The 72,089-nt window shown below is 44.2% G+C and overlaps 1 protein-coding gene across 1 annotated transcript; it reads left to right on the forward strand.

Moving 5' to 3' along the window:
- The first annotated feature begins 17,331 nt into the window (after window positions 1–17,331).
- On the forward strand, window positions 17,332–19,259 carry NKX2-2 (NK2 homeobox 2). Its single transcript, XM_068233429.1, has 2 exons — window positions 17,332–17,593; window positions 18,703–19,259. The coding sequence occupies exons 1-2, from the start codon at window positions 17,332–17,334 to the stop codon at window positions 19,257–19,259; spliced, it is 819 nt and encodes a 272-aa protein (XP_068089530.1).
- Window positions 19,260–72,089: the final 52,830 nt, after the last annotated feature.

Here is a 72,089-nt window from a genome sequence, read left to right on the forward strand (position 1 = left end):
CTGTCATGGTCACAACCATTTTTAACGTGGCATAATTAATGCACCATACTCATTTTCCCCAAAATGTTGCCACAATGCACTTAGCACTCCATCCCCTAAACTTCCCCCTTAAAGGACTCACAAGCAGGGGCGTAGCAATAGGCCCTGCAGCGCCTGCGCCCGCGGGAGGGCCCGCGGGAGGGCCCGCGGGAGGGCCCGGCCCCCCCCTGGGGCCCGCTCGGGGCCGTTTTTGGGGGGCTGGAGGGGTGGCAGCATGAGGGGAAAGCCTTGCCCACAGTCGGCGGGGAGAGGGGAAGTTCCCCCCTCTCCCTCACCTCGGGGCTCTCCCCTCTGCGCTCCCCTCCAGCTAGTTAGTGTGTGGGCAAAGGCCAGTGGGCAGCGAGCGGCGGGCAGATACATACCTTCTTCCGTGCGTTCCATCGGAGACTTCTCGCTCTAGCGGCTGACGTCACTTCCGCTTCCGGAAGTGACGTCAGCCGCTAGAGCGAGAAGGCAGCGATGGAATGCAAGGAAGAAGGTATGTATCTGCCCGCCGCTCGCTGCCCACTGGCCTTTGCCCACACACTAACTAGCTGGAGGGGAGCGCAGAGGGGAGAGCCCCGAGGTGAGTGAGAGGGGGGAACTTCCCCTCTCCCCGCCGACTGTGGGCAAGGCTTTCCCCTCATGCTGCCACCCCTCCAGCACCCAAAAACCGTCCACGAGCGGGCCCCAGGGGGGGAGGGGGCCCACTCTGAAAATCTGCAGGGGGGCCCGGTGGGGCCTAGTTACGCCCCTGCTCACAAGGTGAAGTTAAAATCCTATTTTTACTTTCCTAGGCCTTCTTTCGGCCCCTACAAGTCATGTGTGTCCCTCACGGCAGCTCAGGTTTTCCTCTGTCTCCAACTGGCAGCCTCTGAAGATCACTGACCCCCAGTTGGGTAGGCGTGTTCTGTGTATGCATTGGCATGCACCCGCTCCACACACAACCTCACTCCCATCATCGAGAGCATACTGCGCCGACACAGTACACTCCTGGTGACACGTCCACGCATGTGCATCAACGGTCGGCAATCTTCAAAGGTTGCCAGCGGGAAACAGAGGAAGTCCGGAGCTGCAGCGAGGGACACAGGTGACATGTAGGGGCTGTAAAAAGCCCCAGGTAAGTAAAAATAGTTTAGAAAAAAAAAATTACCTCGGAAGTCCTTTTAAAAAAAATGTGTTTGATGAGGGGTGTCTGTAAATAATCTGCACCAGTTGTCAAATGCCCTAGGTAGGCCTTTGAGTCTGTACAAGGATTTACAGTGAGGAAACTACCATAACAGCCTCCATAATCTTCTCATGGCTGGTGAATATATTTCTGTCCTAAGATACTGCATGCCCAAGCCAGGTGAATGTAGGGCTGCAGGAGCCTGTTGCAGCCAGTCACTGGCATTCATTCATTCACTCATTCATTCCTGGGATCCAAGTTACACATCTCAAATTCTAGCGGTACCAGCTTGCTTCTGGAAGCTGCACCATAGGTCTTTACCTACACAAGCATCTCCTATCAGGGGCCATATCAACAGATCTAATGTAAACTGTCCACATCCTCAGTCCAGCCTGACTACCCAGAGATTTACGACCAGCAAGGCACAACTGAAGAATTTCAGCCCCAACTATTCAGCACTAGCATGTGGACTGGCGAGGGGCACTGAGCAGAGTGCACAGCTCTCCTCTGCACAATAACAGCACACCGGCAGAGACAAGCTATTGTAAAACAAAGGCAGGTATAAGCCAGATGAGAGCTATCAAGCAGAGAAGGGTGTTTGCACTTATAACCAATTTATTACCGATGAACATATGGCCAATATTTTGCCTCACGTCACAGGGAAGAAAAACAAACAGAACGGGCAATTTAAGAGAGTGGGGGTGGGTGACAGTCAGTGTGTGTGAGTGAGTGAGGAGCCCAGAGACGTAGACAGATAGCAGCAGAAAAGGAGTGCTTGAGAGTGAATGAGACATGTGGGTCAGTTGAAGAGAGAAGGACAAATGTATTTGCACAGTGGAGAGAAGTGCTGCCTTATCAGTCTCTGCAACTCCTCCTCGCTTACCTTTAGGAAGCTGAAAGGCATCAGTAGCCCCAGCTGTCTCCTTACTGGCTCTCTCCCTTTCATTTGCCTCCAGGTGAGCTGATGTTTCTGATTTTTCTCCTACGTTTGCTGTATTCTCTCCGCTTTCGCCTGCCAGCAGCTGAAATCAACTCTCACATCTCTTTTTTTGTATTCCTTGAGCAGTTGTTTCCTCTGAAAAGACGGGATTAAAAAGGGATAAGTTTATATTTGCAAGTGCACAAAGAGGCTGCGAAGTGTTTGATGTGAGCTGTCGATTGGAAATAAAAAGCGCAAATACCTGCCTTAGCCGCCTGCACTCAAAAACCCTGCTGCTATTTCTCTTATGTTGGCTGTGGATTTAATGTGCAATTAACTGCCTGATGAAACCCTGCTTAAAAAATAATTGAGAGACTTTTATACGTTTTTGTTTTTTTTACAGTGAAACCTCATCCTAGCGGTGGTGGGGGCAGCAGGTGGTCGGGGGCACTGGGCTGCAGCGGGCACCCATAGGGCACTGCAGAGGGTGGCAAAGCTCCGGTGATTTAGGAGAGTGCTGGTGGAGACAGGTGAAGAACTCTCATTAGGAGGAGCTGTGCACAGTACTGGGCAGATGGCGTGCTGGAGATAAACGTTTCATAAATCAAGCACAATACTCTGTCAGGACTTCTCTGGTTTATTGTAGAAGTGCCAGACAAGATCTGCTGCTTTATTGCCGCCGGCTGGGCGTTCTTTAGAGGTGTTGGCGTTATACAGAGACCTGTTCAGGTGAGCAGGTTGGTCAGTGAAATCTTCTTGCCTTGCTCTATTGTAGAGAGGAGTAGTAGTGAGCGAGTAGCCCTACGCTGGAGAGACATGGCTTGTGGTTTCCTTTCATCTTCTTCTCAGCAGGTGCTCAAGAAGACCTGTCTGCAGTGGCATAGCTAAGGAGTTGTGGGCCCCGATGCATTTTACAATGGGGCCCCCCAAGCATTGTATACATAGCAACTGATACGGCGCACCAAAACCTGCCAATGGCAACTACAGTGTCAGAGGTGCAAGAAGGGGATGGGGGGCAGTTTGTTAATAATAACCACTATTCAAAGTATCTATAGAAGTGATTATTATGAGCATAGAACCAATAGAGAGCTGATACTGTAGTTGAGGGAGGGCCCTTCGGGGCCCCTTTGGCCCAAGGGCCCCAATGCAGTGGCTACCTCTGCAACCCCTATTGCTACGCCCCTGCCTGTCTGGATGTTGCTTGGATAATTCAAATAGAAGTAAAAGTTCCTTATTTCACTAAACGGCCGCTGGCCCTTTCCAAATATAAGGGGTCTGCTTTGTAGCTTTCTCACTATTTTAGTATAAAGGGATGCTTGGGAGTAAGAGGATTGATCTAAATAGTTGCAACACTGCCTTGAAGGTCTGTGCATCGCTACAATAAACTCAACGGTGCTTTCGTAAATAAGACTGTCTGTATAAACTAAATATTATTGATTTATAGTAAGAACATAAAGCCTCATTCCAAAATAAGATGTATTTTATTGTGGGGATGAGATGAAGTTATGAACGTGGGTCATTTCTAGATCCAGAAATCTCAAAACTGGGAACGCAACATTTTTTTAGATAAGTTGGAAAAATAGTTTTAAAAAATTGCATCTGTTCTGGCGCACATTCGGGTTATGGTGTTTGTTAGGAGTCGTTTGTTGGATGACAAAGTTGCATACTTTGGATCTTTTTCGGAAATATAAAAATCTGGAGATGACTGTCTATTTATGTCACACCTGAACATTGACCACCAGTCTTTTGCTGGACTTCAGTAGACCAACTCTGACCGCCGCAATAGCACTGCCGGCCTATCTCCTGCACTGTTCTGTAGACTCAGCCTAAACTTTGTCAGTTCTCATTTGCGTCGGCAGAGACCGCTGGAGGATCAGTAATGACAGAAGACAAACACAAACCACCACTAGTTCCCTTTCAGTTTCATCATCATCAATGACCATCTTCATAGATGACAGCTCCTAGAGCCATTAGTCATTGTGGATGGTTTCTCTAATAATCCGACCATCCCTAAAAATCCATCCCTATCTCAACCCCCTGTATGAAATCCTGTTTGTCCAATAGCCTGGGCATCACCACCAGCAATGTCCTAGCCCTGTCCCTCTACGCGGCTGAGCCCCCCACTATTGACAGATGTCCTGCAGGGGCCGTTTTGTCACAGGCAAATTTAGATAAGGCTCCTATTTCATTAGAAAACTAACGTGAAATCGGAGCATTTAATGCCGCTTACTTTATCATGCCAGGCTTGAAATGGCTGTTTCCGCGGGGAAAATAGCGCTGCTTAATCTCCTTGTGACATACTTAATCAATTCTGGAGCAGAGAAGATGAATAAAGCGAAAATGTTTGCCTGGGGGAAACAAAGAGTTTGATTTTCATATTAAACACTCATAATAGACAGCAGATAAGAACATATAAACGCCCTGAGGCTGTGTCAGGGCTTTGGCTTTCTATAAAGTGGGCGCTGCTGTATTCATTAAGGCGCCCCCCTTATTGTGGGCGCAAATCCTTCCTAGAAAGTGTCTTTGGCTCTAAGTCGCCCGCTGTAGCCTCGGGGTGCCCACATCATGGAATGCCTCTGATACAAAGAGAAATCCCCATTTCCATTGCACTTTATTTCCCCGGGTCCTTCTCGGATTGACTTCGCAGCCTTTTATCGTCCTTTGGTGAAATAGAATAAAAAAATTGCCAATTTAGATTATTGTATTTGGAACAAATAATTAATAGCTCGTCACCGGGGGGATCCCTTAGGGGCAATTCATTCGTCGTGCCTCCAAAGGAGGGCAGAATCGCCACTAAACCCATATAAGGAATAATACAACAACAAAAAATTAAACCTAATAGAAAATCCGATTTTTGTAAGAATATATGGCATTTCCGTTTATTTTTATTCTCGAAGAGACTCGTGATCTTTACTATAGAGGTATTGTTGCTGTGATTTCTTATGATGTTATTGTTATGATTTATTTCTCTAGACCGTGGCAGGTCTTCTGACTCTCCATATAGACCAGTCAGACTGAATGGAAACGGTATCAATATTTAAGGAATGTCACATTCGCTCCAAGTTACATTGACTTCAAATGGCCAGGACGTTCACGGGATCGTGTCACTTTGTCACATTTCTCTGTACCTGGTTGGATGTTGACAGCAAGGCACAAAACAGCGTAATATATTGTGATTAATCCCCCCTTCTCATTGGGTTATTCATTGACGGAGAAATGAAGGGAATGTGATGCATTTACTTTTGAAGGTCAAGTAATGTGTCAGAGATTTATGTTAGGCATATTATATACATAGGGCGTTATGTTCTGTACACCAGATATCACTTAAGCCTGCCTATTGTGTACTTCTGGCTCAACCTACCTACAACTAATGGGGGGGGGGGGGGGAGGGTAATACTTCCAGTACTCTATTATCAGATAGGATGTTTAAATCAGTTTTACTTTTGCATTATGGTATATCTCTTCTTTTTAGACTTTTCACAATACTTGATTATTGCTACAGCAAGGAGCATGATGGTAGTTTTGTAATGTGCATTTGCTCTAAATGATGTTAAGTTCCTACACTTTCATTTGTTTTCACATCAAAGTTTTAACAGTGAGCATAGCTGTTTACTCTTATTGTGTATATTTCCTTACCTCTTTGATACTGCGCCAAGTATCTCGTTGATATGTGACTGAATAAAGTGCCTAATTTGATGGTCTAGATAACTGGCACATTTCAAGTGGCCTTGTCAGTCCCACGGGAAAAAAATACACTTTTTATGAACAGGTGGATAATTCAGTCAGAAACACTGAGATCAGGCAATATAATAGACAGCCTCAAAGGGGTCCTTCCCCTCATCAGGTGATGAAGATTGGGAGGGTAAAAGAAAAAAAGAAGAAAGAAAGAAAACCCAAATTAAATAATTGGAGAAAAGACAAGTTGTTAGAACTTTCCTGGCAGATCAGTTCCGGAGTACAGAATATGATTACTACAGGTGTGGACTTGTGACTGGTCCTCTTTCATTTGGGGCGTAGCAATAGGAGGTGCAGCGGTGGCGACCGCATCGGGGCCCTTGGGCCAGAGGGGCCCCGAAGGGCCCTCCCTCAACTACAGTATTAGCTCTCTATTGGTCCTGTGCTAATAATAATCACTTCTATAGATACTTTGAATAGTGGTAATCATTAACAAACTGTTTCCCATCCCTTCCTTGCACCTCTGACTCTGTAGTTGCCATTGGCAGGTTTTGGTGCACCGTATCAATTGCTATGTATAGAGTGTTTGGGGGGCCCCATTGTAAAACTTGCATCGGGGCCCACAGCTCCTTAGCTACGCCACTGATTTAGCCTGTTTTTTTATAAATAATGATCAGTCATTCTCTCCTGTCATATGTTCTTCAATTGGCATGTATCTCATTGGTGCTCCACAAAATCATTTTTGCAAATGTAAAAACTACCTTCTATGGCATTTTCCTTCTGTAGCCTGCTAGGGCCCTCAAATACCCCAGTCCCCAACCTGAGGCCAATCAGGCCATGCTTTCTTCCTAGAGGCTGACAGCAAGGTGGCCTAGCTTATAATCTCCTCCACCACCACAGCTGCCCATGAAGCTGTGAGAAATAGTGCTGCAGGTCATTTTTTTTATTATTATTATTTTTTAATTTTTTTACAAAAGAGTTTATATTCATAATTAAGTAAAAAAAAATCTTATGTCAAGCAGGGATATTTCTTATTTTTATGACTAGGGATGATCAATGCGATTCACATACTTTCTCCTTGCATTCAAATCTCATGTATGTTATGTGCAGCTTGAATTGGACTAATCAGAATAACTTCCTGGCAATTTTTATTTGTCCACGTTGAAGCTGCACTATAGCTACATGAAATTTGATTGCAAGGAGAATCTCATTGATCATTCCTACTAGGAGACTGAGCCATATGCAATTAAGTTTTTCTCTTGGGGTTTCTCCTAGGAGATAATTTTTCATCTTCTCTTTAAAATACCCTTTCAGCACTTTACATTTGAGTAAGTACCAAAAAGTAGATGAAAAAGTACTATCAAAATGATTTGGGGAATTTGCTTGCTTGCTGGTGGTTTAAAAGACATTTTATTGACAACAATAAGTAAAAATATCACCTTGAAGAAAACTCAGGAGAAAAGGTCATTGTGTCTAGGTCGATTTGCCATACTTTACATGGCAATCGACCTAAAAATCATCGAAATGCGCTCGGATATGTTCGGAAATAATCGATTTGTCGGAAATCGAGCGGCGCATTCGATGCGGGAACGAACCGTGTGTATTCACCATTTCTCTTCCGGTGCCCTAGTGGACAGCACTCTCACTTTGCAGCACTGGGGTCCCTTGCTCAAATATGGGCAAGGACATTTGCATGGACTTTGTTTGTTCTTCCTGTAAAGCCCCATACACACACTCAACAGTGGTCTTTAAAGGTCCGTACACACGCCGGACTGCGCTGGGTGGGCGTTCAAACGACAGTGTACGCACTGTCGGCGGACTGATACGGCTCGCTCAGAAACAGCCGTATCAGTCCGCCGACAGTGCGTACACACGCCGGACTGTCGTTGGAACGCCCACCCAGCGGGAGTTGGCGACGGACCCGTCGTTGCCTCCAGTCCGGCGTGTGTACGGACCTTTAGGCTCTAACAACTTTTCTTGGGAAAAGCCCCATACACACACTCAACCGGTCTTTTAGGCTCTAACAACTTTTTTTTAGTGAAAAGTCCCATACACACAGAGCTGGGACAAGGTCCTCCAGCACCCAAGGCTGAGACACCAAGGTGCGCCCCTCCATCCCTGCCACCCCAGCCATCACACATTGATTGCTGTTAGACTAAGAGGGCCACAGGGCCCACAACCTCCCCAACACCTTAATATCTAGTTATCTGGCTTGCAGTCACTGCTATGTATCCCCTTTTCTTATTTCTTTCTGCTTCATACACAATTAGGAATGACAGCTGAATGAATTGTGCGCCCCTCCTACACTGCGCCCTGAGGCTGGAGCCTCTCCAGCCTATGCCTCGGCCCGGCCCTGCATACACACACTCAACAGCGGTCACAACTTTTCTTGTGAAACACCTAAAAAAAATCTCTTGCTATTGTTCAAGTAGCTGATAAGACTGATAAGAAGTCAATCCAAATGTTGAATTGACTTCTTATCAGTCTTATCAGCTGCTTGAACAATAGCAAGAGATTTTTTTAGGTGTTTAGCCCCATACACACACTCAACAGCGGTCTTTTAAGGTGCGTACACACGCACTACAGCAGCCAACGACGGGTCCATCGGCACCTCCCGCTGGGCGGACTTTCAGCAGACTGTAGTGCGTGTGTACGCACTGTTGGCGGACTGAGAAGGCTGTTCCTGAACGATCCGAAACACCGAAAAAAAAACTCTTGTTATTGTTCAAGCAGTTGATAAGACTGATAAGTCATTCAACATTTGGATTGACTTCTTATCAGTTATATTAGCTGCTTGAACAATAGCAAGAGATTTTTTTTAGGAGTTTCACAAGAAAAGTTGTTAGAGCCTAAAAGACTGCTGTTGGGTGTGTGTATGGGGCTTAAAGGTAGCCATACACTGGTCGATTTGCCATTAGATCGACCAGCTGACAGATCCCTATCTGATCGAATCTGATCAGAGAGGGATCGTATGGCTGCCTTTACTGCAAACAGATTGTGAATCGATTTCAGCCTGAAACCGATCACAATCTGTTGAGCTACTCCTGCCGCCTGTCCCATTCCCCCCCCCCCCGCCCGTATACATCACCTGAAGCTGGCTCCCGGGCGTCTTCTCCGCGATGCACCGCACCGCTCTGTTCTTGCTCCATCCCGGCGCTTCCTGTGTCACTCCGTGACCAGGAAGTTCAAATAGAGCGCCCTCTATTTGAACTTCCTGGTCACTGCAGTGACACAGGAAGCACCGGGATGGAGCCGGAACAGAGCGGTGCAGCGCGGCGAAGACGCCCGGGAGCCAGCGTCAGGTAATGTATACCTGATCGGATCGGCCGCCGCTAGCGACGCGCACCCTACCCGCGGGTGATCGAGGGTAATTTCCCGCACGGCGCGATCGGGAGGAAATCGGATCGGCGGGTGCGTTTAGCGTGAACGATTGGCAGCAGATTCGATCCCAGGATCGAATCTGCTGTTGAAACGGCCACGAATCGGGCCAGTGTATGGCCACCTTTATTAGTGTCTGAGATTACTCCAAGCACTCTGGTTTCCTTCTATATTCCAAAGACATAATCGTAAATGTGGCCATACATCTATTGATTTTTCCCATCAATATTTGGCCTATCCCTTTCATTAAATCTGGAAGAAATTGATGCCACAAGCAGCCCAGTTGATCATTCAATCAAACTTTGACCAAAATCAATCAAATTAGTTGATCACTCCAGATGGAAGATAATGATCAGCGGTGGGTCAGGGGAGCGGTGGCAGATTGACAGCCCTATAATTTTGTACTGCTTTCAACAGTGCAGCTCCGTGCTTCGATACATTTTATACTGAAATCTATTGAAAATCTATGGCTAATGTGGCTAGTAGAAGATCCCTCTCAGATCAAATTTAATCTGACAGAGATCTATCTGATGGTCAAATCTGGTGGCCATCAATACTTAAGGGGCCCATACACTCAGCCGATTTTCTGGCCGATCGATCGATTGATCGTTTGCAAATCGGTTGGCCAATCGACCGATCGATGGCCGATTTCGATCGATTTCGATGGATTTCCATCGAACTGGCAGGGTGGAAAATTTAGGTCGATCTGATGAGATTGCTTATCAGTTTGCATTGGTCTTAATGGAAATCTGATGGCAAAAAAATGCCATCAGATCGAATTTCAATAGATTTCAAACTGAAATCTATTGGAATTCTATCTTGGTAAAAAATGTTCTAAAAACGCATCAGATAGATCATCAGATGCATTTCTTATCTATCTGCTGCCAATCTGACGAGTGTATGGGCACCCTTATTGATGGCCACCAGATTCGACCATCAGATAGATCTTTGTCAGATTAAATTTGATCTGAGAGGGATCTTCTGCTAGCCACACTGTATGGTCACCTTTAGGCTATGTATTGCCTGGTTCACACAATACAATTTACCTGTCAGATTGACGGGACATTTCCTGTTGTTCAATAATTTCCAACATGTCCAATCTGTTTTTGATCGGGAAATGCTCAGTACTGCACAAAATCAATCCCTTTCTTGATTAGAAGCAGATCGGACATGATGGAAATTATCAAACAACGGGATCTTTCCCATAGAAAACTTAACAATAACATTTCCATAGCGCTTTTCTCCCATAGGACTCAAAGCGCTTATGCTGGAAATACACGGCTCGATTTTGAGCCATTAAAATAGCTCGATAGATCATTTCCGACATGTCCGATCTCCGTTCGATTGGTTTGACGCTCGATTCACCATTGAAGTGAATTGAAAAAAAAGATAAGAAAAACAAGTGGAAGATAAGAGAATCAAGCGGGCAAAACGATGGGGCGCAGAAGTGAGCGCCAGAATCGACCCGTGTATTCCAAGCATTAGGCTCTCTCAGATTCAGTAGTTGGTAGTAGGAAGAAGTATTCACACAACTACTTAAGGGGCATTACTTGGCTTGATCGTCAATCTGCCATTACTCCCGACCCACTGGCAATCAATTGATATCTTCTATCTGGAGCGATCTACTGATTTAAACGATTTTGGTCAAATTTGATCAGGCCAGCAGCGGCATCAATCTCTAGCAGATTCAATCAGAATGATATCAGTGGGAAAAAATCAATAAGTACATGGCCACCTTTAAACTATAACCATGACAGGGAGGAGATTGTGAGCTCCTCTGAGGGACAATTAGACAGGACTATGGACTCTGTAAAGCACTATGAATGATGTCAGCTCTAAATAATAATAATAATAATAATATTAATGATGATCATTTTATAACACCTGTCAGCTGCTTGGCCCATGAACGCTAATGTTGGATACACACTTCGCGTTCCCGCACTCGATGCGCCCGTCGGTTCGCTTCGACTCAATTATCTCCGAGCATTTCCAAGCGCATTTCGATGATTGTTAGGTGGATTTACATGTAAAGTATGCCAAATCAACCTAACGATCCATCGAAACGTGAATCGGACATGTCGGAAATAATCGAGTCGATGCGAATCGACGGGCGCATTGAGTGCGGAAACGCACCATGTGTATCCAGCATAACGCAGATATCGTGAGTCTGCTGGTGTCACTGATCTCCCAAATATCTGCACGAGTCCAGAGCATATATGAAGAAGTGGTCCACCTCGTTATTGTGCACACTGTTGATTTGAGATGTTCACCTGAGAGCCAGCCATTGTTTGTATGCTGCAATCTGTCCCCTTGTTTGTTTTATGTTAAAGTGCCTGCTTTCAGCTGCCTATTATCTCTGGAATAATTGGCAGGTCTAAATTGGGCTACTACGTCTTGCCACCAAGTTGGTTTCAAGTGTGCCCGTCCACCAAGTATCAAGGCAAGGGTGGGGGGGTTGGGGAGCCCCCTTCCCAACAAAGCCTTTGTGTCAGCTCCACTAATCCTCAACAGAGCGTTAAGGTGTAATATGGTTTGTTTGTCTGAAGTGAATGAAGAAAAAAAAACAATTGCTTCCACCTTGGAACTAGTCAGACAATACACTAATCCACTTGAAGCTTGTTATCTGAGCAGAGTTGTGTGATGATGAGCAGCAGGTCAGACTTATATGTCATCGCCTATGAGGTCTAATGATGCTATTGAGCACTTTAATGAATGAAATTATACCAGTCTTATCAATGCACATCTATTATCCTCGCATCAGTGATATGAAAACTATATGCCAAGGATGCTCGGATCCTCAGTCTGGTACCCTTGCCTTTTCATCTGCATCAAACAGGCTCAAGGGGGCTGTCGTGTAGTTGCCCCTTTTTTCGCTTTATGGCTATTTTTTTCCTGTATTATTTTGGATTGCCTTCAAGAACCTGCTTGTGTTATCTATCATGCTACCAGAACGTATGTCAGAACAAGTTTCATTAAATGAGAATAAATAGCGAAGGGGGAGGCCGAGCAGCTCCACGCAGGGCAGTCATGAATTTTGGGTGAGATAATCTGTTGATAGGAGGGAGGGAGAAAGAGACAGAACGATCTAAAATACTCTGGCGGTGTTCTAATCCAATTGTCAAAAAGACAGGTCATTATCTGGCAACTTTCAATATATATGAAAAATAACAGTGGGAGAAGGGAGGAGCGGAGTTAAGAGAGATTAAGAAATAAAGCCTGATAGAGACGAGAGATGTGCTGAAAACTCTCATGTGAGAGAAAAGCGCTGTAGAAATGTTGTTGTTGTTGTTGTTGTTGTTAGAGAAATAAATGGGGGGGGGGGGGGGGGGGTATATGGATTCTTGGATGACACATGAGTGAGAAAGGTGGTCTCCTCAACTAGACGTGTTACTGACAGAGCAGGAGTCATTAAAAACAAGACCGAATGTATCAAGTTGTACCTATAACTGAGGTTTAAACTTGTTGTGGTTGCGCAAGGGCGGGGCTTAATTATCTCCGTAGTTATCAATAGCCAATCAGGTTCAGGGAAGGTGCAGATGAGCCCAATGCTCCAAACAGGTGCGAAGAAAGTGAATCAAGCCTGGAGCAGTTGCCCAAAGCAACTGATAAAATTGCAGCTATATGTAAAAAAAAATCTGTGAATTTTGTTGTGGGAGACAGTGCCTTGTTTGCTCTTAATTCATTTGCTTATGTCTGGATAAATCAGCACTGCAGTGGTGGAGAGGGTTCCTCGGAGGGGGGAGAAAGAAAGCGGATACGATTAGGGGAAACGTGGAAGAAAGACATTTAAGGATGAGAAGAGGTCTATGCATAGTCAAGAAGTCCCAAAAAGGCAGTCCCCACATCCTGAAAGGCGGATGACTTGTGTTTAAGCTACCTGTAAAAGTAAACAGGTAAACAGTAGCGGAGAGCACTTGAGCTGAAGTGCAGCCACTTATCCCAGTCACATCGCTCTCCTTCTTGCTCTTGTTCAAATAATCCCACAAGTCTCCCAATCCCCAAACGCAAACCTTGTGCTCCATCTCTTCCTCTCTCTCTTCTGCTCCACTGCTGATGGGGCTCCAGCCATCATCACAGGCACTGGCAGACGAGGAGATAAAGCCGTGCCAATACAATCAACTTAGAAGGAGATGATGAGCTTCAGAAGATGGCATCAACATGGCGGAGAGGAGATCTTTTGGATGACATCATTAGTCAGGGTAGCTCCTCTCGGCACAGCTCAGCTCTGGAAATAGGGGTACTCATCTCTCAGTCAGAGCACAGCAAATAATTAATCCCCAATTGTGCATTGTAATGTGCGTATGCCAGGATAAGCAGCACAGATACCAAATGGTTCATAAAAATGTCCCAACCAGACAGAGAGAAAGAGGGGAAATAAGTCTGGGAGATGGTGTGGTGTGATTGTGGACCTGGCTGGAACTTCATGAGCCTGTTTAGTGACACGAATCTCCAGTATGCCCTGCCAAAATTGCCATATCTGTCATGTGAACGGGACATCACACAGTGGGCCCTATGGAGTCAGATGTGGATGGTCGTATTTTGATTATTTGAATATCACATTATTATACAGGAGAAAACCTACTAGCTAATTGTGCGTGTAACTTTGTATTGACGTTCCCAGCCTCCTGCATATATTACATCTATAGCTGGGGACTGCAGCTGAATTAACAACCACAACAATCACCAATAAGCATAAATTAGCAAACATACCATAAGAGGCCGGAAAACGAGCGTGTGTAATCGGTTACCGTTAGTGCTGTGATCACTGCATCACATCGGCTATAGGATGGGGGCATAGCAATGGCATTTCACTGAATCACACTGTTATTGGGGAGGGGGGGGGGTAACCTATATAGTCTCGTATGATCTGCTGCAAATTGTGGTATGTGCATTTATTAGTTGGATCCTTCCATATGTGTCTGAAGTGGGTGATTTTATTTTGGTAGCCGAGTTTGCAGCAAATGAAGGTAAAGAACTGTTGAACAGCCGAAGGTGCTATGAATTGCCTGTGTGTGTCTAATTCCCCATTCATCCTCTAACACTCTCCTGGCATGTTGGCAAATAAGGGTAAATATTTTACCGATCAGCCTTACAAAAGGCTTGTGGAGTAAATGAATGGAACTGTTGTGTATGTGCTTTGTGTGGCCAGCGCTGTGACTAATAGGCCACAAGTCCTCCTGTGAGCAAAATATTTACCTATCAGGTGGTCCAGGGGAGGCAGCAGATTCAGTGGGGAAGAAGCAACCAGCCAGCTATTGATTGTAATGAGACATTACAGATCGCCAGCTCAGTGCTGAGTGTCAGAGGCTGCTCAGTGCCTCTCTGCAGACACAACTCATCTCCCAGGAACAACACAGGGATTGCCATAGCATAACCTCACTTATGGCAAGAGCCACTCTAATTGGGAAATTAAGCGCCTTCTTTCCCAAGATTATTACAAGAGTTGCTGCAAGGAGCATTAGTAATGGCATAAACTGAACTAAAATACCTATTGACTTTATTAATTCCATTAGATCCTTTTCTTCATAAAATAATGCATGATGCAGAAATACAGCGACCTTGGTTTTAAGCATGTAATGGCTTATTCATTGCTGCTGCTATTAATATTGTTGCTGCTGTTTTTGTTTTTTTTTCTCTGTTACCTATTGTTGTTGTTGTTATTATTGTTGTTGTTGTTATTACTTTAGTTGGGGGAAGGGGGAATTTTACTTTAAATTGCTATAAAAAGGCCTAGCTTCCAGGAGACCCATAACAGATTGAATTATTATCTGTCACCATTATTGTTATTAATATTATTAGTAATACTTTATGCAACAATCATAAAGATGACTTGAAGGCCTCTTGGGTCCCTCTGAATGCAATGGCAGCCCCCATTCCTTGATTTAACCATGTCTCTGCCACCCAGACGGTGCCCAAGGGGTTAAGGCGAAGGCAAGGAGTGAGAAATGAATGAAGAGATAGCCCCATTGAAAGAGGTTGAATGCCATGACAACTCGCAACAACCTCAGATTTATCCCAAACAGTTAGGGCACATTGTAAGGGGCGTCAATCACGTATTATTTCGCCACTGAAATAAATGCAAAAACGGAGCCCTGACAAAGGCATCCAACAGGAGCCGGACATTTGTCTACATTTCGCCCATTGTCCGCAGCTTAGCAATCGGTGTGTATTTGTGTTTGCCCGGGTCCGACCACCCAGGAGGCGCTGGGGGCTCGCTACAAGCCCCTGCATTGTCACACACATCACATACTAGATGGGAGGCACACAGATACTGGGATCAACTGATCAACAATAATCCATTGGCTTTCCTGGGCTTGCTCTTCTTTTGTATTTATTTTTTATTTTTTTTACTCCTGGGCTAGTACAGTTATGGGAGAAAACCAAACAGTTTCCCCAGACCCCCACCAAGACCACCACTCTCAGCCTTCTCAAAATCCCCCTATTTAAACCCCTTATCCGCTTTCAAAAACCTACACTTCAGCCTCTATGAGGAGTCATCCTCAGCCCTCAGCAACACTTTGGCTGCAGTGTGAAAATAAACACAAACAAATCCACACCACCTCTCAATAGTGTGACAACATTCCATAAACTAATACAAATCTGCATACAAAATACAGACAGTAACCCAACTCCATAAAGGAGGCAGCATGGTTCAATAAGCATATACTATTTCTTGTAATCATTTTACGCTGTAACAATAATTATATCGCCTGAGGGCAAAATATGTATTATGTATTTTTATCGTCATTTTCTCAATGCAAGACCCTAAAAATACAGAAATGTATATAAATATATCTAAAAGAATAGTTGTGTTGAATATCGAAACGGTAACTATATCTACAAAGCTGTAGCTATACAGCTGGTTATTTTGACGTATTGTTATTTATGTTGTGTCCATTGTCCACACAAATTGCCAATTAGAACAGTAGTTTTATGGCTTAAACAGAATAATAAACTGACGCCTAATGATGATCGGATGACACCTAAGTTATCTGAAGACTGTTTACAAACAGATTGCCCCCAAGGTGATGTTTATGTCCACACACAAGGCACCTAATAGCTCAGTTTGTACTAGATGTTAACATTGTTGCAATACAATAGAAGTGTTACCTTTTTTTCCCTTTTTTTCAACAAAGGACAAATCTCCCGTACAGGCCAAAGGGGGGAAAGAGGCTGATTACATTTCTCCACACTTGGGGTTTATTTTGGAGCACAGTGGAATCAATTACTTGCTGTTTCATTTATACTACTCGTCCTTAAGCCCCAACCACAATATTGACCTAGGAGGTTTACATAAGTTGGTCTGTAGCCATTTGAATAGCATCTTGTTTAGGTAACCAGCAAATATCTTGAGTGGGTCTTTCCTCTTTGCCATTAATCTAGTTTAGCTGTTTCTGTAAATAGTGGATATTCTCTCTTGGTGCAAATCTCCTACAGCTACAACAGCAAAGAAGAGAGAGGGAGAGAGAGAGAGGAGACAATTTGTTTAAACGTGGTCTCAAGTGTGGAGAATATCAGCTACTTGGAGGCCCTTTGTATGTAAATAGTATGTAAAAAGACCCTCCCCATCTTTGTAATTAATTGACACGTTATACCACTCATCATTTGCTGAAGCACCAATGGTAAAGGCGCCGATCTCCCCAAAACCCACAATTTCACATCTGCAAACACTGTCTTCATCCACTTGACTCCTAAGACCCGCCCACACGTGGCCAAGCTTTCGCGATTTTAATGTACTTTTCCCTTTCTCTGCAGGTTCATGTGTGGAGACCAACCTTATATGGACTGCTCACTCCAGCTATGGCTTATTTTTTTCATTCAGCAGGCAACAGCTCAGTGTGCTTAAGCCAGAGGCTGAAGTAAAGCGCACTTTGGCATTTTTCCTGGACTTACAAACTATTTGAGAGGAGGCTGTCTGTCTGCACTTGTGCACTGTGATATCACTCATCTGCAGTAGATCCACACAACCTTCCTTCCATCCGTGGTGCCTGAGGTCCCCTCCTGAGCACTGAGGGTCCACCACCACCAACACCACTGCTGCTGCTTGTTTCTTCAAATATTATCACCACCACTACAATTATTATAAACCGACCCCCCCTTCCCCTGCCTGCCACCTTGCTGCTGCACATAGGACTGGCATCACTGGTGGTCGCTGCAGACCTCTTGGAGCAGAATGTCATCTGTAACCAACACCAAAACGGGCTTCTCTGTGAAGGACATTTTAGACTTGCCTGATACCAATGATGAAGAAGGGTCCATTGTTGAAGGGGCGGATGAAGACACGGAGGGGACTGAGCCCCCCAAGAAATCTGGAGGGTTAGCACAAAGTACCCTAGACACAGTGCAAGGACTGCCTTTGAAAAACCCATTCTATGACAATAGCGATAATCCTTACACACGGTGGCTGGCTACTACCGAGAGCATACAGTACTCCTGTAAGTACTTCTTATGTCATAATATAGCAATAGATTAAATATCGTGTATTAGAAGAGGAATGAGAAGATGCATGCGAGCCTCCTCGCTTATGTATCGCACATTTCAGCCCAGTGTTTTGTCTGCACATTTCAGCTGCGATGATCACCAGGAAGAGAGAGGGAGAAAGAGTTATACTTTCTAGTAGATAGGAGCTGACACGTCCCCAGACAGAGGGGGCTTTGTGTCCACTGGGGAAGAGCAGGCTTTTTGGCAGAAAAAAGAAAAATGTCTGCACGAGGCTAGAGCTCGGCTCATCAATGAACGAATTGTTGATTATCCCTTAAAAAGCCATCCACGTATCCTGAACAAAAATACAGGCTAAGGGCAGAGACAGGGCTCCAGGCTCCAAATCATCCACAGGCTTCCCATAATTTACAGCCGGCCAGGAGGTGCTAGATGAGGATGCTAAGTTTATGGGCAAGGTCATACCCTCCATCCATGGGAGATAGATAGATAGATAGATAGATAGATAGATAGATAGATAGATACTGTGTTTACTGTTCTATAGTTATTAGTGTTTGGGGTAGCCAAGTTTATCTTTAGAGTAGACTATAGCTCGATTTAATTTATCCAGATGACCTGTGTTTGTAGGTAGATAAGATAGATAGAAGGATAGATGTGTAGATAAAATACAGAACTAGAGAGAAGGATGTATTTGAACATGCCTGGTGGTGTTTTAAATATGTATCACTGTAGGGTCTTTTTCTCTATAAACACACTAGGATATATATATATATATATATACACACATATATATATATATATACACATATATATATACTTATATATAGTGTATGTGTGTGTGTGTTAATTGGTTATGTGTGTTCATCTATCTGTCCCTATATATCATCTCCTATCCACCATCTGTATAGCTCCTATCAATTTCCCTGTGTATCTATATCTCCTATCTATATACCTATACATGTATCCCCTATATTTGGACCTCCTATGTCTTTGCATCTCTCCTGCTTGGATGTGGTTGAAGTTGTCTGCCCTGTTGTATGCTGCAATGTTATGTAATGCGATGCTCTAGCTACTCCTAATGACAAGTCCCCCATCCTCCTTGCAGTACACGGGTTTGCATCCAGCAACTCTCAGCAGGACTCCTCGCCCAAATCCCCTGAACCTTCTGCTGACGAATCCCCAGACAACGAGAAGGAAACTTCAAGCAGCGCGGACTCTGGGAAGAAGAGGAAGAGACGGGTGCTGTTCTCCAAGGCTCAGACTTACGAACTGGAGAGGAGGTTTAGGCAACAGAGGTACCTGTCAGCCCCAGAGAGGGAGCACCTGGCCAGCCTGATCCGCCTCACGCCCACCCAGGTGAAGATCTGGTTCCAGAACCACAGGTACAAGATGAAGAGGGCTCGGGCAGAGAAAGGTATGGAAGTCACTCCTCTTCCCTCCCCTAGACGGGTGGCAGTGCCAGTCTTAGTAAGGGATGGTAAACCATGCCACACGCTCAAAGCTCAGGACTTAGCAGCCACTTTCCCGGCTGGTATCCCTTTCTCAGCATATAGCGCCCAGTCATTACAGCATATGCAATATAACGCCCAGTACAGCTCTGCCAGCAATCACCAGTACCCAACAGCTCATCATTTGGTGCAAGCTCAGCAGTGGACTTGGTGAACGTTTTCTTTACAGACTGTTGTGCTCCAAAAAGCTGAAAAAAGACTGTTGGGTAAAAAGGAAAAAAAACTATTATTATAATTATTATTATTGACCATGCTTTTATTTTTCGATGTTTTTTTTTTTTTTACTTTTTATTTTATTTTTTTCCTATGGAGGTCGATCCATTTTCCAAATCCTATCTCTCTGGTATCTTGTGAACCATGTTTACAAACAAAAAAAAAAATTCCATGACAGTGAATCTGCCTACCTACAACACCAAGAAGAATCTTGTTTTGTTTAAGTGACTATAATTTTTATTATTATTATAATTATTATTATTATTTTTGTAAAGTATATTTGTGTGCTGTAGAGATGTCGTCAGTCAATTGTCCCCCAAAACAGTGGAATCACTTTAAAAAAAAAATATAATATTTTATTTCTTCTGTTCTTTGTTTTTTTATATAAATATATATATAAATATGAGACTTTAAATATTTATGCCCATGTAAAAAAAAACTCACCAACTTTTACAAGTTTTTGTAAATATTTGTGTCTTTTTTTTCTTTTTCTTTCTTTTTTATTATTATTATTGGTCACGGTAACATTCAGGGCGTTTTTTATGCAAATATTTCCCCAAAACATGAACAGAAGACAATAAAACAAAAATAATAATTTCAGAAGCATTTACATAGAGGCATACAGCCAGTTATTCTGTAATGAATTAAAAGAAATTCGCACCCTTAGGAGATTTTCAATTTTTATAAGAATTTTAATAAAATGATGTGTTTAAAAAAATGAAGACGTGTGCTCGCATTACTAAGCAGGAAAAAAATAGAATTCAACCACTCAATTGTTTATGATCGGGATAAGTTGCTGCAGGTGTTAGAAAATGTTTTTTATACAGCTGTTTTTTTTTTAAATTAGATTTCTGAAAGGACTGATATATCTAATTTTATTATTAGAACATTTATTGTGCCCACTAATAACACTTTTTTTTGTCAAATTTTACCAAGACTATGTAGTAGTAAACTGATTGAATATACTTTGAATGGACATTTTAGATTGTCCCTCATATTACGCAGAAGTGATAAGATTGGACCCCCCCTCCCCAAATAAAAAAATGATTGTATCATTAGCGGGCACCTTAGCTGAACCCAACGATTGGCGAATGTTAGTGTTTATTATTAGATCTGCTTACTTATGTTATGTGCTTACTGGCTTACCTGGTGGAGGGTTGATGTATTCATCTTACTGAAGAGGCTGCAAAGTTAATGGAGTTGATGGAATAGATCCCTCTTATACTGTAAAGAGCCCCTTCAACAAGCAAACATTTGCGCCCCACACAATCTGAACAGCACTTATTTTGTGTTGGTCGGTTTCCAGGCTGGAGTCTCCCTCTCTCTCTCTCTCTTTCTCTCTCTCTCTCGCTCTCTCTCTCGCTCTCTCTCTCTCGCTTTCTTTCTCTCTCTCTTCTACTTTTTACTATTGATCTTGTTTTGTGACAGTTCTGTGTAAAAAGAAAGACTGTAATTGTTTATGACATATACCTGTACATAGAAGCATGTATATTCTGATTTTGTAATCTAATAATAATTTAAATAGATTAAGTACTGGACTGGATATAGTTCCTATAGTCTATAATTCTAAATAATACCACCAAAGCATTATTATTATTATTATTATTATTATTATTATTATTATTATTATTATTATTATTATTATTATCATTGTTTTAGCAGCCTCCTAAATTTGTATGTGTATATATACCCACTGCATTCATGACAACTGATGTCCACAAATACTGATACATAGACGAGGATCAATCGTTGCAGGGTTGCTAAGCTAAGTAATCATTCTGGTGTTGAATTTAACTTGTCCCTAATTCAATTCTGTAAAGATTACCCAGCCCCAAATCCTCCCCAGTGCACTGAATCATGTACTTAATACCTAGTTGTGAAACCCTAAAAAGAGAGAAAAATAATAATAATACTGTTACACAAGGTCATCCCTCTCTTATTGACCTATCGATCATTTTCTCCCCCATCAATAGTAGCGTTAAAGACACTGAGCTAATATTTATAATATAGTGCTAAGTGCCATAGTGAGCCAATATCAGACAGCATCATGGATTGCTTTGTATCTAATGGATACAGCATATTATTCATACATATATATATATATATATGTGTGTGTGTTAGCGGATTCCATTAGACTGCACATATACATTTCAAATCGTATTATTGATATAGGTAAGGCGTATTTTATACTTTTTAATGTTATAATTACCTATGTCTTATTATTAATTTTACTTGGAGCGGGAGAGTACTCTGTCTATTTCCTATTATAAGGAACTTATGTGGATTCTCTCGGTTGCGATCTGACATGGTCACCTTCCTGTATTTTTTTTTTTGTTTTTTTTTGTTGTTGTTTTAAAGCTAAAAACAACAACAGCCAGAAAAGGCCCCCAAACTTTCATCTTGTACCTAAGTCAATAAAAGCAGTGTGAGCTCTGTGTGGCCCTCACCCCAAGCTGGCCTTAAATTTCCCACTCTAATAGGGCAGTTTCTGCAGTCTATCTTTGAACAATATACAGTAGACAGGACAAAACAGCACAATGAGCAAGGCTGGTAGTAGAGGATGTAAGAGGCGTGCATATTAACAAGTTCCAATGAAAGAGACCCATGGGGGACACACAGAAAGATAGTGATTTTTTTTCTTCTCTCTCCCTTCTTCTATTCTTTCCCGTGGTGGCCATTGAATGCGTTTATCAGTAGCAGTGCATCCCAGAGACAGGGAGAACCGTCCTAGGGGTTTTGTTGTGCCTGTCAGTTGCTCCCATTGTAATCCAACTTGTACATGCTGTATTCCATATGGACAGCTGGGGCGAGGGAGGGCGAAAAAGACACTCTCACAAAACCTAAATTGTGTCCAGCATTGAAAACCAGCATTGTTGTCTGTGAAAGGAAGACGAATTAAAAATTCGTGCTATATTTATTCGTGTGGAAGGGATAACAGGCCCCCTGTATTATTTTGTGTGTGTGTGTCCATGTCTATGTCCTGTGACAAGTCCCCCTCCTGTCATTTAACAGGAAATTATCCTCAGCCTAATAGAAGTCAGGACTATAAAATAAAAATGACACTATATGCAGACATCCTAATTACACTTCCTGCGTTAGAAGATAGTTTAACCCCCCCCCCCCTCCAATAGTTGAGTTTAGGAAGTGATGTAACAGGCATATTTATCTGATATCAGGCTATTTTATTTTTTTTTCCCTTCTGCAACAAAAGTATGCATTATGAGCTGCTAGTGGTGGCATTCTACCTAGATCTGACCCCCTTCTATCCATGTCTTCCTTTTTTTAGTGAGGGCACAAGTGTCGAAGACTATTTTGGACCAACTGTACCTAAGATTTCTCACTGTAGACCCAGCTGCTGGCACCTGTCATGGCGTTAGTCTGTTACATATTAACAAAGTGTTGGGAAAATCGATAGGAGCCTACCATAATGGACAAGAAACCATCTGATTCTGCTTGTTTCACACACGTAGGACTAGAAAGAGAGAGTGAGAGAGAGAGAGGACAAAAAGAAAGCAAAAAACCTGGACGTCATAATTAATTGAATATTTACACTGACTACTGGACACAATAATCCCCCTTGTGAGTCAAGTTTTTTCTTTTTTTTTCTTTTTCCTTTTCTTTTTTTTCTCTCAATGTTACAATTGTGCCCTTCAGAGCCTGATCGCAGTTGACCCGGGGAAATGTTGTGTGAAGAAAGAAAAAGTTTTTGTTTTGTTTTCCAGCTATTTATTATTTATGTATTGTATTTTGATATATCCTTTTACGTGTAGATTGTTTTTGCAGGCAAGCAGGGAAAATTGCTGTCTGTTCGCTAGCGTTACGGGCCTGTCTGCTTTGTGTATCGGTAACAAGCTTTCGCTTAACTCGATTAGGAAGTATTTCAGGTTACACCGACATGAGGAAATTGGAACTTGATGGTTTGAAGCCAGTAAGTTAATGTAATATAGGGGAGATTGGCCTTGAAACTGGATCTGTAGTAGTCAGACAGTCAGGTGCTGAGGTGGTGAACAAGGTACCTTCTCTCCTGTCCCGCTCACACGATCAGAGAGATATAGGCCATAAAATCAGAGTAGGGCAAGTTAAACAGCTTCCAGGTTATCGCTGCTTATTGACCAGGGTCTAGGGAAAGACCTTGGGATCCTGGCTTCTCCTACTGAGTGTGGCTAATCCAATATTTACAAAGTGCAATGTCATTTCTCAGTTGTGTGTAGGACGATTACGGAGCGATTGTCCGAAGTGCTAAAACAAAGAGCTTACTATTGTGTTGTATGTGTGTTCGTGGGAGGATAGGATACGGTATAGTCCTCAACCCATCACTTGAGGGACCGTATAGTTGGAGGGGGGGGGGGGGGGGGGAGGTGGGTAGGTTTACACATACACAGTTTTGGATGGGTACTCTAAAATTTCCTACACGTATATCTGAACTTATCAAGGACAACAACCAACCTCCACCATATATATATATATATATATATATATATATATATATATATATATATATATATATATATATATATATATATATATATATATATATATATATATATATATATACCCTTTTTCCCTGAAAATAAGACCGACCCTGAAAATAAGCCCTAGCTGGAATTTTGAGCATGCTTGAAATATAAGCCCTACCCCGAAAATAGGTATGCCACAGATATATGATATATATATAATATATATAGTACGTGCTGTATATCATATATTCATACATTTGCACACACACACACACACACACACACACACACACACACACACACACACACACACACACACACACACACACACACACACACACACACACACACACACACACACACACACACACACACACACACACACACACACACACACACACACACACACACACACACACACACACACACACACACACACACACACACACACACACACACACGAGTTGCTCTGGGCATCTATGGTACCCATGCTGGGGTGGCAGTGACCGGGAACAGGGCAGGGCTCCTGTGGGATTGATAGGTCTCTGGGAATATATATTACCGCGCAGCCCAGGGAGCTGGCTATACCAGTGTACAGTTTTCCAGGAAATCTGCACTTGTGACTTCATAAGAGCAGACACACTATGACACTTCTATATATCATCTCTCTATCCCGGTGAACATCCCAATATAGCCTCATCTCCAAAACGACACTTCAGCCCTCGCTATCTCTGATAGGAAGCAATCTAGTTTTATTGCTTTTTAAGGCTTTGTTTTGGGTCAACATTATTAATAAGATAGCAAGATGTAATCAGGTTGGCTGGTTGGAAAGCAGTTTTTTTTTCAAGAGACGTATTACCTTTTCTCCACCAGGGGTCAGCAGAGCTCTTTACTTGAATATTATGTACCGTGCCCTGTCCTTGAGATAAATGGTTTAATTTTTCGCTGGATATATATTTGTTTAAAGAAAATCACCTTCTGTACCCGCTGTACTAACAAAAGAGAAGGAGGAAAAAAATAGCAGGGTGTATTTCTGGTCTATGACAACTATGCGTGTGCTTTCAGATGAAGTGGACACATAAGCCCTACGACTTAGGTTAATGGAATTTAGCGTACAGAGGCTATTTAGAGACAGGTACACTTATAACTGAAGCATAAGCCTAAAACTGCAATCAAGTTTAAAATGTTAAACAAAAAATATATTTGGTAATAGATTTGTTGCGCCTGTACCTTGAAATGTAATTTATAATTGCCCCATACTTATGTAAAACCAAATTATGAACGTACACGTCCAATTTCATTTTTAAAATGTGCATAACTTCTATCAGTATTTTGTATTGTATATCCATAACCGTGGTACAAATTTAGCACATCTTCATGTACAGATTTTGTACTCATAGTCGGAGCCTAGTCGCAGCGTTTCGGGTATATTCCCTTTCTCAAGCTGCTTTGCTACAAAAGACGTACAATAAGAGGCGTGAGAAAGGGCACAATCCCCGTAACGTCGTGGTTTTGCTTTAAATTCAGAGAATATGAAATATGGATGAAAACTTGCTGGACTTGCGCCATGATAATGAATAGTATAGCATGCAGACTTTGCTACAGAGATTTAGCTGAAGTTGATAAAATATTGAAAGTGTCACTGAATGGTGTGATTGTCTAAATATGAATGAACTTTATGATCTCAACACTGTTTTGTTTTATTATCCATGGGTGTATATGTCTAAAAAGTGGGCTAAAAGCAACACTTTCTGCAGCACCTCTCAGAGGACATAGACCTGGTCACCAAAGCTTTAGAAAGTAACGTCACTAGAAATCAAGCATGTGACATAAATAAAGAACACCTAGATAGCTCAAGGAGACCTAGAACTAATATTTTAAATGGGTAAAAGAGACCAAAAAGCCCTCTTTTAAAAAGCCCTGCTAGAAAGATAGAAAAATTACTTAAAAAAATATAGAAGGCACTACAAAAGAAATATATATGTTACTTAGTTAGTAGTCCTTCAAAAGTTTTAAAGAACATTTTAACTTGTGTATTGAATCACAGTTGGGTTAGAAATACTAATATGTGTTGTTAAGCCAGGGGTCCTTGTGACCATGTCACTCACACCAAAGGGTACCTTGCAAAATGTGAATTTTATAAAGAAGCACATAGAATGGACTGCAGGTTATAATGGAAGCTATGTTTCATTTGTCACGTGCTGGAGACTGATGACTGGACTGCGTCAGTCATAGTCCTATATATCTGTAATTAGTGGCCCTTTATTACAAAAAACAAAAAGAAAAGAAAATTAAATTGATGTATGTTTAATAAATATTGAATTTAAATAACGTATTCCCAATCTTTTCTTAAATATTACACTTTGACTGAAAAGTGAATGGACAAGTTCAAGGTAGTTAGTCTCAGAATAGAATAAGATTTTATAATTTTCATAATTTTTTAGGAATACAGTTTATTTATTTGTATAGCGCCGACATATTACGCAGCGCTGTACAGAGTATATTGTCTTGTCACTAACTGTCCCTCAGAGGGGCTCACAATCTAGTCCCTGCCATAGTCATATGTATGTATCGTGTAGTGCATGTATGGTCTAGGGCCAATTTTTTTTTTTTGGGGGGGGGAGCCAATTAACTTATCTGTATGTTTTTGGGATGTGAGAGGAAACCGGAGTGCCCGGAGGAAACCCACACAGACACAGGGAGAACATACAAACTCCTTGCAGATGTTGACCTGGCTGGGATTCGAACCGGGGACCCAGCGCTTGTAAGGCAAGAGCGCTAACCACTATGCCACCGTATGCCATATCTATAGAGTTATAGAGTTAGTGGAAGTCTATGAACAAAGTATCCACATGATGTGCCACAGATCTATCTCCACTTCAAAATACAGTAAAACCCCCATTATCCAGCACCAATGGGGATTGGCTGATAAGTGTAGTGTCTGGCTGCTTGAGGGTCAATGTTAAGTCAAGTCAATGTTAAAAAAAAGGGCTAGCTAAAAAAACAAAAAAACAAAAAAACTAAACAAAAAACGAAACAGTACTGTACCCCACACTGTATACTTACCATAAACTCTGTATTCATGTTAAAATACAGTCATTAAAAACATATGTAGACAAAGGGCAGACTTAGCTTATTGTAACAGAGGTTTATTACTGTATGAAGAAGTGTAATAGTTGATTTATGCATCCTGCAACACTAGGAATTTTTTCTCTGCATGATTAAAAATTCTGGTGAACTGATTTCTGGATAGTGGGGGTTTTACTGTACCTTTGAAAGGAAAAATCTGCTATATGTATGATGGGCAGCACGGTGGCGTAGTGGTTAGCTCCCTCGCCTTGCAGCACTGGGTCCCTGGTTCAAATCCCAGCCAGGGAACTATCTGCAAAGAGTTTGTATGTTCTCTCCGTGTCTGCGTGGGTTTCCTCCGGGCACTCCAGTTTCCTCCCACATTCCAAAAACATACAGATAAGTTAATTGGCTCCCTCTAAAAAATTGGCCCTAGACTACAGTACTTACACTACATAATATAGACATATGGCAATGGTAGGGATTAGATTGTGAGCTCCTTTGAGGGACAGTTATTGACAAGATATATATATATACACTGTACAGCGCTGTGTAATATGTCGGCGCTATATAAATACTAAATAATAAAAATAATAATATGTATATGCCTTTTCAGTGCTTTTATACTATGTGATTAGGGCCTTTTTACACCAAAAATCACAGATAATTCACAATTGCTAGTGCTCTGCAATTGTGATTTTTCTCAGTGATTTTTTTGGCAATCACATTTGCGTCTCTTGTTCCAGGTACAAAAATCACAGAGCAATTGTTTCTGAAATGCTACATGCAATATTTTTGCGATCACAATGCTGCTGTGTGAATTCTCCCGTAGAGAGGCACTGCACTAGCGCTTTGCTAATCACCAATGAACAGCAAGTGCAGTGCAACTGCCACATAATTGCCCGCGGTGTGAAACAGCCTTTAGCGTTGCGCTTTTTTGCTACATGCAAGCGCACAGTCCATATGGGTGAGTTTATATCCCTGCATTATAGCAGATTATGTTATTCTTATAGTGTATCTCTGGGTTATGTTTGGGAAAATGCCAACATTCTACAGCAAATGACCGTGCTATGAAATAATGTATGCATTTACTACATTGCACAGATTGTATGTTGTGCCCATTGCAGGCATTGTACAGCACACATAGAGTGAATGTCCCCTTTAACCTTCAGTGTTAGGATGAACAAAAACACCATGTGTCTGTCCATGCAAATCCAATGCCCATACATCTCAATGGGTACATTCACATCTCTGCATTGCTATGAACTGCATTATCTGTGTCAGTGTGTTTCTGGATAATACATGCGAATATGTGCACATTGCATAGGCATTGACCAGGTTTTGAAACAACTATAATCTGCACATTGGCAATGCAGTAAGCCACACATACAGTGTGAACCCAGCCTTAAAGACATGCTAATAATTTTATTATATGTGAAAATATTGTACATATTTAGAAATATGTACAGGTGAAACGCGTATACTATTTTTTATGGCACTATACCACTACATAACTTGCTAATAATTTTATCTGAAAAAGTCATTATAATCAGGCTAAGTTCACACTGTGTACATTGTGTTATTATGCAGGTATAATGCAACTCACACTCTACAGGTTAAAAAACACGTAGGTTATTTTTATGGCATAAGAAACTGCTATGTAACTTGCTAACAATTGCATGTGAAAATATTCATTATAATCAGGCTAAGTTTACACTGTGTACATTGTGTTATTATGCAGGTTTAATGCAACTCACACTCTACAGGTTGAAACGCGTAGGCTATTATTATGGCATAAGAAACTGCTATATAACTTTCAAATATTTTTTGTGTGAAAATATTCATTATATTAGGCTAAGTTCACACTGTGTACATTGTGTAACACTGGCATAATACATCTCACACTTGTCAGGTTAAAACGCGTAAGTTATTTTTGTAGCATGCAGGGCCAGTTTAAGCAACAATGGGGCCCCAGGGCAAAATGAACCTGGGGGGCTCCCCAACAGATACCCCGGAGCAAAAATTGGCATTAAGGGACCTTTTTTGCAGCTGGTATAGTCAGGGTTTGAAGCCACAATCGGTCGGAGCTCCACATTCTGGCTATCCCAGCCTGCATGGGGGACAAGGGGTTAAAAAGTTTCAGGAGGGGGGACCCCACATCATTTAAAATAAAAATTCCCACACTCTAAAGATAAATAAAAAATTGGGAAAATAGGAAAAAAATGCCAGGGATCTTCATACAGCCATATTGCGGCTGTATAGCGATCCCTGGCCAAAGCGCTGCGGCTGCGTATGGACCCCCTGGAAACCCCGTCAGGAAATGTATTGCTCTTTCTTTTGACACATGTAAAATTACACTACCGTTAGGTACTAAAAGTGACCTTTACCGCATTTAAAAGTATACTTTTTTCCTTTGAAACTTTAAAATCGATTTTCTCAAAAACTATAAGGTCTTTTTGAAAAATTTGTTTTCCTCTTATTCCCAATGATCTCCTTAACATATCCTGCAAATTTAGGGTTTCTAGAATTTAAGGTGGATTTGCTATTAACCATTAAAGTCGTCTGGTTTTTAAATGTGTATTTTTTTTCCTTTGAAACGTTAAAATCAATTTTCTCAAAAACTATAAGGTCGATTTGAATTTTTTTCCCCTCTTGTAGCCACTGGAGGCCCCTACAAGCTCTGGGGCCCTGGGGCAGCTGCCTCCTTTGCCTTTATTGTAGCGCCGGCCCTGGTAGCATGGGCGGCTGCTTTTGTATCATGTGCATTTTCACAAACGCAATCCAGAAATACACTGTAAAAGAACATTAGGCTAGTGCGGTCTGTTACAATGCAGGAATGTGAACATATTGTACGTGCGGTGTGTTCACAACATGCAGCAACACAGCGCAGCACAATGCGCATAGTATGAACTCACCTTCAGTCTCAGGTATTTTCTGACTTCAACAGACATTACATCTAATGATATGAAGGACACACACTTATCCATGTGAAAAAGGCATGCGTTTCTCCCACAAGTGATTTTTGCACTCACTTGTGCGTTTCTTCGCATTTAAACACACATTGTTCAACAGCAGCTAATGATTTTCAATGGAAAAATGCATGCGATGTGTGATATTTTGAAACAAAAAAGCAGCATTTTTTCCCCCACATTGGAAATCACAGTCACTTGTGAACCATCCTCTTAACTTACATTGGTTTTCAGTTTAAATATGATTTAGTATATGGAAAAAGGCATGTGATAATTATAAGTGTGATACCAGCTTCATTCATGCAAAAAAAAGGGTTAAAAAGAGAGACAGACAGTTGCACATATCTACAGTGCAGATACATGGAAAGTTAAAAGGCCTGGGTCAAGGCTATATGGCTACACCTACATTACTACTCTACAGTGAACATTTCCATGGCGGGACATATGCTGTAGTGATGGCAAGAAAATTCTGATATCAAATCTTCACTGTAGCTGCCGACTTTGATTGTCCCATTCTCTTTCTCTTCCCAGATCAGTGGAAATGTGTACTCAGATAATGTTTTGTGAATTAGGTTCACAGTGCTCAATTGCATTGCAAATTAATTCTGCATGTCAACTCACTGCTAATACAATACAATGGAGCTGTTCACGGTATTGCATTGTAACTAACTCGCTGTATGCATGTACGAAGCCTATGTCCATTGCAGTTCTCACTCATTATAACACATGCATTGTGCAACTGACCACTGTGAACCCAGCCTCACTGATGTACAGCACCAGATAAATGTGGGTGCTGATTACTCTGTAGGCCACCCTGGCATCCCCCCCGCCCCCTTTCATCACAGCATCATGGCATGTGCATGCATGGAAGCCACTCTTTGATCTAGGATGAGTGTCAACATCAGGCTCATCAAGATATGAGGGTGGCAAATGGCAACATTTTACCAACTTCTTCTAAACTGCCTACTGTTAAATTGAAAGGCAGACATAGGCCTCTTTCACAGTGCGACGTTAAAGTCGCACGGTAAAACATTTAACACAGAACAACACTGCAATGAAAAATCTAAGCCCCATTCACAGTGCACACGTTGCTTTGGTGTCTAACGCTGCACGTTAAGTGAAAGTACTGCATGCAGTGCGTTATACACGTTATTAGCTGCGTTGGACTGTTTGCACATGCTCAGTAATGACTTGGAGACACACTGTTCATTGCCTGTATGCTCTACTACTGTATGCGACCGTAACGGGGCATTAAGTTGTGTTGCAACTTTTTGGGGGCATTGCGTTGTAATTTGCGTTTTGACTTCAACGTCGCATCAAACCGCACTGTCCTACTGTGAAAGAGGCCTTACAGTATTTAATAATAATCTGAACATTTGTATAGTGCTTTTCTCCTGTCGGACTCAAAGCGCTCAAGAGCTGCAGCCACTGGGACACGCTCAAGAGGCCACCCTGCAGTGTTAGGGAGTCTTGCCTTGAACTCCTTACTGAATAGGTACTTGACCTAGCCAGGATCTGAACTCTGGTCTCCCATGTCAAAGGCAGAGCCTTAAAGAAAACCTGAACTGAAAATAAAAGTGAAAATAAGCATACACAAGTCATACTTACCTTCCATGTAGTCTACTCCTCAGTGTCTTTCTCCTGTCCCGCGTCCTATTTGTTCACTATGATCAAGGGAATTTTCCGTCCTCCATTTTGAAAATGGCCATTACCCATAACAGCTTTCCGGTCAGCACACAGTTAAACTGTAACATCGCCCACTTGAGCCATAGGGAAACATAGACACTACCTGGTACATCAGTTTTCCTCTCAGCTATAACTGACAGCAACTGATATTTTACTGACAGCAACTGATATATTTCAGATCTGACAAAATATTGTCAGAACTGGAAGGGATTATTGTCAGAAGAAAATGGTGAGCTTCTGAGAGGAACTGATGGCAAGGTAACTATGTAATGTTCATTTGAAGTTACCTCATGTGTTTATTTTAAATATTTTTACTCAGTACAGGTTCTCTTTAACCAGTACAATATCCAGCCACTAATGGGCTCTATTCACAAAACTTCTCATAAATGATTTATTTATCACCTAACTGATAAAAATAACCTTTTGGCACATTTACAAGCAAAATAATCACTCAAAGTAAGTTGATCCTGATTAACTTCATTTCAATATTACTTTTCTTACCTCAATTATATTATATGTTTTGCTCTTTGGAAGCTGAAAAATGTAACATAGATACGGTGAAAACAGAGGAAAACAGGGGGAAAAGCTTTGTGAATCATGCCCATTGGGGTCAAGCACACAAGTGGTTCAGGCACACTATACATAATACAATCTTGATTGATTGACTCATCTTTGTAGAATAAGAACCAACAGATTAAAAATGCTTGGAATAGATAGTTTAGGTAAGCTTATATACTATATGGAGGTGGTAAGATTGAACAATTAAAGGACATCCGAGGTGAACATAAAATGATGAGAAAAACAATTGTATCTACTTTGAGTCTCCTAAAAATGACTATTTTCTTAGATATGCCACAGTTTTGTTCTATATTTAAATCTAGTTTTTAAGTTTTTCTTGTTTCATTGTCTCTGCTCAATGAGACCTTCATTGAAGTACACCAGAGATCAAATCTATGAATTATTTAACCTTTTTATCTCTTTCCTGCTCTCAGAAGCCATTCACTAACAGGAAAGTGTTTATGGCTATAATTATTTATCAGTGGGGGCTATGCTATAGTTTGACCCAGTCCAACCTCTTCCCCACCCAGACAGAAACTGTCACTTGCATACCTGATGTTTATTTTTTTCAGGCAGAGAAAGAAAACAAGGAACACAGCCTAGTTATGTGTGTGCTAGGCACGGTACATACACATATCTATCTCACCATGTCACATTTCACCTCCGTTGTCCTTTAAGATTGCATGGTGTGTGGCTATCTTTATGTCGACTGCAGTTTGCCTGATTTGGGTTCTGCATTGGTGGCCTTCATGTGTGGTAGAGAGAGGACAGAGGCCTTGTTTACCCACCACATAACCATTAACAACCGCCTTCCAAACGCATGGTAACCCACTGTGTGTGGATTTACGATTTCCTGCAGAACAGCCCAGCTATCCCTAGTGAAGGATTCCCAGCCTATTGCCAACACTGTGTGAACAAGGCAAATGGGGGCTTGGCCTGTGTATTCCATTTCTTTATAGTTAGGCTTGACCCTAAAGTCCGTTTTACTTTATCCTGTTTCAGTAAGCTTAGTGTGCCCGTCTGGCACATTCTTTTACCCTGGTGTATGATGATTACAGGCTTTAGGCTCATGGTGTGAGGCACTTTAGCAGTTTGTTAAAGGACCACTAGCTCGAAAAATTGTAAAATTTAAAATACATGTAAACACATACAGAGTAGAACGAGCTATACATTATGTTTCTCCAATGTTGCTGTCACTCACAGCATTTAGTAGAAATCTGACTAGTCCATCACTTCATGGGGGATTCTCAGTATTTAGTTTATTCTTTACAAAAGCACTCTATGGGAAGGATCTATTCAAAGATGCAACCCCCCCCCCCCCCCACCAGAATAGTTTGCACACTATTCTCGCAGTTGGACAGAAAAACTGCCATTCACTTAGTGCTTTTGAAAATAAAGAAAAAACTGAGAATCCCCCATGAGGAGATGGGCTGGTCCAAAACATGTCAGTTTTGTCAGATTTCTACTACCTAATGCAACTGAAAGTAACATAGGAGAAAAGTAATTTATAGCACATTTTACTCTGAGAGAAATGTACTTTTTATTGATGTGTTCTTATGTGTTTTGCATTTTACAATTTTTCGCGATAGTGGTTTAACAATAATTTTTTTTCCAAAGTTGTAAAATTCATATTTTTGTTGGAAAAAAATACTTTTGCTTTGCCAACTTTGAGGAAAAGCTTAAATAATGATATTATTATTATTATTATTATTATTATTATTATTATTAATTATTATCATCATCAATCATCTAATAGCAGTTTACAAATACAATATTTAATAATGCCCTTATACAAATACCCCTGATACATGTCACCCTGCTCTATCAGAACCGTTTCCAGCACTATCAGTAACAATTTTCTATGAGGAAGCAAATGTTCTCTAAACTTTGAGTGAGGCCCAGTGCACACCAAAACCGCAAGCAGATCCACAAAACGCTAGCGGTTTTGGGTGCAGATGACAGAGTTTAGTCCCAGTGCACACCGGGCGGATCTTGATGCGATCCGCCGACCGCATCCACCTCAGTATCCGCATGGCTAATTTATCTCTATGGGCTGGTGCACACCGGCGGTTTGAGGTTTTAAGCAAACCGCAAACGTGCAGCAAGAGGCACGTTTGCGGCTTGCTAAAAACCTCAAACCACCGGTGTGCACCAGCCCATAGAGATACATTAGCCATGTGAATTTTCAGGCGCATGCGGCCGGCGGATCCGCCCAGTGTGCACTGGGCCTGAGTCATATCAGATCATTGACATATTCATTAAAGGGTTAATGAATTGCAGTGGCGTAGCTAAGGAGCTGTGGGCCCCCATGCAAGTTTTACAATGGCCCCCCCCCCAAGCACTCTATACATAACAACTGAAACGGCGCACCAAAATCTGCTAAGGACAACCACAGTGTCAGAGGTACAAGAAGGGGATGGGGAACAGTTTGTTAATGATTACCACTAATCAAAGTATCTGTTGAAGTAATTATTATGAGCACAGGACCAATAGAAAGCTAATATTGTAGTTGAGGGAGGGCCCATTGGGGCTCCTCTGGCTCAAGGGCCCTGATGTGGTGGCAACCTCTGCAACCCCTATTGCTACGCCCCTGATGAATTGCCAGCTCTGTACGTATCATTGGGTATGAACGTTCACAATGCAATGAATTAATAAATGTCTTTGGAAGATTATCTTTGCTTTATCATTATTGACCATGATGCTTCTAAATTTCACTTTACTAAACTAGACCAAGAAATATTTACCACTGATGCTAATATACTTATACTACTACTACTACTACTACTACTACTGAATATACTGCTGCTGCTGCTGCTGCTGCTGCTGCTGCTGCTGCTGCTGCTGCTGCTGCTACTTCACACTGCTAAAAATAAAATTTAGGTGCATATTACCACCACTCTGTAATGCTGGTCAAACTCAACGTTTCTCACATTGGGTTCGATTCACAAAGCCACGCTAATGCATAGCACGGCCGTGTGCGCATTGTGCCACGTTAACAAGTAAAGAGCTTTGTTAGTAATATGCGCGTGTAAACCCGTGCACATGTAAAACTTTGTGCGACTAACATTGCGCGCTACACATATAGCACAGCCGTGCTATGCATTAGCGCGGCTTTGTGAATCGAGCCATTGTCTTCCTATTTCTCTGTCACATAAGGGTACAGCGCTATACTGAAGAAATGTCAGCTTTCTTGTGAAACAGTCTGTATTTATATCTTGCGCATGTGCAGACAACTCCAGTCTGGTTTATCCAGTGATTTAAAGAAAAATGTATTTACGCGATGCATTCATTATTACACGAGTGTGTGAAAACTTGTATTAAAAAGTATCATCTGTGTTACGTAAAGTATTATTATATTTTAAGAAAAAACATATTTTCTTTTTTTCACTGGTTGATTTAAAGAAAGGTGTATTTGTTTATCTTGCCTCCCCCCTTGCTACTGCTAGATGTAGCTTAATGATCTTTAAGGATCTGTCCCATCCTTTTAAACTCTGTGTTCTTTCTAGTTTCTAGGTGCAATTTTTATGCCCCTTTGTAGGGATTATGCTGACAGAAGTACACAGGAAATAGGCCCGGCTGTGGGCAGACACTGAAGTGCAGATAGCCAGTGCAGAGAGGGGACAGCTGGCCTCAGGGGGTCGCAGTAGGATAAGAAATGCAGGTTGGAAATGCAAATGATGTTTCCTATCATGATCTACAGAGGACTGGATCAATAAACGTGCTGTGAAAAAAAACACCTACATTTAACAACTCATCCACCAGGTGGCGTCTCACGCTTACGAACATTTTCGTGCTTCTTCTGAGTCTTAAAAACTGGATTTGTTTTCAAAACATTTTTATTAGGTGGAAGTGAGATATACATTATTATTTTCAAGTAGCAATGGAAGTTTACCATCAACTTTAAGTGATAAATAGCAAAGGAACAAACCTTATATGACAAGTAAATATTACTTAAAAACTGGATTTGGACTGGATTGAAAACTGAAAGCGATTTTATCTGTTCATCAATGCGGTAATCTATATTCAGCACTTTTTTTGTACTTCTAGTGAACATTGAGGCCTCATTTACACCGAAAGCTTAGACGTAAGCGTTTTGCGTTGTTGTGCGCTTTTTTCCCCCTCCTGGCGCTCCACTGCACCCTACGTTTCTGGTAAACGCGCTTTTCTAAGTGTATTTCCAGAGTGGTTTTGTAATTCACTCCCTGATGCAAGTCAGGAAGTGAACTCTTTGACCCAGAAAATAATAAATACAATTTTGGTATTTTGGGAGTGTTTTTCCTATACCTTCAAATATAGCAAAAACGCCCCAAAAATGGTACAGGCACCACTTTGCCGACAGCAAAGCAGTCGAAATGTGCTGATAAGAGGCTTCTCATAGAGATTCATTGCACAAGCGGTTTAAGGCCGATTTTGAAAATCACTTGCACTTGAAAAAAAGGGCAAAAACGCCCTTATTGTGAACGAGCCCTAACTGAGTGTATTCACAAACTGTATTTTTAAAATTAGAATACATTGATGGTTAAGTCTACTTTCACACTATACACGTTGCAATAGGATCGCAACTGTGGTGAAAAGTCGCATTGCGCAGTAGGAGTGCAATGCACTCCATACAGTGAAGCATTCAGTACATTGAAAGTATGCTTCACTGCTGCTGTAAACATGTATGTTGTTCACTAAACACCCCTCACTACACTGCTGATGCGCCGATGTGAAAGTATATTGTCTGTTGTGACAATATGCAAGGGATGAAGTGTGGAAGAAGCCTAAGGCCCGGTTCACATTAGCGTTCGCTATCCGGATTTTCCTGATCTGATCCGGACCGCATACTGTACAAACGGAATGTACGTTCCGCATAGCAATGTAAAGTCTATGCGGACGTTCACACGTGTCCGTTCCGTACAGTACGGAGCCGGATCGGATCCGGACTCCGGACTCTTTTCCAACATGCGCTATTTTTTGGGTCCGGATCTCCGGCCCACGCACCCGGACCGGAGCCGGACCTGAGCCTGACAGCACCATCCGGAACACAGAAACCAATGGGGAACGGAAGGCACAGAACACACTGCCTACAAAAACCTGACGTTCTACCCCACTTCCTAGGCGTATCCAAGCGGCCATTTCGGATGGGGACACATGGGCCAAGCATGTCTGGAGTGGAGCAGCAGTGACAGACGTGCTGGAGCTGTTTGGCAGAATGTCGGAGGTGGAGGTGAGGCCTACAGCGGAGGAACCTGATTCTACAGGTGCACCAGGTGCACCTTCTGCTGACCCCAACATTTTTTCATTTAAATTTTACTATTTTTTGCCCACGGATCCGGATGGCAGCCTAAAGCATGCCTGATACAAACGGAACCGTACGGTTCTGATCAGGATCAGGTCCTGATCCGATCAGGATCCGGTCCGTTTACTTGCCAAAACGCAAGTGTGAACAGGGCCTAAGGCTGCATTTCCACTTGTGCAGTGTGAATCGCCGCGGTAAAAATTGCAAATTTCGCATGCGTGTCTATACGAATTTTCATGCGAATTCGCATGGATGACGATGTATGCGAATTTAACCATGGCAGTGCTGGTGGGGAACAGTAAATTCGGGCGCCTGAGGCAAGTGGACAAATCGGGCGCCGCCATTCACTCCCATAATAAATATCGTTTAATGGGCGCCCGACAGGAAAAAAGGGCGCCAGAGAAAAATAACGTTTTATAAGCGGCGCCCGGAGACTTTTACTGTTTTATAACTGCTTCTCATGATTACACATTATTTTATGATTTATAATTTTTTAAACATTATTTTTAAACGAAAAACAGTACAATCTTTTTTAAAACATTATTTTTAAACGAAAAACAGCACAATATTTTTTTCACACGTTATTAATGCTTATCACAGGGGGGTCTTAGGTTTAGGCACCACCAGGGGGGTCTTAGGTTTAGGCATCAACAGGGGGGTCTTAGGTTTAGGCACCACCAGGGGAGTCTTAGGTTTAGGCACCACCAGGGGAGTCTTAGGTTTAGGCACCACCAGGGGAGTCTTAGGTTTAGGCACCATCAGGGGAGTCTTAGGTTTAGGCACCACCAGGAGGGTCTTAGGTTTAGGCACCAACACGGGGGTCTAGGGGTTAGGGGTAGGTACAGGGAGGGTTACTTACTATTTTTTTTTAAACGTTATTATACGTTTCACTTTTTAAACGGAAGATTAACGTTTTCACAATTGCCAATTTCATGCACATTATTTAATGATTTATAACTTTATAAAACATTATTTTTAAACGAAATATAGTACATTATATTTTTAAACGTTATCCATGTTTATCGTTTAAAACCCGGCGCGCTTTTTTCCCAGCGCCCCTTTTTAACGTACGCGTGCTGGTGTGCTTTTCCATTGTTTCTATGTGAATTCGCGTACTCAAACCTCATGCAAATTTCCTATTTAATACATTGTATGCGATTCGCATAGCGGTATGTGGTGTGTGAATTCTGATGGCTCTGCCATGCGATTTTTTTCTGCACAAAAAAACACAAAGGAATCCTGACAAGTGGAAACAGTCCCATTCACTTGTATTGCTATGCGAATTTGCATACGAAAAACGCATGCGAATTCGCGATAGTGGAAATGGGCCCTCAGAGGCCACGCATGAGCAGGAATGTCTGGCAACCAGCAGAGTTGGTATGCTTAAATGCATACATGAAAAAAAGCACCTGGGGAAAAAAAGGGCGCAGGGGATTGCCACTAGTAGTATATCGCTACTATTAGGTAGTCACTAGACTTTTACTATGGCTTAACCTGACTCTACTCTCACACAGAACCCTCCCTCTACTGATGCCTAACCCTAAGACCCACTGGTGGTGCCTAACCCTAAGACCTTAACACTTAAGGTACTTAACCCTAAACCCCACCAGTGCCTAACCGTATACCCCCCCCCCCCCCCCAGGTTACACAACTGCAATATGCTGCAAAGAAGGTAAATTTCAGCACCCAATAGCATTGCAATTGCTGGGGCCTTGAGATAATGCAGAGCACCCACTATGCAATGTCGCAATTTGCATTTCTGCAAGCTCCGCCACCCGTGATGTTATCAGGCGCAGAAATTTACCTTGTCTGCCACTAATCGGGCACCTATGGGCGCTGGAATTTACCTTCTTTGCCACATATCGTGGGCATTATAAAAGCCACAGTTTGCGACAAAGAAGATACATTTCGGGGCCTAGAGGCATCCAATATCGGGTGCCGTTGTGCGCTCAAATGTCCGTCCTTTGCCACAAATTCCGGCTTTTATAATAGGTACCTATGGCAGCGCTGTTTTTACCGCAAGGACTTCTGTGCTGTTTTTTTTCAGATTCACTTAAGTTACCTAGCAATGGCTATACACATATCGATTGAATTGCTTTGATCAAATCTGCTGGGGATCTATAGCTCCCAGCATGTCTTATCAATCAACTGAATTCAGTTCAGTCACTTTATCATTTGGAATGGTGATTTGCATGATAGAAATTCAGCAATGAGCAAATGGGGTGGATGGGGGGGACTGGGGGGGGGGGGGGGGGGCTGGGGGGGCTGCATTATCAATGGTTACATAATGCGATGTACTTCCTTTTCACACACTGCAGATTTCAGCATGAAATCAAATGATGAAGATCCATCTAACCACAGATGCAGTGCAATGCTATGGACTGTTGCTCCTCCCTTCTCCGACTTGAGATTTTCCTTCCAGACCGATCAATATTTTTGATCGATTTTAGAGTAAGAATGAAAACCTTTGATCGATCGGACATCTTGCAGCACAGATTTCTGGAAAGTTCAATCAGAGTGATCGAACCTGCTGAATCAATAAGTGTGTGGCTACCTTGTTGAAGATCGATTAGACAATATGATAAGGTTGCAGGGTAATTTCTAGGCTAAATTGCACCCAGGATAAGGGTGTAAAAATCCATGCCCCCTTTCCTGTGGCCCATGGACTCGCAAACCCTTACTACTTCCTCAGTATAGGTAGTCAGGAATGGGTGCGCCCAGTATAGGTAGCCAGGCATGGGTGACCCCAGCATAGGTAGCCAGCTGTAGGTGTCCCCAGTATAGATAGCTAGCTATAGGTGCTCCTAGTATAGGGTAGCTAGCTATAGGTGCTCCTAGTATAGGGTAGCTGAGCATAGGTGCTCCTAGTATAGGGTAGCTAGGTATAGGTGCAGCCAGTATAGGCTAGCTAGGTATAGGTGCCTTCAGGATAGGTAGCTAGGTAGCTTGGTAGAGGTGCAGCCAGTATACAGTATGTTTGCTAGGTGTAGATGACCCCCCATAGGTCATGTAGGGGGGAGCTGTGGCCACACTGAGACTCAGCCACGTGGAGGGGAGCCAGACTTTTCCCCCCCTCTCCCTGGGGATCCCCTCCGTGCTCCCCCCTCTTTGCAGAGTAAGTGCAGTGGGAAGCCTCGTATGCACAACTCACCTCCCTTCCCGTTCCAATCGCCTCCCTTCCCGCTCCAATCGCCGCTCACTTGTCACTGATCTCCGTCTGCATAGCCGTTGATACACTCTCTACTTCCTGATTAGCAGTAGGAGATCAGCAGCAAGTGATCGGCGATTGGAACAGGCAGGGAGGTGAGTTGCACATACAAGGCTTCCCACTGTGCTTACTCTGCAAAGAGAGGGGGAAAAGTCAGGCTCTCCTCCACGTGGCCGGGTCTCAGTGTGGCCGCGATTCCCCCTCCATCACTGCGCCCCCCTCCCTCAGAGCACTCAGGGCGCTGTAAGAAACGGGGCTGTAAGATTGATTACTACCACCCAATCACTTTTTGATCAGGGAGTGACTATTGGTTCGGGCTGTTATTGTCCCATGTATAGTATGTTGGCTTAGAGCAAGGCTGGTTCTTCCATGAAGAAACGTGAATCACGTGCTTTAGGGCGGCAACACTCAGAGGGCGGCAAGAGGCAGTTCCCTTCCCCAAATGTCGCCTCCGTAGATGTGGGGCGCTTCCCTCATCTGCTCTCAGCTTTCCAGCGATGGGATTTCCATCCGCCTATCCAGTGTCCTGTATCCATGGCTACAGGGGTGCCTTATGTGACTTGTTATGGGCTACTGGGTCACATGAGGTGCTGCTGTAGCCAGAGAGTAAGGACTTCACATGTGGTTGGGGATCCCATCGCTAATCTGCTGAGAGCGGGTGAGTAATGCAGCGCCGGTGCAGCACATACCTGGCATCCCGGGGATCAGAGCTGGGATGCTGCTGTCCAGCAGAGTGGAGATGCTGTCTTGGAGGAAGCAGAGGGAGGTAAGTGCAGGGCCGCTGCCTGCAATGCTCAACCCGATGTGTTTCTCCTCTCCGGTCTGGCTTTGCACACACAAATTGGGGGGGGCTCCTTACAATGTATTGGTTCAGGCGATAAAAAGTCTAGAACTGGCCCAGGCTTAGAGTATGTTTCCTTAATCAGAAGAGAAAAGGAAGGTGTTGCCAGCAGCCCTGACCCTTCAGCAAAATGATCATTGTTGGACACCCACACCACCACTACCACCTCCGTGTCAAGGCCAGTCAGAGACCGCCTTTGTGGCCACCTGTTCCGCTTCTTCCCCCCACCGCCCCATGCAAAATAAGCGCAGGGAGTGCCGTTATTATCGAATACACTAAAAGGCAGTTGTAATAAGCACAGCGTGGATGTAGTGCTGCGTGCACATATTACAACTGATGTTTACTGCGGGGGGAGGGGAAGGGAAGGAGAGGTAGAGGGGCGTGCATGTGGCAGGGGCTCTGCGCACGGCGTGGGCATACACAGTGTGGGGGGGGGAGTGTCTGGCAGATTCTTAAAAGAATAGGGGGATTACTGATACCTACAGACTGGTGACAGCGCTCATGGATGCATTCGCTTGCAAACCTACAGGGACAATGCACAGCTGTATGGATTACTGATACCACAAGTCCCTTCTCTATCGGGTCTCCCATCTTCCTCTTGGCATCAGTGTGCTCTATGCTGTCCTCCTGAGGCTCATGATGATATGATATGCATTTGGAGCCAAAGGATGATGTCAGCACAGAGTGTGCAGATGCCCAGAGGAAGAGGAGACCTGATACAGTGTGGACTAGGAAAATATAACAGCACTCCTAGTGCTTATGCTGTGCAAGAAGGGGGAAGCGGGCCCATATAGCCCCCGGGCACACCGCTGTTGTGGAGGTCACAGGGGCTATTGTTACGCCACTGGTCTCACAGACCTTATGCTTTTCTTTAGCAGAAAGCCTAAGTCATGTTGTGCCACAACGCCCCACTGCGAACTTAGCCTTACACCATGACCAATTTCCGACCATAAAGTATTTGATCGTTTGTTGAACTGCGTCTCTACTCAATAGCTGATGACAACTTTTAATGCCGTAGGCACATCATTAACAGGTTTAACTGAAAACAAATGCATCAGATGGATACCATTTAACATCTTTGGATAACTCACAAAGCTACTGTCTCACGAACGTACAAAATCATTTTAATTTTGCCTTAACTTCAATACGAATTTCACAACACATCATATAAAAACAGACATACAGTATATGCAGTACCAAATACACATAACTTCAATGGCCCATCTCTAAAGTGGATATGAGATATTGGTGGCAGAGGCGTAGCAAAGGTTTTTAGCACCTGGGACAAAGACAGTTTTTGCGCCCCCCACCAAAAATATTGGAGTGACCACGCACCCAAATGAGGGAATGGTCATGGGTGGAGCCAAATGTACAAATACTGTTTAGATAACCAAATGTACCCCTTTTCCCCGTTCAGATAGCCAGTGTGCCCCCTACAGATGTCAGATGCAACAGCAATAGACTCACTAGCTCCAACCTTCCAGCAATGCCATCATCTGCCCTCTGCAGTGTGCCCAGCATCCTCTCCTTGGTAACAGAGGAGAGAAGAGTTCATTGCCAGAACGTCTGAGCCATTGAGTCTTCTGGTGTTATTAACATTTACTAACTCCTTTGCAGAGGTAGGAAGGGGGAGGGAGAGAAGCGGTGGCAGTTCAGGTGGCCAGCAAGACGCCTCTCACGAATGGGGGGATGCACGCAGCCGTGCCAAGTGCCCTCACAGTGCTGCGCCCGGGGACATATGTCCCCCCCCCCTGGCCTACCCATAGCTGCGCCTCTGATTAATGGTGAAGGACATAAGGAAGTGTGGAGATTGCATATCAAAAGACAGCCCCAAATCAAACAATGCTTTATTAAACTGACTCATAGATACCATCAAATGCCCACAGAATGCAGCTGATGCGTTTCAGAAATGTGAGTCTTTAGTCCAAACTAACAAAGATGCTGACTAAAGGAGGTGGTGCTGCTGCTGGTGGTGGTGGTGGTGGTGGTGGTGGGGGGGGGGGGGGGGTTAGAGTTTTCTTTTGAACTAGAGCTATATGTGCAGGGGCATATCTATAAACCATGGAGCCCCCCCATCAAACATTTGATGCCCCCTCCCCAAAGTTCACACCCTTTTCCCTGTGTCCCCTGGGTGACCCCAGCAGCCTGGTAGTCAATCTGCAGGGGGGTCATATGTGTGGCCATCATGGTGCCCCCACCCATAACAAGCATGGCCAGAACAACTTGCTTTGGAGGATGGACCCTAGTATTGGAGGGAAAGAGGTTAATTATTTGGGACCCCCTACAGATCTGGTCCTCCTGGTTGTGTATGGGATACCTCCTCATAGTATCACCCCTGTTGTGGCAGAGCGAATGTCATTCCAAATGCACAAATTAACTTATTTATAAAGTGATACTAGATCAGGCAGGAAGTTTTGCATATTACACATAAATAACTTTTGTATTATTAATTTTGAATTACCTGTCTATGGTTGCAAAATGGTCTTCCTGTGTCAATGTGAGAATCGGTTTTGTTGCACTGAACAGCAGTCTGGGAACCATTCAAACTCCTACTCCTCCTATCCTATCATCACCTGCATGAGGTAATCCAGGAGGAGCTGGAAGGGGCCACCAGCCGGTCTTTCAATGTGAGCACAGAGATGACCACCTGACATCCATCATAGGTAGCCAGAGGTGACCCCTGGTATTAGGTAGCCCCAGGTTGAAATGCATCATAGGTAGCAAGAGGTGCCCCAGTATTAGGTACCCAAAGGTAGTTATTCCCCAAGACAGATAAAAATGGCGCACAGCGTCAGGGGAATGAAAATGGCGCAGCATTGACTTTAATTATATAACGCTATTTAGCATCATAAGTGTTAAAAAATGGCGCAGGCAGTGTGCCTTACACTTATAACGCTAAATAGCGTTATAAGCAGGGTCGTAGTAATCGCCATAGCAACGGTAGCCGTTGCTATGGGGCCCGCCCTAGCCCTACGTCACAGGGGGCCCGCAGCTGAGACAGGACTTTTGTGTATATATATATATATATATATATATATATATATATATATATATATATATATATATAATAAAGCCTGACCCTGGCCAAACACCCCCCCACTTCGATAATTATAATGAAAGCGGGCCCCCCGCTTCCCGAGTCCCGCTAACCAGTATAGCTGGTGAGTGTAACGAGCGGCAGGGATACAACGGTCATGGAGAGCAGCGTGACCGCCGTTGCCCTCCCCGCAGCTCAGACTACCGTGACGCCGCGCGCAGGTCTCTCAGCCGCGCATGAACTTCAGGCTATGTGCGCGCGTGCCCAGCGGCAGGACCTTTATGGATTGCGGAGGCGCGTCAGCTGACCTGCTGGTCGGTTGACGTCACGGAGCGCGCTCCTCATTCCTGATTTGTCAGGCTGGCTGGAGCAGTCTAAGGGATTGCCTGCCAGCATAAAAGACGTGGGCTGTCAGTAGCTCATTGTCTGTTGTTGCGAATACTTCGTGTTAGCGCTCAGACCTTTGATAGCTGTAATAATAACTTCATTATTGTGTTATTTATCTGTGTATGACTCTTTGCCTGCTCTGACTATTCTTTCTGCCTTGTGATGCTGTACCTCTGCCCATCTGATCCTGTTGCCGACTTTTGCCTGAAACTTCACTCTGATTCTGCTTGTCGATTCTGTACCTTGTCTGCCTGTCTGTTGCCCACCTGATCTGTCTGAATATTCTCTCTCACCAATGCGCCCTCGCCACTGGTGAGGTTACCGCTGTGGTTCTATCTGTAACCTCCATCACCACTGGTCAGGTTACCACTGAGAATGTATCAGAAACTTACTGTTTGCACCAATCACTACATTTTGTGCAATAAAGCTAGTGAGTTTCGTCACGTCTTACACGCCATTGCTTACTATATCTGTATTATTGGTGATACTGCAGATCACCACATAATCATAAATCTGTTATCCTGCTGACACTACTGCTACAGTGAGGAGGAGGACTACTTCCAGGTGGCGGCGCATTAATTTACTCCCTGGCTGAACCCGACAATTACTTTATAGTTCTGGCGACCAGCCAGGGAGGAAGGAAGAGTGACGGGCGGCACAGACAGGAAGAGGAGGATCGTGGCTCAGAGTACTGCGCGACTGGAGCCGGAGAGAGAGGTGTGCCCTGGCCTGGGCAGTGGACCTGAACAAGGTGCAACCTGACACCACGCCGCAGAGTGACAGCGGGAGCCGAGGCGAGCTGCAGGATCTGTAGGTATGTGTTAGTCAGAGTAAGACTGAAACAGCGAGCAGGCGGGCGTAGTGAGCAGTGCAGTGGCATCACCACATCTGGCGCCGGCTACCTATATGCTGGGGGAGGGGGTGCGGGGCTGTTGCACCCATATCAGGACAGGCACACACCCAGGGCCGTATCTCTTATGGGGCACCCATGGGCCGGTGCCATGGGCGGCCCCTCGAGGGGGGGGGGGTGGCGGCCACCCATAAAGAAATTTTGTTATGGGGACCAGTCTTATAAGTCTTAAAAAATGCAGTGGGGGTCGGGGAAGAGAGAGGCAGCAGACACTGGAGGGAATAGGCATAGATGGAGGATGTGTGTAATATGCATACATTACCTTTTCCTGGGCCGCCGATCGCTCCTTCACTCTGCTCATTCACTTTTTCCGTTAGTTTGCTGCAGTCCTGTAGCCAGCCAATCACCATGTGGTTTCAGTCCCCGCATGGTGGTTGGCTGGCTGCAGGACTACAGCAAACTAACGGAAGAAGTGAAGGAGCGGAGTGAAGTAGCGATCGGCGGCCCGGGACAAGGTAATGTATGCATATTACACACATCCTCCACCTATTCCCTCCAGTGTCCGCTGCCTCTCTCCCCCAACCCCCGCTGCCTATACTAGCCACCTGCATTTTTTAATGGCGCAATGTTCTGCAATAAATGTATCATAAAACACTATTTACCATTTTAATGTATTTACATTAAACAGCGAATAGCGTTTTATGATACATTTATCGGCGGAACGGTGCGCCATTTTTCTCCCTGCGCCATTTTTAGATGGACCCGTTATTCCCAGTACAGGCAGACCCAGATAGCCTCCCAGTATATGTAGCCAAAGGCCCCTAATTATTAGGCAGCATTCTCCAGAATAGATAGTCAGATGTGACAACCTCCATACAGAGTAATAAGCGGAGTGAAGGAGAGAAATAACTCAGCTTCCACCACAGCCACCATCTCTATGACTCCAGTGCTGTCTCTGTTCACATAACCTGCCAGCATGTCTGCAAGCAGTGGCATAGCTAAGGAGCTGTGGGCCCAGATGCAAGTTTTACAATGGGGCCCCCCAAGTACTCTATAAATAACAATTGATACGGCGCACCAAAACCTGCCAATGGCAACTACAGTGTCAGAGGTGCAAGAAGGGTATGGGAAACAGCTTATCAATGGTTACTACTATTTAAAGTATCTATAGAAGTGATTATTATGAGCACAGGACCAATAGAGAGCTAATACTGCAGTTGAGGGAGGGCCCTTTGGGGTCCCTCTGGCCCAAGGGCCCCGATGCGGTCGCAACCTCTGCAACCCCTATTGCTACGTCCCTTTCTGCAGGTCTCCATGAGGCCCACTAAGTACCCCTTTATTGTCAACCACTGTGGCCAGGGGCCTCTTGGGCTACAGGCATCATGGCAGCCGCTATGGTGCCTGTAGCCACTGCTTTTATTTTTACATATGTAAGACTAAGGAAGCAGGAGGAAATAAATTATATATAAAAGTACAAATTATATTAAAGACCAAAATACAAACACATATATATGTAAATCTAATTAAAATTGACCAGAACACAAAGGTGTGCCACCATGTCTAGGCCAGATGGAAAGATGTAGGGGATCCCCTAAAGAAAATATTGATAGTGCGCAATCCATCAAATATCTTAATGCAAAAAGAGGGGGAAGCGACTCCTAGCAGGTAACATTGAAACAAAAAACAAAAAAAAAACCCTTGGAGAAAAATATATCATTGGTTTTGAGGCCAAGTGTCCAGGACCTAAATAGAAAAAGACATCCTAGTAAAAAAGCACAGGTGTATCAGATTCCGGCTGTGTTGCTGCAATGTTTAATTGGTTTTAAAGGCCAAGTGTCCAGGACCTACATGGAAAAAGACATCCTAGTAGAAAAAGCACAGGTGTATCAGATTCCGGCTGTGTTGCTATAATATTTCCAGTGATTTTGCAGGATCCAAAGGCTGAATAACGGCTGATAGAGAGATTCAATCCATCACAATAGGTGGTCTTACTGCATATGTTATCACAAAATAATTGATGTGCAGGTCCACAGGTCAGGCAAGCTGTCTCATTTAAGAGCTATAACAATGGCCAGGTGCACAGAGGTAGATTGATAGGCACACACTGTATGTGGCAAGCACTTCGGGCTAGTAAACAAAAAATTATATTCACAGCAAGCCTGACACATCCGCAAGCCCCAGGAGCAACAAGCAATTCACCAGAGTTAGTGCCCCAATCAGAAGTACATTCTGAGACAGATTCACGGGTAAGTGTTTAAACCACAGACATATGCAGGTACGGATGGTGTGATATTAAAGTTGATATAGTTCATTCATGGAACAATCCGCGAGGGTCATCCCTACAGCAGCATCAACTTGACACAGACAAACTCAAAGTTCCAGCAAACAACAGCATATAGCAGCATATAGGTGCATCCTAGGAAGTTGTTTCAATGATCATATGGTAAACAGTGGTTACTCCATAGGAGGCTGTTTTCAAGTCACCAGTAGAAATGCATATCATTGAGGTATACTCATCTGAGTAGCTGGTCACTGCAAAGTCCATCCACAGAAGCCCATGTGCTGCCACCACAAGTGTGTCTGGTCACAAAGAGAGCCTTAGAGGCCAAACGGTTTCACTGGTGAGAATACCAGCATCATCAGGGCAGGCTCAGAAGTTTTGCTGCCTGTGGGAGAGAGGAGCCGGCCTAAAATGGCACTGGGCGGCCAGAGGATGCTACCACGCCCCCCCATGACCACTCCCACCCCACCACCACAGGATGCAGGTGGTGAGTGAGAGGCGGAGGCAGAAACGTGATGCATCCAATTCTCCGCATGTACGCACGGCGTTCCCCCCGCGTCCGCATGTGGTGATACGGATCAAAAGGAGGGAACGCATATATGCGTACAAGTGCACGCATAGCGTTTCCCTCGCATCCGCAACCGCCAAGCGGATCAGGTAGGAGGGAACGCGTATATGTGTACGACTGTACGCGACCCACAGAGACCCCCAACAGGGCCGCTATGGGAATGCGGCTAACGCAAAAGGGCTCCGGGATCACTGAGGGGCACGGACTATCAAGACCGCACCCCCAGATAGATGGTAAGGAGAAAGGGTGGCCCGGCTGTCCCGCAAGGCGGGGCCCCGGGTCCCCTGGGCCGCCCAGTCGCCATCACCACCGGAGCGCCACCATAGCCGCGGCCAAGTGTGCCCCGGGGCAACAGGAAATGGGGTAGGGGAGGGGGGGGGGAGGGAAGGGCCATGGGGGAGGGGAACGGGGAAGGCCCACAGGCAGGCCAAGGGCCAGCAGGCAGTAGCCCAATATATGGTCCATGTCAAGCCAAAGACTGGGCCGACCCAGAGCACCCCCCCAGGGCACACCGATCCCCCACCGACCCAACCCCACATCCAGGACCACCAGCCAGTGCGGCGCGCCGGGGGGGGGGGGGCATAGCTACCACCTCCCACAGGATCAGCAAAGTCATCGAAAAAAAGTTACATATTGAAAAAAAACACAATATAATAATGCTGAAATATTTCCATTAATAATAAATCCCTAATAGCTATATTTAATTAAATAATCATAAGCAAAAAAATAGAATACGAAAGTATAATGAAATGATAATAAATAAGCTGTTGTCCTGCCGATAGGGGACCAAGCGAGAGGAGACCAAGGACAAAGTGGAGCAACGGGGGGTCACGCCAACCCACCAACCACCATCAAAGAAGTGTCGAAGATCATATCTAAATTAGATGGCATAAAAGGTTTTAAATCAAGGAATATATAAGGGTCGGGAAAAGACCCGGTTCGAGCGCAAAAAGGCCGCCAGCTTAAGCACAGTAAAAAGAAAAATATGAAGATTCATCCTTAGAAATTGAACAAAAATGATAAAAAGTAGAGAACATATGGCCCTGAGCCAGAGCACTACTGTCATAGAAATGGGGCGAAATCAATACCTTCATTAAGGCCCGGTGTCCGAAAGGCCTTAAGTTTGTAAATCCAGAAGGCCTCACATTGGAGGAGTCTCCCGTCCCAGTCCCCTCCCCGTGGGTCCCGGTGTACCCTATCCAAGCCAAAGAATCACATTTTCCTGGGGTTACCCCCCTGGCAAGTTGCGAAGTGTCGGGCTACAGGTGTCTGGTGTCCCTCCTGGTGTTATGATCATGTCTGCAGCGTTTACTGCTGGCTGCAGTGGTATTGTAACCCAAGCAGTTCTGATGTCATTACATACATTTTCTTGCATAGTTTGGTTTGCACTTAAACTAGTTGCTGATTCCATCTGCAGTCGCTCTGAAGTTAATGACAGTTTAATATGCTTTTGTGTAAACAAACATTGTCTGCTGCTATGGAGGGGCAATCCCTTTCCTGCAGGCTGCATATCATTGTCTGCCTTTTCCTGCTGCCAGCCTGTGATTAATTACCATTCACTTGTGTGGGAATCTGCAGGTCTGCTCCCATTGGATGACCTCAGTATAAAGAACTGCTTCCTGCAATGCTTGATGGGCTACCATAGTCTCAGATTCAGTCTGTTACTCTGCTCGTGCCCCACCTCGTTCCTGGTCCGTGTGGACTGCGCTGACTCCTGCGAAGGGGTCAGCGAGTCCTCCTAGTTCTGCTCTTGTTCTAGAAGTTGTTACTTAGTGACAGCAAGCGTCCACAATAACACAGACTGGAATGAGGCAGCCAATGCGTTGCGGCGATGGCGTGCCTCACAAAGACAGGACAGGATAGTCAGGAAATAGCAGGATCAAGATAGATAAACGTAACACAGATAAATATACAATAAGTATGATTTCCTAGCGTATTACAATTACAGCTATCAATGAAACTATTTGTAACGTCTGACTAACATATGTATATATCGGCAATGAACCGATATATGACATAAGCAGGAACTCTGACTAAGACTGGAGTAATACAGGGAACAGGACTCAGAAGGATTCGCTATCTCTTCGCAGAGATGAACGCAATCCACAAACAGGACCAGGAACAGGATAACTAGCTCAGCATGCTGGAACGCTGACTAACGGAACACAGGATATAAACAGTTCGTGTACGTATATATCAGCGACACTGATGTATCAACATAACACGAATACAAGGAAAATAATAAACGTGCAAGTATGCGTATATATTGGCGATGAACCAATATATGACACAAGACAAGCAAAGTAACAACTTCTAGAACAAGAGCAGAACTAGGAGGACTCGCTGACCCCTTCGCAGGAGTCAGCGCAGTCCACACGGACCAGGAACGAGGTGGGGCACGAGCAGAGTAACAGACTGAATCTGAGACTATGGTAGCCCATCAAGCATTGCAGGAAGCAGTTCTTTATACTGAGGTCATCCAATGGGAGCAGACCTGCAGATTCCCACACAAGTGAATGGTAATTAATCACAGGCTGGCAGCAGGAAAAGGCAGACAATGATATGCAGCCTGCAGGAAAGGGATTGCCCCTCCATAGCAGCAGACAATGTTTGTTTACACAAAAGCATATTAAACTGTCATTAACTTCAGAGCGACTGCAGATGGAATCAGCAACTAGTTTAAGTGCAAACCAAACTATGCAAGAAAATGTATGTAATGACATCAGAACTGCTTGGGTTACAATACCACTGCAGCCAGCAGTAAACGCTGCAGACATGATCATAACACCTGGATACCATAAGTGTGTTCATAAATACGTCTGTTAAGGGATCTGCCAGTCTTGCCCACATAAAAGGCCCAACAGGGGCAGAGGAGGAGATAAATTATCCCCTCTGTCTCACAGTTAACATAATGTCTGGTAGTTAATACAACGTCTCTCATCACAAGGGGGCACTGTTTACCGACATAGATGTACCTGCATTGGTTACAGGAATGACATGGGTAAGTACCCAGAACTGTGCAATTACATAATTTGGTTTTGCCTCTACCTGAGTAGTGGCTGCATGTCAAGGTATCACCTATGGTGGTGGCCCGCCTGTAGGTAACAGAGGGCTCCCTCGGAACAAAGGGGGCAACACGCTGGTCGCCCGTGAGCTAGTGTTGGGCGAACATCTAGATGTTCGGGTTCGGGCCGAACAGGCCGAACATGGCCGCGATGTTCGGGTGTTCGACCCGAACTTCGAACATAATGGAAGTCAATGGGGACCCGAACTTTCGTGCTTTGTAAAGCTTCCTTACATGCTACATACCCCAAATTAGCAGGGTATGTGCACCTTGGGAGTGGGTACAAGAGGAAAAAAAATATTTGAAAAAGAGCTTATAGTTTTTGAGAAATTGATTGTAAAGTTTCAAAGGAAAAACTGTCTTTTAAATGTGGAAAATGTCATGTTTCTTTGCACAGGTAACATGCTTTTTGTCGCCATGCAGTCATAAATGTAATACAGAGAAGAGGTTCCAGGAAAAGGGACCGGTAACGGTAACCCAGCAGCAGCAGCACACGTGATGGAACAGGAGCAGGCGCAGGAGGAGAAGGCCATGCTTTTTGAGACACAACAACCCAGGCCTTGCATGAGGACAAGAAGCGTGCGGATAGCATGCTTTTTACCGCCATGCAGTCATAAATGTAATAAAGATAAGAGGTTCAATAAACAGGGACCGGGCGTCAACGCTAACCCAGCAGCAGCAGACGTGATGGAACAGGAGGAGGCGCAGGAGGAGAAGGCCACGCTTTCAGGTGCAACTCAGGCCTTGCATGAGGACAAAAAAATGTGTGCGCAAAGCAATGCAATGAGTAGTTTTCAGGACACAATGGGCTATTCGGAGGAGCTATTCCCACCCCCACAATCTTCTACCTGTGAAAGGTCAATGGAACAGCCACAAATGTTGTGCCCGGATTCACAACCTTTTTCTGTTGTAAATGCACCTCGCACTGAAATGCAAGGCGGGGCCGAGGATGAACATGACGTCAACAACTCAACATGACGCAAAATGGGGGCGGAACAGAAAGCTGCTTTCAATGTTTTGAAGGCCTTAATTGCCTCCGGTGGCCAGTTAGATGCATCATTCATCACACCCAAATCCCAGAGCAATGTGTGCAGGAATTTGAATCTCAGGAGGTGTACCGAGATCATCTGGACAAGTGACCAAGTGACAAAGTGACCAGTGACAAAGTGACAAAGTGACAAAATGACAAAGTGACAAAATGACAAAGTGACAAGTGACAAGTGACAAAATGACAAAGTGACAAGTGACAAAGTGAGAAGTGACAAGTGACAAAGTGACAAGTGACAAAATGACAAAGTGACAAGTGACAAAGTGAGAAGTGACAAGTGACAAAGTGACAAGTGACAAAATGACAAAGTGACAAGTGACAAAGTGAGAAGTGACAAGTGACAAAGTGACAAGTGACAAAATGACAAAGTGACAAGTGACAAAGTGACCAGTGACAAAGTGACAACTGACAAAGTGACAAAATGACAAAGTGACAAAGTGACAAAGTGACCAGTGACAAAGTGACAACTGAGAGGTTGTTCTGGGGAGCTCCACTGCACTCAGTCGCATATGAGGAGAGGTCTCGTCGGGACTGCTGATCCTCCTCAGCTTGCTCAAAGCCTTGAGGGTTCCTGAAGATCCTCTGCTTGGAGTTCGCCGGGGTTCAGCTTGGTGTCGGGGTCGGCGGCGTCCTCCTCACTCCAACGTGGCAGATCTTCTGTTGAAGGAAAAAAAAAACATTGTTAAAAGTCCAGTACCGCTTCTGAAGGACTCACCAAGAGATGCAGGAGCGCTTCAATCTAGCGCACCATCGCTCGCTGGGTGATGTCCCTGCCTACGCGCTGGAATTCTACGCTGCACATGCTAGCACGCTTTTGCGCAGTGCCGAGGCGCATTCCAGCAGCTAGTAGCTACCAAGCTTCTGTGGATCTGATTGGGCCACCATGTTGGATCTCTGCCAAGTCCTCCAAAATTTTGAGCAATCCACGTTGCGTGACTGAGCAGTGACAACTCTACAGTCAGCATTACAATACCACTGCTGTGTTTACTGAAGAAATCAATGTTGAAGATGGAAACCACTGGCATGATGCAAGTGGGGGATTCTGAAGATGAAAACGATCAGCGTGATGATACCAACATCAGGCAACCTGCCTCAGGAAACGCTGGTCCCAGCTATGACAAAGAACAGGACGAGGAACAGCTGGAGTTGGAGCAGAAATTGGATGCCCACACTGCTGAGGGACAGAGCGGTGCACGTTGGACTTCCACAATTTAGCGGGAAAGGACAGCAGAAGAGGAAGAAAGTGATGCTGGTGACGAATATGGTGCATCACAACAATCACAACGCTTACAAGAACATGAAGATAGAGGAGTCTGGCAGGACTCTCTGGCACACATGGCTCAATTCATGCTAGACTGCATTGAACGCGGCCCACGCATTATTCACTATTCATTATTATTCATTATTCTGGAATCTGGACAACACCAATTACTGGGTTTATACCCAGTTTATACAAACACAATGTTAAAAAACTGATTGAAGAAAGTGTCAGACAGGTCAAAAATGGAACAATTCCAGCAGGCCCTTGAGGATGGAGACTTTAGAGAGGAGATTGACATCCTCCTCGTTCTCTAGCCAGTTGTACGCCGACAGACTGACTTCAGCAAACCCAGGAGGACCAGGAGGGCAGCAAAGAACACAAGCTGCTGCTAGTGCCCAAAAGGGAATGGTATTGGCAGTGTCCTTGGAGTGGGAACATTTTCTGACACCCATGCAGCAGCCCACAGAACAGCAATCGGGCAGTTCCACGTCCTCCAACACCAATCGCCTAGAGAAGATGGTCAAGGTCCAGGACTACATGTCAGATGGCGTAGCTGTGTTGAACAATCCATCTGCAGACAGACGGTGAGTGTGACAGGCAGCACAGAAGGACCATGGCAACTCACTCATAGTACCACAGTTTGATAGTGCTGCCCAAAAAATTATATGGATCCGTGGACCCGGGCACTGCAGGCAGTACTGGGAAGTGGGAACGCAGATTTTAGTACCTAAACACACGATACAACATGTTTTCCGGGGTCGGACTCTGAGGCACATACAGATGGTCCCGATCATCATCCTCATCATACAACTCTTCTCCTGAGTCTGACCCACCCACCACCTCTGCCACCCCAACATCCCCAGACACAGACCCCTCATCGTCCTCAACATTAACTTGGGATGCTGGCCTGAGCCCGACCTCCTCCTCCACATCAGGCCCCATCATCTCCTCAATGGCAGCCCTCATTAATCGTTCTGGCGACGGACCGATGGACACAACATTCTCCTCCGGAGAGGGCTGCTGCTGACCACTGGCTGCTGTAGTGGATATTATAGCTTGCGTGGGGCGTTGGCTGTTGCTGTTGTTGGGAGTGCTGCTCACAGCGGAGGTCTCTGAGGAACTCATGGTGAGCTCATATAGTGGTTGGCGGTGAGTGGAGTATTACTGATCCCAGCAATATACACACTGACTGGCAGAGTACGCAATGCTATATAGTCTGGCTGAGCGGTGTACACAGAGTGACAGTACACACAATGCTATATAGTCTGGCTGAGCCGTGTACACAGAGTGGCAGTACACACAATGCTATATAGTCTGGCTGAGCGGTGTACACAGAGTGGCAGTACACACAATGCTATATAGTCTGGCTGAGCCGTGTACACAGAGTGGCAGTAAACACAATGCTATATATAGCGTGGCTGAGCGAGGTACACAGTGGCAGTACACACAATGCTATATAGTCAGGCTAAGCCGTGTACACAGAGTGTCAGAAAACACAATGCTATAAATAGCGTGGCTGAGCGAGGTGCACAGTGGCAGTACACACAATGCTATATAGCCAGGCTAAGCCGTGTACACAGAGTGTCAGAAAACACAATGCTATATATAGCGTGGCTGAGCGAGGTGCACAGTGGCAGTACACACAATGCTATATTAGTCAGGCTAAGCCGTGTACACAGAGTGTCAGAAAACACAATGCTATATATAGCGTGGCTGAGCGAGGTGCACAGTGGCAGTACACACAATGCTATATTAGTCAGGCTAAGCCGTGTACACAGAGTGTCAGAAAACACAATGCTATATATAGCGTGGCTGAGCGAGGTACACAGTGGCAGTAAACAATGCTATATATAGTGTGGCTGAGCGAGCGGTGTACTACTGTTCCCAGCAGCGACACACAATGACTGGGGGGGACCCTGGCTAGCGTGGCTGGAGAGCGAACTACCCTGCCTGCCTACCCAAAGCTAAACCCACAGACAAATGGAGGAGATATGACGTGGTTCGGGTATTTATTTACCCGAACCACGTGACCGTTCGGCCAATCAGAGCGCGTTCGGGCCCGAACCACGTGACCCGTTCGGCCAATCACAGCGCTAGCCGAACGTTCGGGGAACGTTCGGCCATGCGCTCTTAGTTCGGCCATGTGGCCGAACGGTTTGGCCGAGCACCGTCAGGTGTTCGGCCGAACTCGAACATCACCCGAACAGGGTGATGTTCTGCAGAACCCGAACAGTGGCGAACACTGTTCGCCCAACACTACCGTGAGCACATGCCAATGTTTCTGAAGTAGGGCGCGGACCTGAAAGTGATGATCATTGTATTTGGTAATGAAGGAAAGACCCCTGTCTGGTTCATTTCAAGACTTTTGTCCCGATGATTGATTGTATAGAAGAGTAGATCTAGAGGTATCGCAAGCTCGATGATAGGCTTTCTTTAGGTATTTTTTGGGGTAACCGCGAGCCCTAAATCGTTGCTGTAAATCATTAGCTTGGGCATGGAAGTTCCTGTCATCAGAGCAGTTCCGTCGGGCTCTCAAGTATTGCCCGACAGGAATACTGTGTATCTGGTGTGTGGAATGAAAACTTCTTGCATGAAGCAAGGAGTTAGCTGCTGTAGGTTTTCTATAAAGATCCGTCTGTAATACTCCCTGGTCGTTCACAGAAATCATAATGTCCAAAAACGGGATACTGTGAGTGTCCATAGTCATGGTAAATTTGAGGTTGAAAACATTATTATTTAGCAAATTGACCAGATCAAACATCTGTTGTTGTGTTCCTGTCCAGATTAAAAATATATCATCGATATAACGATGCCAGGTAAGTACATGCCCCAAAAGATCACTCAAGTCCGCATCCGAAAAAATACATCGTTCCCATTCCCCCAGGTACAGGCATGCATAGGACGGGGCACAGGTGGTCCCCATCGCTGTGCCCTGCACCTGGAGGAAATGGGAGGAGTCAAACAAAAAATAATTGTTCTTGAGAATAAACTCCAATAGCCTTAATAGAAACATATTATGAGGAATGGCATTAATGGGAAGGGTCGTCAAAACCGATCTGATCGTCTCAAGTCCCTCAGTGTGAGGGATACTGGAGTAGAGGGCCTCGACGTCAAGGGTGACAAGCCAGGCACCAGTAGGGATGCTAATATAATCTAAAATGGTAAGTAGATGGGTCGTATCACGTACGTAAGAAGGTAATGCCCTCACATGGGGCTGTAAATGTGCATCCACATATCGACTTGCATTTTCAGTCAAAGAGGCACACCCCGATATAATGGGGCGTCCAGGGGGGTCTGTAGTGGACTTATGTGTCTTAGGGAGGGCATAAAAAGTTGGACTTCTAGGATTAGGATTCCACAAGAAGCGATAGGTCCTTTTGGAAATAATGCCTATTGACAAGGCATCTCCCAATATATCCTAAAAGTTTTGATGGCTGTCTTGCATCCTCGAAGCCGAGACCCTCTCATACCACTCAGTATTGTTCAAAATGTTGTAACACATCCGTTCATATTGGCATGTACTCATGACAACCACGTTGCCCCCCTTGTCCGAGGGTTTGACCACCAAATCTGGGGCTGAGGATAAGTCCTGTAACGCCCTACGTTGATCAGGGGTGAGGTTAGAGGGGCAACCCCTGCCTGTGGGCAAAAGTTCCAAATCCCTCATTACAGATTGTGCAAATACCTGTAAGCTTGATATCGAGGACAAGGCTGGGAAGAATTTAGATTTAGGTCTAAGTTTCATTGTATTGGGTCGCTCAATCACAGAGTCTCCTGAGACAGAGGGACTTGGTGGATCAGGGGGGACACTGGAGAATGCCTGTAGATCCATAAGATCTCTAAGGATCTGCTGATCCTGAGTATTGTTGACCAATGGAGAGAAATTATCCTCTCCAGATGTATTTGCATAGCGTATTTTCAAAGCCACATGTGTGCAAAATAAGTGAAGATCCTTGACCAACTCAAACTTATCCAGATCAGCTGTGATTGAAAAGCCGAATCCAAGACTGAGCACGGTAATATGATGTGTCAGGCTTGCTGTGAATATAATTTTTTGTTTACTAGCCCGAAGTGCTTGCCACATACAGTGTGTGCCTATCAATCTACCTCTGTGCACCTGGCCATTGTTATAGCTCTTAAATGAGACAGCTTGCCTGACCTGTGGACCTGCACATCAATTATTCTGTGATAACATATGCAGTAAGACCACCTATTGTGGTGGATTGAATCTCTCTATCAGCCATTATTCAGCCTTTGGATCCTGCAAAATCACTGGAAATATTATAGCAACACAGCCGGAATCTGATACACCTGTGCTTTTTCTACTAGGATGTCTTTTTCCATGTAGGTCCTGGACACTTGGCCTTTAAAACCAATGAAACATTGCAGCAACACAGCCGGAATCTGATACACCTGTGCTTTTTTACTAGGATGTCTTTTTCTATTTAGGTCCTGGACACTTGGCCTCAAAACCAATGATATATTTTTCTCCAAGGTTTTTTTTTTTTTTTTTTGTTTTTTTTAAATGTTACCTGCTAGGAGTCGCTTCCCCCTCTTTTTGCATTAAGATATTTGGTGGATTGCGCACTATCAATATTTTCTTTAGGGGATCCCCTACATCTTTCCATCTGGCCTAGACATGGTGGCACACCTGTGTGTTCTGGTCAATTTTAATTAGATTTACATATATATGTGTTTGTATTTTGGTCATTAATAAAATTTGTACTTTTATATATAATTTATTTCCTCCTGCTTCCTTAGTCTTACATTGGTCATATTGAGAAGTCTCAGACTTGTGGAGGATTATCTGTGATAGGAATTTTTAGGACCCATTTGTCTAAATAATTTTATTTTTACATACCCAGAAACATTAGTATGTTAGTCTTCTTAATAGTTATAACAAGATTGAAAGCTACAAGCATTAACGGATTTCACAGTAGTAGGCATCTGTCAGTTTAAGCAGGGGCGTAGCAATACCCATAGCAGCCATAGCAACTGTTATGGGGCCCTGGAGCAGAGGGGGCCCAGGTTGTACCTGACATGTTCACTATTAACTTTCCCTTGTTTTCCCACCCTCTGATTTTGTCTCTCAGCCCAAGGACTATACACAGTGTACATTGCATGGGAATGTAAATTGCACGATTAACTCATATCCATAGGGTAGGGGCAAGTGGCATTGCTCAAGAGGGCTGTGGGTCCCCATAGTTTCTAGCTACCTCACTGAGTTTAAGAAAAAAAATTAGAGCATCATCCCTCTGGGTTTGCTTGTTCAAAAGTGTAATGTATTTGTGGGATTTGACTTGGGAGGAAGCAGAGTGAGAAATGTCATCCCTTATCACAAATTGGGTGCTCTGTACCTGTGAGAGGAGGTGGTTTGAGTGACTTTGTGCTTGGTCATCCACTCTGCCACACTGTCAATGTACGGGGTGGCTAGCAACATGTTTAACCACTTAAGTACCAGCGGTCTGTGCCCACTTAAGGACCATAGACTGCTTGTACAGAAAATACAGAATTCTGACGAATCACCGGACCTACCCGTCACAACCTCTGTCATCGCCGCACGTTGGGAACCTGGGCCACCCACTCTGCCATCTCTATGACTGCAGAGTTCCTATGAGCTGGTCAGGAGCCACTTTCATTGGCTCCTGACCGATCTGTGTTTATCAATGTAAGCCAATGGGAGTTGCTTACATTGACAGACACGGCCAGGAGCCAATGAAATCGGTCCCTGACTGGCTCACAGAGCTTTGCAGTCATAGAGACTTGCAGTGCAAGTGAGCTGAGACGGTTGACGGCGGGAAGACAGCAGCAAGATTGGCGGGAGCAGCAAAAACAGCAGATGTATGCTGCGGCGGTGAGTTGAAATCTACGCCCTGCCATCCAGATCAGCATCAACACAGGGCATAGATTTCAATTAGCGTCGTCCGAAAGTAGTTAAGAAATAGCAGGCAAGCATGGCTCCATGTTATTTGTGCAGCCCTATTGAGGACTTGAAGGGCCAATTTTCCCCTATCTGCTAACACCTCCATGCCTCTCTCTGATAACCGTTCTCCTTTGTCTAATCACAAAAATTTTAAAATTTAATATATGTATAAATGTACATTTCTCCCAGAGTAAAATGCACTATAAATTATTTTTTTCCAATGTTGCTGTCCCAGTAGGCAGTGAAAATCTGACAGGTTTTGGACAAGTCCAACTCCTCATGGTGGATTCTCAGGTATTTATTTACAAGAGCACTTACTGAGCTTCAGTTGCCCAGTCCAACTGCCAAAGTAGTGCACAACTGAGTAGGGAAGCTGGTTGACTTTGCTGTATAGATCTTTTTTAGGGAATGCTTTTGAAAGGATAATGCTAAGAATCTCTCATGAGGAGATCTGTCAGTTCTGTCAGCTTTTTGCTACCTACTGTAAGTGACAGCAACATAGGAAAACATAATTTAGGGTGTATTTTACCCTGGGAGAAATGTATATTTTATATGTATGTCTTTTATTTCATTTTATTTTTGTGACAATGGTCCTTTAATTGTCAGAATATAAGTTACAGAAATATAGTATGTATGCATCAGTGGTGTCCACAAATCTGTATTAGATTTTTGTTTACAAGTGGTTACCATCGCTTTCAGTTGAAGATGAGCCACTTTAACACCCGATCATCACACAACAACCTGACACTGTGCCCTAAACTGGGATTTCTAATACAGTCAGTACCTGTCTCAGTACACTGAAGGTAAGTCGTTTCGAATCAGGATGATACCATTTATTGGCTAACACGGTATAATACTCTACTGCTTCTACTATGCTGAAAGTAAAACACTTCTAAATGTGATCACACAAGCAGGGCCGGATTTGTACTCTTTACCGCCCAAGGCCACTGTCACCAGCCACCCACCTTCAGTATAGGTAACCTGATGACCCCCCACAGTATAGGTAGCCAGATGACTCCTCCCCCCTTACCGTCTAGTATAGATAGCCAGATGACTCCCTCAATCCCTCCTTTTCCTACTCCCCCTTTCAGTATAGGAAGCCAGATGACTCCTCCCCCTTTCCCTCTAGTATAAGTAGCCAGATGACTCCCTTAATCCCTCCTTTTCCCACTCCCCCTTCCCCCTTTCAGTATAGGTAGCCAGCTTGCCTTCACACCACAGCAGCCATCAGTGTCACTCATTTCTCTGCTTATCTCCCATGCTGAAGCTTCCTTTTCCCCGCTGTCTCCAATGCTGCCATGTCCATAGCCGCTGGCCGCAATGCTAACGTGCACAGAGAGCAAGGTGGCCACTGCATAGGCCAGAGGCCACAGCAGAGTACCATGACCAGGTGCTCGCCTGATCTCCCTACATTGCAGAATTTGCAAGTTTGCAAATGCTGCATAAGTTCAGCCTGCTGCTTTGGTGCCCTTGCTCCTGTGGTGCCCTAAGCCATGGCCTAGACGGCCTTGCCCTAAATCCGGCCCTGCACACAAGTAGTTACATAGCTACATTGTGAGTTTGGTTGAAAAAAAGACTGTCCATCAAGTCCAACCAGAAAAAAAAAATTAATAAAATAATAAGTAGTATAATGGTATGCACTAAACTGAGATTCTAGTAAAGCAAACTGCCAGCACAGTAAAATTTGTATTTTTTATTGATTGACAGCAGTTGGTATGAATCTCATTGCAGTGAGAGCGAGGCATTTTCAGACCTGATCACAAACGCAGAATAATGGTTAGAGGTAAAACGGGACTTAAAGGCTGGTCAGCTATTGGTATCTTATCATTACATTGCCCTGGAATGAGATCAGAGGCGTAGCTAAGACGCTTTGGGCCCAAGTGCAAGTTTTATATTGCCCCCCTTACCCCCACTGAACTCTTTACACAACAATTCATATGGCACAAAAAACCCTATTTCCTAATTAACAGGAAGTAGAGCGTGTATAAGCGGCTATGCAGATGGAGGAGAACACTGGTAAGTGAGCGGCTATTGGAGTGGGATGGGAGGTGAGTTGCTAATATGAGGCTCCCCGCTTAACTTACTCTGCAAAGAGGAGGGAGCACAGAGGGGCGCCCCGGGAGAGGGAGGGAGAAGTCAGACTCCCCTCCCCGCGGCTGAGTCCCAGTGATATCTGGCTGTTAGCTTTAGCTGAGGGGAAGGGGGAGCAACAGGGGACTTGGCTTTTCTGACCCCCTTGTTATCATTCACCAGACCTCTGGATTGTGAGCATTCTTGATCCCTCCTCCCCCCCCCCCACCCTTTTATTTTACACATTAATAAAATGTCCTATTCCTCTTCTGGGATGCTGCAGTGCCTCATCCTTGGCAATATGGGTGGGTTAGACTAAATTCCCATATCTTACATAGTCAAGCTTCTAGGTACAAGGGCATAGTCTGGCCTTGTTCTACAAGTTCAGGATATATACCGTGCCATGTCATACCACTAACCCCCCCCCCCCCCCCCCCCCCCCACACACACACACACACACACGAGTGTTCCGGCCCCAGCTGCAAGCAAGCTTCAGGAGATGCCAAACAACTGTTAACTGCTTGGCACCATTCTTGGCACCTGTCTGGATGCACCTCTACCTCACTCTCTGCCAGGCTCGGTGATATGTAAGTATAGGCTAGCTACAATAAATGAACAACAGACAAGATTTCTGTTCTGGCTCAGTGTTCGGTGTCCAAATAACCCTCTATGTTCTGGACAAAATCTACTGTACGACTCAAATGGACATCTCATTTTGTACACGTTTGGTCACATGTTCACTTTAAATCTGTCCTAATGGATTTAGCATATCTGTGAAATGACCCCGGAAACTAATTATTACTTAACTTCTGAACAGGACCTTGACGAAAGTTAACCTGGACTTTTTTCTTTTTACATTCAGCCTAATGTTTGTTTGAATACTTTTGTCTCTAGAGCAAGATGTACGTTAATCATTATAGAAAATAATATTAAAATATTCCACCTTGACATAAGAGAAAGCGAATAAACTGTGTAATTGCAATTAAGAATTTATGTATAAGAGTCTCAATTGAGTGATGAAAGGATAAATAACATTTTAAACACCAGACATTTGTTTTTCAATGGCTTGGTTATATAAATATTTTTTTTAATCTATTCAATTCATTTTAAAAGGCATTCTGGAAATGCATTAGTGCAAAAGTAGTAAGTGCTTATCTCCCCAAGTACCTTCATTGTAGTTTTTTATAACCCGTTTTTAACATGACAAACAATCTATTTCACAGAGGATTAACTGTACACCATTAAAAATAATACTATAAGGATTAATGTAGCCTCTATGATAAAATATAAAGAAGTTACGAATCACTGCTTTGTATGACAAGGCCACAAGCCAGATGCATTGATGAAGATAACAGATAAGTATGGTTTTGCAATTTAATGTTGTTAAAAACTACTTTTCCATTTCAATTTACGGCCAGCTATGAATATAAAAGTAACTGTAAGCAAAGTGCACTTCATTTTCTAACCTAGAACCTGTATTTTGTATTTCAGGACAGTTGACCCGGGTATTTCCTCTTCCTGCCTAAGTAATAAGCTACACAAAGCAGGATGAATTGTCAGTTATTTTCAACACCGGTAAAATATTCAGTAGCTGACTGATGTCTGCAGGGGAAGCTTTAGGGTTAGTTACTACAATGAAGGACCCAGCTGGAGCAGGAAGCATATCTGATGGTTTTTAACCTCCTCTGTTGATCTTTTCAAGTGTTTGTAGAGTGGAATCGTACCACATATCAGATATATGGTAACGCATCTACTAGCCATAACAAATGGACAGGTTGGGAATGTCCATTGCAGTACCACAACTAACAAACCAATATCCAATACAAAATGGATTTTTTGAATGGACTCATAGGAAATCTACAGGCCTATAGAAATTCAAGAGTCTATTCTACATTTCCATTGGTTAGCTGTTATCCATTCCTGAGGATGTTCTGCCAGAGGGCCTTGTGTGATTCGGCTCGAACATAGGTCAGTGTGAGTTTTCCCTGGAGCTCCTTCTGCTCTGATCGCTCCCACGCTGTCTTACTCCCCCTCCCCACTTGCTCCATAGAAGCCCCGTAAGCTTGGCCGGGTCAGGGCATACTGCACATGCATGGCCCAGCCGCTCCGCCATGGCCGGGTGCGCTCTGCACGTGCGCAATACTTCTGCACAGGCGCAGAGCACTCCCAGCCACGCGCATTGGCGAACTGCACCTGCATCGACTGGTAGAGATGTTGCGAACTGTTCGCTCGGCGAACATCTCTGGGGCATTATCTACTTCCGGGTCGCTCTGACCCGGAGTAGTACGCCTGCACTGCCCGGCGAAGCGCGTCCTAGATCGCGCTCCTGTTGCCGGGCACTCTCTGCGCATGTGCGTGACGTCGTTCATGACGTCACGCACATGCGCAGAGAGTGCCCGGCAACAGGAGCGCGATCTAGGACGCGCTTCGCCGGGCAGCGCAGGCGTACTACTCCGGGTCAGAGCGACCCGGAAGTAGTAAATGCCCCATGTATTCAGAGATGTTCGCCGGCGAACGGTTCGGGAACCGTTCGCTACATCTCTATCGACTGGCCCTAACTTGCCAAGCTAACAGGGCTTCTACTGAGCAAGCGTGGAGGCAGAGGAAGATGGTGTGGGAGCAATCGGGGGCTGAAGGAAGCCCAAGGTAAGTATAAAACTTTTATTTTAGTTTGTCTCTGGTACACTTTAAGTGATCATCATGTAACAAAACAGCAGTTTTTAGGTAATTGAGTAGAAGCACCCACAGTCTCTTGCAAAACTGAAACTGAAACTGAAAGTAATTGTTGTTTGAACCAAGATGATATGGAGCCTGAGGCCAATTAATAATTGTTCTGGTTCTTTTTACAATGACTATGTATGGTTAACCTGTGATGTAACCGCCCACTACACCAATATCCCTCATTCTTTTGGCCTCACAGCCATTCAACTATTTCTCTCCACTGATCCAATCATGCCCGCAGCCCAACAACTTTTTTTTAGTACAGTGCAGAATTTATTCTCCATCACATTTTCACATTCATGAATAACATTTACCGTTACACCAGTGGGACGGCCATGGGCATTTTGTTTGCACCGCCTTATGTCAATCTCTCTATGGGCGACATTGAACAACTTAAACTACTAACCAATAACCCCTTCAAGGATCATATCATTTTTTATTAATGCTATATTGACAACCTTATACTTATTTGGAAAGGTGACACCCTCCTCATCCCGTCATTCATAGAATACCTCAATTCCAACTGAGCATTGATGATAATCAGATCAAAACTAAAAAAATATTTCAAGCCAGTGTACACTAACAATTACATACATGTTCACAGCTTTCATCATCTCCCTTGGACGCAGAATACTCCCTACAGTCAATACTACAGAATCTTCAGAAATTGTACAGACATACAAGAATGCAATATACAATTCGAAATCCTCACCCAAAAATTCACAGTACACAAATACCCCAAAAAACGAAAGACGCCGATAATAGAAAAGCTAAAAAGACCACCACTAACAATGCTCCCCTCGACCCCTCCGCCAATAACAACCCTCCCCCCTCACGTCATCACCAGGTACAATGCCCAACATCAGAATTTCAGAAAAATTCTTCACAACAGATGTGAAATTCTCTTACAGGAGCCATAGCTCTGTCCATTACTACCACCAGTCCCTACCTTAACTTTTGGAAGGGCACCCAATCTAGGTAACATACTCACTCCCAGCCACCTTCGCAACCCTACCACCTTCATTGATTCCATCCCACTACAGTCTAACCCAGGATACTCACCATGTAACAGACCAAAATGCCTTGCCTGCAAAGTTTTAAATTCTACTAACACTTTTTCATCCACCATTTCTCACGGCAGTTACCGGATTAAAGAACACATTACTTGCATATCCAGATATGTTATCTACTTAATATCATGCCCTTGCCAACTGCAGTATGTGGGTTGCACCACAGAGCTTTTGCGCAGTAGAATCAGCCAACACAAACTAAACATCCTTAAAAAATACTACCTGGACAGCGTATCATGACACTTCAGCACTATGCATGACAGTAATCCCGACCCTTTTCACATCACCCTTATAGAAACGGTTCACCACAGTATTGCGGATGCTTTCGAGAAACGTAAAAAATGTGAAATGTACTGGCTCCAAACACTGTAAACATTAACCCCCCCAGCGGTCTCAATGAGCAGCTGGAAGAAATCTTCTAATCTTTGATTACATACTTATTTATATTCTCTTTAGCCGTGCGTTGCAGCAATTAGCCACCTACCCAAAACCAAGATGGCCGCTACTGCCTACAATCAGCCGCAGAGCATGTGTATTACATCATGCAGTGCGACGTGCATTCCGCATGTTCTCACGTCTCCTTCCCTTAAGGAGGAACTCCAGTGAAAATAATTTAATACAAAAAAGTGCTTAATTTTTACAATAATATTGTATAAATGATTTAGTTAGTGTTTGCTCATTGTAAAATCTTTTCTCTCCCTGATTTACATTCAGACATTTATCACATGGTGACATTTTTACTGCTGGCAGGTGATGTCACTGGAAGGAGATGCTGCTTGCTTTTTTGGCAGTTGGAAAAAGCTGTTATTTCCCACAATGCAACAAAGCTTCCACAGTGTGATGTCAGGACCTCAGATCTGTGAGGCACTGACATCACATGTGGGAGGGGTTTCACCACAAAATCAGCCATACATAGCCCCCTGATGAGAAAAGGAATAGATTTCTCATGGGAAAGGGGGTATCAGGTACTGACTGGGATGAAGTTCAATTCATGACTACGGTTTCTCTTTAACTTCTTCTTACCAACCCCAAGATGACCGCCACCACACCATGCACACTACCACGCATGCGTGTGACATCATGCAGTGCACTGCCTGCACCGCACTGGATTTTTTTATGATTTAATGACAAATTCATACACCCATTAGTTAATTGGCCCCCACTGCATGTATTTAAAGCATTCACTGCAGCTTGCTCGCTACAGAGACGCTTGGCTCAGTCTTAGACCTATATTGGTAAGTCCCATAAGCCACCCTCTCTTAATCCTATATACCTTCCATGTTTTCCTCTCTCCCCTCCCCCTTATTATTTTTGTATCTCTCCCCCCCTCTCCCCGCTGTTCTCCTTTCCTCCCTTATACCCTCTAGAGCATGCTTTGCATTGCCTGTTAGACTGTCCCCACTACCTCTATAACTTGATCAGGGGTCTAGTCCTGGGAAAAGAAGTGAGTGGACTCACTCGGAGCGCCGCGCCGTGCCCAAAATGGGCGTGGTCAAGCACACAGTGGGCGTGGTCATGGGTGGGGCCAAATATACATGACCTTAGCAGTGATGTAAAAGGTCTGCCGAGGAAGTTTGAGCTCTGCCGTAGTGTATCCCCCAAAAATAGATGTAATCTGACAGCATTTCACCAAAAAGACACATAATCTGGTAGAAGTTCCTCCAAAATACAGATAATATGGAAGTGGTTCCCCCAAAATAGACAATGTGGCAGCAGCAGTTCCATCAACATACACATAATTTGGAAGCAGTTCCCCAAAATACGCGAAACCTGGCAGCGGATCACCCAAAATACACGTAACACCCAAAGGACATATAATCTGGCAGTAGTGGTCCCCCAAACATACACAATCTGGCAGCAGTTCCCCAATATACACGTAATCTGGCAGCAGCCGTTCCCCTAACATACACATAATCTGGCAGCTGTTCCCCAAAATACATAACAGCGGTTCCACAAAAATGCAGATAATCTGACAGCAGTTCCCCCAAAATAGGTACCCCCAGGTAGCCAGGTCTATAGGTGTCCCCAGTATAAGTAGCCATGAGTATAGTAGTCCCCAGTATATGTAGCCAGACAGAGGCGTAGCTAGGGTTTTCAGCACCCGGGGACAAAGACCATTTTTGCGCCCCCCCCCCCCCCCCCCTGGAGATGCCTGGGCAATGCAATGTAGGTATTTTGGACAATATAGGTTTAGAATAAGGATTAGGATAATGGGGATAGGGATACAATTAAGGGAAAACATTACGTCTGGAACACATGATGCTACTTCCCGTCAGATCGACAGGTCAAATCAATAATTTCTGGTATGTCCGACTTGTTCCCGATCAAGAACAGGATCTTATGAAGTAGTGATCCTACAATCGATCCTGTTCTTGATCAGGTGTAGATTGGACATGATAGAAATTATTGTTCTGAGCTGTTGATCTGACAGGACATTGTGTTCTGTGTACCAGTCTTTAGCTTAGTTAAGGTAGCCATACACCTAGGGATGATGGGCAGATTCAACCAAGAGATAAATCTCTCTCTGTTCTAATCTGATAAGAGAGAGATCTGTTGGCTGCCCATACACCGCAGGCCAATTCACGATCAATTTCATGCTGAAGTGTGCCGCATCCGCCATAGTGTATAAATGTGCATGTACATGTGTGCATTTATACATTACCTGTCCTGTGTTGCGGTGCCCATTAGTCTTCCAAATCCGCCACTCTTTCATTAGCACTATACACGCCACCGGTGTGGAGCGAGTGTGACTTCACACACGTGCCGCATGCTATGCGCCGGTAGCATTTATGGGGCTAATAGAAGAGTGGTGCATTCGGAAGACGGGTGGGCACCGCGACACAGGACAGGTAATGTATAAATGCACACATGTACATTTATATACTTAGGGAACAGCACTGGGGGTTATGAGAAGTAGGAAAGGGAGAGGTTAGAGATACTAATAGATCAGGATATTGGATATTGACAAGACCTTTTGGCCATTTAGGGTAAGTCTAGGAATTAGACAATAAGATTATCGGAAAAATATACAGTAAAGTATCAGTTTAGGGTTAATGATCACACGATTAGGGTGATTAAATTGACTATGAAAAGTCAGTGACATGACTATGGACTCTGTAATGTGCTGCCGAAGAGGTCAGTGCTATATAAATACATAATAATAATAATAATATGGTTTGGACATTAGACTATGACTATGGTAGGATTAGAGTGTGAGCTCCTCTGAGGACAGTCAGTGACATGACTATGTACTCTGTAATGTGCTGCAGAAGGTGTCAGTGCTATATAAATACATAATAATAATATGGTAGGACATTAGACTATGACTATGGTAGGATTAGAGTGTGAGCTCCTCTGAGGACAGTCAGTGACATGACTATGTATTCTGTAAAGTGCTGTAGAAGATGTCAGTGCTATATAAATACATAATAATAATATGGTTTGGACATTAGACTATGACTATGGTAGGATTAGAGTGTGAGCTCCTCTGGGGACAGTCAGTGACATGACTATGTACTCTGTAATGTGCTGCAGAAGATGTCAGTGCTATATAAATACGTAATAATAATATGGTAGGACATTACACTATGAATATGTCAGGATTAGATTGTGAGCTCCTCTGAGGACAGTCAGTGACATGACTATGTACTCTGTAACATGCTATGGAGGACATCAGCATAGTATAAATACTTTATAATAATTAGGGTGACACATTAATGGGCTGCTGCAGGAAGAGAAAAAGTGCTGGTGCTCCAAGATAGAAACATTATCCTGTAAACAGCTGGGTGAACCACTGTGCTCAGAAGACCAACATGCAATAACAAAGGAACCAACTTAAAGGGGTTCTCTGGGGGGAGTTTAAAAATAAAATCTGACATTTACCTGGGGCTTCTATCAGCCTCCTGTAGCTGTTATGTCCTGCGTCGTCGTCCTCTGATCCGCCGTTCCCCGCCGCCGGCAACGGGCAATAAGACGAATAATGCGTGCTCCCGCTCGCGTCATCGGGAGCTTACTGCGCAGGCACAGTACAAAGTTTTCTTGTACTGCGCTTGCGCAGTAAGCTTCCGATGACGCGTGTGGGTGCAAGCACGCGTACAGCCGCAGTGTGATGAGATGCCACATTAGACTGGGACCGGCGGCGGGGAACGGCGGGTCGTAGGAGGACGGCGCGGGACATTACAGCTACAGGGGGGCTGGTAGAAGCCCGAGATAAGTGTCTGTTTTTATTTTCAACATCCCCCAGAGTATCCCTTTAAGGTGTCCATACATCAGAAGATGTATGGGCAGATCGACCAAGAGACAGATTTCTCTCTGATCGAATCTGCTGCCTGCCCATACACCGCAGGCAAATTCCTGATAGATCTCAGCATAAATCTCTCGGGACTCAGCCTTGGTGTGACACCGCAGCCACCATCTCACTGCCTCCACTCTGTCCCTCTAATGTAAATTGCCCTCCCAGTGCCCGGTGCAGTATATTTTACTTGTCTGTCACTGGCTGTGGCTACATACATGCGCCCCATGTGATTGCTGACGTATACTTGGGCACGTGTGTGGCATCGCCCACGTAATGCCTGGCAACAACCAAGTGGGGTGCATGTATGTAGACAGAGCCCAAAGCCAGTGACAGACAAGTAAAGTATACTGCACCAGGGGCAACATTTTACATTAGGGAGGACAACGCGTTCCGTTGCGTTCGTCCCGATATTGTATTCCGTTACCGCCATGTACCTGATCAAGCAAGTTTACATGTAACCGATTTCCTGAAACCCGAAATAGGTTGCATTGTCAAGCATGCTCTTGGCAGCACCAATTTTCATCAGATGAGATTATAATGATCTAATCGGATGGTCGATTTGCCGCAAAGTCGCCTGTGGTATTGTGACCTTTACATGAACCCACGTGAATAGTTTTTAGAGTCTGTATGGGAATGAAAAGGGAGATGACTGGGGGAGGAGAAGAGCTGCCTGATAAGAGAGACAGGGCTGCATGAATACAGGATCACTGATAGAAGCCAGCCAGCTGCAGTGTAAACCTATATTCAATTGTATGGGCAGCAAGTCATCTGCAGCACTGCATATAATGTAACAGGGATACATACAGCAGACCTTTGCACAATAATATTAAGTACAAGTAAGAAAGCATACCCCATTATCATTGAAAACATACACATTGCTCTGTAATCATTCAACAATGAGTGACTGTCCCTGCACTGGTCACTGGCTGTCCACAGTAGCTCAGGACCAGGCAGCTAAAGTAAACAAAATGCCAGCAAACTTTTCACACACTAGTTCTCTACCTCCTCGATTCTGTGACAGCAGCATCTCCTCCACACTCATTAGCTAGAAGACACAAGCCAGCCATCTCCTCTCTTCCTGCTCGACTTGAATTACCCGGTCTGTTTGGCTCAGCCCCGCCCCTCGCTCAGTGTCACAGTGGGGAGAAGAGGAGGGGCGCTCTTCTCTGTATGCACACAGGCAGGAGAGACAGGAGAACAGCGCGAGAATACTGAGAAAGAGCTGTTCTGCTGCCCGTGTGTGCTCTCCTGCCGCTCACCAGTCACTCTACACTGCCAAAGCGCCCCCCAGATGCTGTGGGGGGGGGGGGGACAAATGTACCCCCCTGACCCCCCCTCCCTACGCCCCTGTTAAGCCAGAGGTATAGTTGCCTAGTATATGTAGCCAGGGGTATATGTGCCCAGTATATGTAGCCAGTGGGATATGTCCCCAGTATATGTAGTCAGGGGTATATGTGCCCAGTATATATAGCCAGGGGTATATGTGCCCAGTATATATAGCCAGGGGTATATGTGCCCAGTATATATAGGCAGGGGTATATGTGCCCAGTATATATAGCCAGTGGGATATGTGCCCAGTATATATAGCCAGTGGGATATGTGCCCAGTATATATAGCCAGTGGGATATGTGCCCAGTATATATAGGCAGAGGTATATGTGCCCAGTATATGTAGGCAGGGGTATATGTGCCCAGTATATGTAGGCAGGGGTATATATGCCCAGTATATGTCGCCAGGGGTATATATGCCCAGTATATGTAGCCAGGGGTATATATGCCCAGTATATATAGCCAGGGGTATATATGCCCAGTATATGTCACCAGGGGTATATATGCCCAGTACATGTAGCCAGGGGTATATATGCCCAGTATATGTAGCCAGGGGTATATATGCCCAGTATATGTAGCCAGGAGTATATGTGCTCAGTATATGTAGCCAGGGGTATATATGCCCAGTATATGTAGCCAGGGGTATATGTGCCCAGCATATGTAGCCAGTGGGATATGTCCCCAGTATATGTAGTCAGGGGTATATGTGCCCAGTATATATAGCCAGGGGTATATGTGCCCAGTATATATATAGGCAGGGGTATATGTGCCCAGTATATATAGCCAGTGGGATATGTGCC

The sequence above is a fragment of the Hyperolius riggenbachi genome, chromosome 4, assembly GCF_040937935.1.
Source record: "Hyperolius riggenbachi isolate aHypRig1 chromosome 4, aHypRig1.pri, whole genome shotgun sequence".
NCBI lineage: Eukaryota > Metazoa > Chordata > Amphibia > Anura > Hyperoliidae > Hyperolius > Hyperolius riggenbachi.

Coding starts and splice junctions, on each gene's coding strand:
- NKX2-2 (XM_068233429.1), top strand. CDS start 17,332: ATGTCATCTGTAACCAACACCAAAACGGGCTTCTCTGTGAAGGACATT. Junction 17,594..18,702: donor CGAGAGCATACAGTACTCCT/GTAAGTACTTCT, acceptor TCCTCCTTGCAG/TACACGGGTTTGCATCCAGC.